This window comes from Scyliorhinus torazame, chromosome 21, assembly GCF_047496885.1.
Source record: "Scyliorhinus torazame isolate Kashiwa2021f chromosome 21, sScyTor2.1, whole genome shotgun sequence".
NCBI classification, from domain to species: domain Eukaryota; kingdom Metazoa; phylum Chordata; class Chondrichthyes; order Carcharhiniformes; family Scyliorhinidae; genus Scyliorhinus; species Scyliorhinus torazame.
In genome coordinates this window covers 82,830,402-82,902,490 of record NC_092727.1, presented here as the reverse complement: position 1 = coordinate 82,902,490, position 72,089 = coordinate 82,830,402, and the positions used below count along the sequence as shown (strand labels likewise).

At 47.6% G+C, this 72,089-nt stretch overlaps 1 protein-coding gene across 3 annotated transcripts; it reads right to left on the bottom strand.

Moving 5' to 3' along the window:
- Window positions 1-21,507: 21,507 nt before the first annotated feature.
- Window positions 21,508-55,177, bottom strand: LOC140398376 (ADP-ribosylation factor 2-like). 3 transcript variants are annotated; one of them, XM_072486995.1, is made up of 5 exons: window positions 55,082-55,177; window positions 48,575-48,736; window positions 45,635-45,745; window positions 41,696-41,820; window positions 21,508-23,386 (listed from the first exon to the last, which is right to left on the bottom strand). In XM_072486995.1, exons 2-5 carry the CDS (start codon window positions 48,708-48,710, stop codon window positions 23,225-23,227), a joined length of 534 nt encoding a protein of 177 aa, XP_072343096.1. In that variant the 5' UTR covers window positions 48,711-48,736; window positions 55,082-55,177; the 3' UTR covers window positions 21,508-23,224. The 3 variants fall into 3 exon arrangements, with proteins under 3 accessions (XP_072343096.1, XP_072343095.1, XP_072343094.1); XM_072486994.1 differs by having other exon boundaries at window positions 54,988-55,095; XM_072486993.1 differs by lacking the exon at window positions 55,082-55,177 and adding an exon at window positions 54,429-54,546.
- Between the last annotated feature and the right edge of the window lie 16,912 nt (window positions 55,178-72,089).

Here is a 72,089-nt window from a genome sequence, read left to right as displayed (position 1 = left end):
CTTAAACAAGGGCACAACATTCCCTACTCTCCAATCTTCAGGCACCTCACCTGTGGCTGCCGATGATTCAAATATCTCTGTTAGGGGACCCGCAATTTCCTCCCTAGCCTCCCACAACATCCTGGGATACATTTCATCAGGTCCCGGGGATTTATCTACCTTGATGCGCTTTAAGACTTCCAGCACCTCCTCCTCTGTAATATGCACACTTCTCAAGACATCACTATTTATTTCCCTTAGTTTCCTAACATCCATGCCTTTCTCCACCGTGAATACCGATGAGAAATATTCATTCAGGATCTCACCCAACTCTTGTGGCTCTGCACATAGATGTCCTTGTTGATCCTTAATAGGCCCTACTCTGTCCCTAGTTACTCTTTTTCCCTTTATGTATCTGTAGAAGCTCTTTGGATTCTCCTTTGCATTATTTGCCAAAGCAATTTCATGTCCCCTTTTTGCCCTCCTGATTTCCCTCTTAACTCTATTTCGACAATCTCTATACTCTTTAAGGGATCCACTTGATCCCAGTTGATTATGTACGTCATATGCCTCCTTCTTCTTTTTGACCAGAGTCTCAATATCTCGAGTCATCCAGGGTTCCCTACTTCTACCAGCCTTGCCCTTCACTCTAAAGGGAATGTGCTTACCCTGAACCCTGGTTAACACATTTTTAAAAGCCTCCCATTTACCAGCCGTCCCTTTGCCTGCCAACAGTCTCCCCCAATCTACCTCTGAAAGTTCCTGTCTGATACCATCAAAATTGGCCTTGCCCCAATTAAGAATTTTAACTCTTGGGCCAAATTGAACCCACACTGTTGGCCTCGCTCTGTACAAACCATCTGTCCAGCCAACTAAGCTAAACTCTGAAAGATTACCCTACTAGGCCCGCCCCCACCCCATCTCCATAACCCCATCTAACTAACCTGCCCATCTCTGTACGCTAAGGGACAATTTAGCATGGCCAATACACCTAATCTGCACATCTTTGGACTGTGGGAGGAAACCAGAGCACCTGGAGGAAATTATTATTATTATTATTAATCCACGCAGATATGGGGAGAATGTGCAAACTCCCAACAGACAGGCATCCAAGACTGGAATTGAAACTTGGTCCCTGGCAACATGAGGCAGCCATGCTAACCACTGTGCCACTGTCTTGTGACTATAATAAAATCAGAAAATACTGGAATAACTCAACAGCTCTGGCAGCATATGTGGAGGGAAAAGCGGAGTTACCCTTTTATGTCCACATGGCTCCAAAACCATTCAGGCGCGAGACGATAACTCTTTTTACAGACGCTGCCGGACATACTGAGGAGTTCCAGCATTTTCTGTTTTTATGCCAGATTTCCAGCATTCGCAGAATTTTGCTTTCAGTTTAACATGTGGCCAGGGGTGAAAAAAAAAGGCAATGGGTCTAATTGCTTACCTCTTGCACTGAGCCAGCGCAGGTATTGACAGCTTCCATCCGTGCTCCCCTGGCTGATTCTAACTGTACGACATCCTGTAACACATCAAAGGTAAGTCCATCCAAAGAGAGGCCTGGAAGCTTGACCTCCAGCCACAGGTCTGAGTATTGTATTGTAAATGCTGAGAAAGTGAATTAGGCTCATTCTATCATGTATTTCTGGAAGTCAATCACATTTTTATAGAGCTGCATTTCAAACTTGACCACAAACGTGCAATAATGTGGCTAAAATGTAATGTTGGGGAAATCAGTTGAGAATTTTAAGAACCCTAACACAAAGTTCCAGCTCTGCCTTCTGGGTGGGCATGAAATGGAAGATTCTGACAGGTAAATAGTGTTCTCTGGCCATAACTGTCAGCAGCACGTTTCAAAAATATTTTCAAATAAAACACAAACTTTGACAGTGCCCAGAGGAGCTGTCTGTATTGTAAATAAAATACCTAAGTCACAGAAAATAAGAACACATTAGTTCAACTACAGAAAGTCATGAACACTACCCAGTCCATCACATAAACCTGCCTCTCATCCTAATAATAATCTTTATTGTCACAAGTAGGCTTACATTAACACTGCAATGACGTTACTGTGAAAAGCCCCTAGTTGCCATCATTCCAGCGCCTGTTCAGATACACAGAGGGAGAATTCAGAATGTCCAAATGACCTAACAGCACGTCTTTCGGGACTTGCGAGAGGAAACCCACGCAGACATAGGGAGACCGTGCAGACTCCGCACAGACAGTGACTCAAGCCGGGAATCGAACCCGGGACCCTGGTGCAGTGAAGCGACAGTGCTAACCACTGTGCTGGTTATTTGTGTTGGAGGTCAATCATCTCGGTCCCGGAACATCACTGCAGGAGTTCATCAGGGTATTTTCAACCATTTCCAGATTCTTCATTAATGACTTTCCTTACATGATAAGGTTAGAATTGGGGATGTTTGTTGACGATCGCACAATGTTCAGTGACTCCTCAGATACTGAAGCAGTCCACATCGAAAAGCAGCAAGACCTGGACAATATCCAGGTTTGAGCTGACAAGAGGAAAGTAACATTTGTGTCACACATGTACTAGGCAATGGCCATCTCCAATGAAAGAGAACCTAACCATCTCCCCTTGACATTCAATGGCATTACCATCACTGAATCCCCCACTATCAATATCCTGAGGGTTATCGTTGAGCATAAAATGAATTGGTCAAGCCATATTTTCATAGTAACTTCATTACAGTGTAAATGTAAGCCTACGTGTGACACTAATAAAGATTATTATTACTGTGGCTACAAGAGGTCAGAAATTAGGAATCCGGCAGCAATTAACTCACCTCCTGACTTCCAAACCCTGTCCACAACATGCAAGGCACAAGTCAAGAGTTTAATGGAATACTCCGCACTCGCCTGGATGAGTGAGGCACAACACACAAGCTTGACATCATCCACGCCAAGCAGCCTGCTTGATTGGCACACCTTCCACAAATATTCACTCCCTCCATCAATGATCAACAGTGGCAGCAGTGTGTACCATCTTCAAGATGCAAAGTAGGAATTCACCAAGGCTCCTTAGGCAGCACCTTCCAAATCCACAACCACTACCATCTAGAAGGACGAGGACAGCAAATACATGGGAATACCACTACCTGGAAGTTCCCCTCCAAGCCACCCATCATCCTGACTTGGAAACATATCACCGTCTTTCACTGTCATTGGGTCAAAGTTCTGGCACTCCCTCCCTAACACCACATGGAGTTCAGTGGTTCATGAAAGCAGCTCACCACCACCTTCTCACTGGCAATTAGGGATGGGCAAAAGATGCTGGCCTAGCCAGCGACACCCACATCCCGTAAACAATTTTTAAAAAAACTTTCTTTGCTCAAGAACAATACCAGCTTGTCCAAGAATCTAGAACTGAGGGTCACTGTTTAAAAATAAAGGGGGCGCTCATTTAAGACAGAGGTGAGTTGAATTATTTTCTCTCAAGACAGTCATGAGTCTCTGGAACTCTTTTCCATAAAAGGCAGTGGAGGCAGAATCTGTGAACATTGTTAAGGCTGAGCGAGATAGATTCTTTATTAACAAAGGGGTGAAAGGGTATTGGGGACCGGCAGGAATGTGGGGTTGAGGTTACAATCAGATTAGTCGTGATCTTATTGAACGGTGGAGCAGGATCGAGTGGCCTCGCCGGTGAGTGGAAAAGTCAGCGCTGGAACTGTAAGGAAAGCGGAGGCTGGAGCACCAGGGGAGGTTGCATTGCTCACAGCAGAAGAAATGACCAAAGTGATGATTGTGGAACTTGAAAAACAGTTCACAAAGCACATGGAAGCAATGAAGAAGGAGATGGGGGCAGTATTGAAAGTGCTGGTGGAGGAGGCGATTGCCCCGGTGAGGGCGGTGGTATCAAGCGCAGCGGCAGAGGTGCGGGAGCAAGGTGTGACACTGAAGGAAGTGGAAGAGGTATTATCGCAGCACAGTGATCAACTCATCTTGATGGGGAAGGAGTTGCGGAAGGTGACAGAGACCAACAAGGGTCAGGGCAGCACGGTGGCACAGTGGATTAGCCCTGTTGCCTCACGGTGCTGAGGTCCCAGGTTCGATCCCGGCTCTAGGTCACTGTCCGGTGGAGTTTGCACATTCTCCCCGTGTTTGCCTGGGTTTCACCCCCACAACGCAAAGATGTGTAGGCTAGGTGGATTGGCCACGCTAAATTGCCCCTTAATTGGAAAAAATGAATTGGGTACTCTAAAAAAAATTTTAAAAACAAAAACCAAGGGTCTGCGAGCCAAAATGGAAGACCTGCAAAACAGATCCAGGCGGCAGAATCTGAGGATCATGGGTCTGCCCAAAGGGGTGGAAGGCCCGAGGCCAACGGAGTATTTTGCTGTCATAATATGCACCCATGCACATCGTGAGGTAAAAACAGGCAGTGACAGAACCCAGGTTAGCCAATCAACATACAGGACAGAACACAACCAATCACCAGACAGAACACCGGAGGGGGGTTTCCAACTATAAAACACACGAGGTAGCAGCACTCCGCCTCTTTCCACTGGTGACAACTGTAGTGACAGTCAGGGTGTATCTATCAGTCAGCACCTTCTACACGTGGATCAGAGCTAGCCTGGTCTAGTTAGTTAGAGTTAGTACACTTAGAGTAGTAGAGTGTCAACCCACAGCCAGCTGTGTGCATTGTTACAGAAGTTCAATAAATCGTATTGAACCAACATTTGGTGTATGCTTACATCTGCATCCTGTTGCAGTCCGTGTTACCCCAGGGTGAATAGAACATAGAACATAGAACAATACAGCGCAGTACAGGCCCTTCGGCCCACGATGTTGCACCGAAACAAAAGCCATCTAACCTACACTATGCCATTATCATCCATATGTTTATCCAATAAACTTTTAAATGCCCTCAATGTTGGCGAGTTCACTACTGTAGCAGGTAGGGCATTCCACGGCCTCACTACTCTTTGCGTGAATAACACGACATGATGCCAGGAGTGGCTACTTCATCTAAGTAATTTACCTTGAAGAATTCAGTGACGATCAGCAAGTGCCTTCCAGCGGCATGGAGAAGATCCAGGCCCCTCCACAGCTCCGGATCCCCAGAAATCACGGCGCCAATTCGCGGGTCTTCAAGCAGAAATTCAGTCTCTACATTGAGGCCTCGGGCCTCGAGAATGCATCCGATGCCAGAAAAATCGCGCTGCTCCTATCGACTGCGGGGGACCAGACCATCCAAATCTTCAATTCGCTCACTTTTGCCGACGGCGAGGACAAGACCAAGTTCCAGATTGTGGTAGTATGCATTAGGGGTCATGTGGGACTGTGAAGCCGTGATGTCATTGGCTGACAGATCCCGGGTCCTGGTTGGCTGTTGACCTCTAGCTCCGCCCTGAAGGCGGAGTATAAGAACCAGGAGTTCTCCCCCGCAGGCCAGTCTGTTACTGAACTGCGGGGAACAAGTCACGCTTAATAAAGCCTCATCGACTTCATCTCTATTCGTCTCTCGTGAGTCTTTGTGCGCTACAATTTATTAAGCATGCTTAAAGGACTATGGAGCTCAGGATCATCCCGGAATGCCTGAGGATCAGCCCCAATGCAGTGAACTCAGCAGCAGTTTTCAAACACTGGCAGACTTGTTTCGAGGCCTACCTCAGAACGGCCCCCGGCCGGGTCACAGAAGACCAGAAACTACAGGTCCTGCACTCGAGGGTAAGCCCGGAAATTTTCACTCTCATCGAAGACGCAGAGGATTTCCAGACGGCGTTCGCAGCACTAAAGAGCATCTATATTCGCCCAGTGAACCAGATCTACGCACGCTACCAACTCGCAATGAGACGGCAAAGTCCCGGAGAATCGCTGGACGAATTCCACGCCGCGCTGCTAATTTTGGGACGGGCCTGCAGCTGCCCGCCGGTAAACGCGATTGAACACATGGACATGTTGATGCGCGATGCTTTTGTCGCAGGTATGAACTCTCCCCAAATCCGCCAAAGACTTTTGGAAAAAGAGTCGCTGGGACTCTCAGAGGCACGGGCCCTTGCAGCCTCCCTGGATGTAGCCGCGCGAAACACCCGCGCGTACGGCCCCGACCGCGCGGCAGCCCCTTGGGCTCCGTGGACCCCCGTCGCGACAAACCCGCCCCCCCCCACCCCCACCCCACAGGCTTGCGCGGTTCAGACTCCAAGCCGCCCCGGGGGAGCCCGCTGCTATTTCTGTGGCCAGGCGAAACACCCCCGGCAGCGCTGCCCGGCACGCGCAGCGATTTGCAAGAGCTGCGGGAAAAAGGGCCATTTCGCAGCTGTGTGCCGGTCCCGGGAGGTTGCTGCTGTCCCAGGAGAAGAAGCAGTCCTGCGCGTTTCTAACGCTCCCCAACCCCCCCAGTGCCCTATGTACGACCCGCAAGCGCAGCAATTTTGGGTCCCAGCCACCGCTGTCCCCGGAGAACAAGGAGTCCTGTGCGTTTCAAACGCTCCCCAACCCCCCCAGCGCCCCATGTGCAACCCGCAGGTGCCGCCATTTTGGGTCCCGGCCACCACGAGGGGAGGAGGGGCGCCGCCATCTTGGGACCCCCCAGCCCTGTGCGACGCATGGGGGTGGCCATTTTGTCCACCCCCGCCGCCATCTTGTGACCCCCCAGCCATGTGCGATGCATGGGGGCACCCATTTTGTTCACCCCCGCCGCCATCTTGGACGGCAACAACGGACCCCAGTGTCGACGGCTCCACGGGGTTCGAGGAAGACGCTCAAGCACTACGATCACGTCTGGCCTCAATGACGCTGGACCAAGCACGGCCCCGGATGCTCCAGACGACGACAACAACGGTGCTGATAAACGGCCACGAGACACCATGCCTGCTCAACTCCGGGAGCACAGAAAGCTTCATCCACCCCGACACGGTAAGACGCTGTTTTTTGACCATCCGTCTCAGTGCGCAAAAGATTTCCCTAGCTGCAGGATCCCACTCCGTACAGATTAAAGGCTTCTGCATAGTAACCCTAACGGTGCAAGGGAGGGAGTTTAAAAACTACAGGCTCTACGTCCTTCCCCACCTCTGCGCGCCCACATTACTGGGATTAGACTTCCAGTGCAATCTGCAGAGCCTAACCTTCCAATGCGGCGGCCCAATACCCCCACTCACTATCTGCGGCCTCGCAACCCTCAAGGTTGAGCCCCCATCCTTGTTTGCAAACCTCACCCCGGATTGCAAACCCGTCGCCACTAGGAGCAGACGGTACAGCGCCCAGGACCGGACATTCATTCGGTCCGAAGTTCAGCGGCTACTGAAGGAAGGCATAATCCAGGCCAGCAATAGTCCCTGGAGAGCACAGGTGGTAGTAGTAAAGACAGGGGAGAAGCAAAGGATGGTCATAGACTATAGCCAGACCATCAACAGGTACACACAACTAGATGCGTACCCTCTCCCCCGCATATCCGACATGGTCAATCGGATTGCCCAATATAAGGTCTTCTCCACCGTGGACCTCAAGTCCGCCTACCATCAGCTCCCCATCCGCCCAAGTGACCGCAAGTACACAGCCTTCGAGGCAGACGGGCGATTATACCACTTCCTAAGGGTCCCATTTGGCGTCACAAACGGGGTCTCGGTCTTCCAACGAGAGATGGACCGAACGGTTGATCAACACGGGTTGCAGGCCACGTTCCCGTACCTCGACAACGTAACCATCTGCGGCCACGATCAGCAGGACCACGACGCCAACCTCCAAAAATTCCTCCAGACCGCTAAAGCCTTAAACCTCACATACAACGAGGACAAGTGCGTTTTCAGCATAAACCGGCTAGCCATCTTGGGATATGTAGTGCGCAATGGGATAATAGGCCCCGACCCCGAACGCATGCGCCCCCTCATGGAAGTTCCCCTCCCTCACTGCTCAAAAGCCCTAAAACGCTGCCTGGGGTTCTTCTCATATTACGCCCAGTGGGTCCCCCAGTACGCAGACAAGGCCCGCCCCCTAATACAGACCACGACCTTCCCTCTGTCGACAGAGGCTTGCCAGGCCTTCAGCCGCATCAAAGCGGATATCGCAAAGGCCACGATGCGCACCATCGACGAGTCCCTCCCCTTCCAGGTCGAGAGCGACGCCTCCGATGTAGCTCTAGCGGCCACCCTTAACCAAGCGGGCAGACCCGTGGCCTTTTTCTCCCGAACCCTCCACGCTTCAAAAATCCGCCACTCCTCAGTGGAAAAGGAAGCCCAAGCCATAGTGGAAGCTGTGCGACATTGGAGGCATTACTTGGCCGGCAGGAGATTCACTCTCCTCACGGACCAACGGTCGGTAGCCTTCATGTTCGATAATGCACAGCGGGGCAAAATTAAAAACGACAAGATCTTAAGGTGGAGGATCGAGCTCTCCACCTTCAACTATGAGATCCTGTATCGTCCCGGAAAGCTGAACGAGCCGTCCGATGCCCTATCCAGCGGCACATGTGCCAACGCACAAATTAACCGCCTCCAAGCCCTCCACGAGGACCTCTGCCACCCGGGGGTCACTCGGTTCTACCACTTTATAAAGTCCCGCAACCTCCCCTACTCTGTGGAGGAGGTCCGTACAGTCACAAGGAACTGCCACATCTGCGCAGAGTGCAAACCGCACTTTTTCAGGCCGGATGGTGCGCACCTGATCAAGGCTTCCTGTCCCTTTGAACGCCTTAGTCTGGATTTCAAAGGGCCCCTCCCCTCCACCGACCGCAACACATACTTCCTGAATGTGGTGGACGAGTACTCCCGTTTCCCCTTCGCCATCCCCTGCCCTGACATGACAGCGGCCACAGTCATTAAAGCCCTTAACACCATATTCACACTGTTCGGTTGCCCCGCATACGTCCACAGCGACAGGGGGTCCTCCTTCATGAGTGACGAGCTGCGCCAGTTCCTGCTCAGCAACGGTATAGCCTCGAGCAGGACGACCAGCTACAACCCCCGGGGGATCGGGCAAGTAGAGGGAGAACGGCACGGTCTGGAAGACCGTCCTACTGGCCCTACGGTCCAGGGACCTCCCAGTTTCACGGTGGCAGGAGGTCCTCCCAGACGCTCTCCACTCCATCCGGTCGCTACGGTGTACTAGCACTAACCAAACGCCTCATGAGCGCCTCCTTGTCTTCCCCAGGAAGTCCTCCTCTGGAACGTCGCTGCCGACCTGGCTGGCGGCCCCAGGACCCATATTGCTCCGAAAACATGTGCGGGCGCACAAGTCGGACCCGTTGGTCGAGAGGGTTCACCTCCTCCACGCGAACCCGCAGTACGCTTACGTGGAGTACCCCGTCGGCTGACAGGACACGGTCTCCCTGCGAGATCTGGCGCCCGCCGGCAACACGCACACCCCCCCCGACACCAATCATCCCCTCCCTGCCACCGGCACACCCTGCCACCGCCCCCTTCCCGGGAGGATCGGTCCTCCTCCCAGGTCCGACCAGAAGTGAAGCTGAAGCAGAAACCGTAAGGCTCCCGGAGACGACAACACGGGAACAAGCACCACCACTGGGGCCGAGGCGCTCGACAAGGACGACCAGACCGCCTGACCGACTCGTGGCACGGATGTAACACTACAATGTTGTGGACTTTAACGAGAACTTTTTCTTTTCCCCCTTACGACCACTGTAAATAGTGCAAAACAAAAAAAAAACCTGTACATACTGTGATGACATGCAAAAGTTTTCCTCCCAGGACCAGCCTTGTAAACCCTTACCAGCATGCGAAGCACCACCCCGCCGGGTTCATTTTTAACAAGGGGTGAATGTGGTAGTATGCATTAGGGGTCATGTGGGACTGTGAAGCCGTGATGTCATTGGCTGACAGATCCCGGGTCCTGGTTGGCTGTTGACCTCTAGCTCCGCCCTGAAGGCGGAGTATAAGAACCAGGAGTTCTCCCCCGCAGGCCAGTCTGTTACTGAACTGCGGAGAACAAGTCACGCTTAATAAAGCCTCATCGACTTCATCTCTATTCGTCTCTCGTGAGTCTTTGTGCGTTACACAGATCATGGGCGAAATTCTCCCCAAACGGCGCGATGTCCGCCGACTGGCGCCCAAAACGGCGCCAATCAGACGGGCATTGCGTCGGCCCAAAGGTGCGGAATGCTCCACATCTTTGGGGGCCGAGCCCCAAGATTGAGGGGCTAGGCCGACGCCGGAGGAATTTCTGCCCCGCCAGCTGGCGGAAACGGCCTTTGTTGCCCCGCCAGCTGGCGCGGAAATGACATATCGGGGCGGCGCATGCGCGGGAAACTGTCAGCGGACGCTGACAGTTTCCCATGCATGCGCAGTGGAGGGAGTCTCTTCCGCCTCCGCCATGGTGGAGACCGTGGCGGAGGTGGAAGGGAAATAGTGCCCCCACGGCACAGGCCCGCCCGCGGATCGGTGGGCCCCGATCGCGGGCCAGGCCACCGTGGGGGCCCCCCCCAGGACCCCGGAGCCCGCCCACGCCGCCTTGTCCCGCCGTTCAAAAGGTGGTTTAATCCACGCCGGCGGGACAGGCAATTTATCGGCGGGACTTCGGCCCATCCGGGCCGGAAAATCCAGCGGGGGGGCCCGCCAACCGGCGCGGCCCGATTCCCGCCCCCGCCGAATATCCGGTACCGGAGACTTCGGCAACCGGCGGGGGCGGGATTCACGGCAGCCCCCGGCGATTCTCCAACCCGGCGGGGGGTTGGAGAATGACGCCCCATGTTAGCCAAATTCAACAATCACTGTGAAGTCGAAAAGAACGAGAGCTTTGAACGCTATGTCTTCCAGCAACGCCTTCAGGGTAAGGATGAGCCTTTCCAATCCTTTCTCACTCATCTCCGCATATTAGCACAATCCTGCAACTACGGTGACACCGCTGATTCCCTCATCAGGGATCAGATCGTGGTTTGGGGTCCACTCCGACACCCTGCGGGAGCAGCTCCTAAAAATACAAAACATGAACCTGCCAGTAGCCATCGAGACGTGCAAAGTGCATGAACAGGCAAAAAGTCGCTATTCCCGCCTCAAATCGGCAGAACAGGACCAACTTGCCTCCCACGAGGCAGAGAGTGTACAGGCCATCACCCGAATGCAGCGCCTTAGCATCGATGAAGGCAGCCATTTTGCGCATTTTTCCCAGGGTCCCACGCATGCGCACCACGGACGGGAGAACGAAGCGGCCGAAGACCACACTGCGCACGGAGCGTTGCGACGTCAACGTCATGACGTGCCCGAACTGCGGCACCGCCCACATAAAGCGGCAATGCCCTGCAAGAGGCAGGCGACGTTTAAATTGTGGGAAGCCTGGCCATTATGCAGCCTTGTGCAGGTCTGCACCTCCGATCGTGGGCCAGCAATCCCAGTTCCAAAGCAAACGCATTCGAAGTGTGCAGCAAGGGCTGCTGGATTCGGAACCTGGTACCACCACGGATCCAGAGGACGACTGCCTGGAGTCCCCATATCGTGTGGGCATCATTACCACATATGACAAGGCCTCCTCAAATTCAGCAACATGCCTACCATCCTCAACGTGGATTCTGCGGACGAATGGCATGCTGTCGTACACGTTAACCAATGCAGCATCCGGTTCAAGCTGGACACTGGTGCTTCAGCCAATCTCATATCTCAAGCAGATCTTGCTCGCGTCCAAAGGCAGACAAAGATTCTTCCGCTGGCCTGCCAGCTGCTTGATTATAATGGCAATGCCATCACTGCGTTAGGGTCCTTCACCTCCATGTCTCCAATAAGGCCATCAAAGCCACCCTGCGATTTGATATCGTCAAGCCTGACAAGGCTTCCCTGCTTGGTGTCCATGCATGCAAGCTACTCAATCTCGTCCAGCGAGTCCATGCCCTGTCCTCTGCCAATATGAATCTTCAGGCTGACATTGACAAAATCGTGTCACAATACCCGGATGTGTTCAGTGTGATGGGCACGTTGCCATACCGCTACAAAATCTTACTCAGGCCTGATGCCATGCCTGTGATCCATGCACCACGCCGGGTGCCGGCTCCTCTGAAGGACCGTTTAAAGGCGCAGCTGCAGGAGCTCCAAGACCAGGGTATAATCTCTAAAGTGACGGAACGGACTGACTGGGTCAGCTCGATGGTCTGTGTGAAGAAGCCCTCTGTAGTACTGCGCATATGTATAGATCCCAAGGATCTTAACCGAAACATAAGCCGATCCCGAAGCGGGAGGAGCTAACAAGTGAGATGGCACATGCCAAATTCTTCACGAAGCTAGATGCATCGCGTGGCTTCTGGCAGATACAACTGGACGAGTCCAGCAGGAAGCTCTGCACGTTTAATACACCTTTCGGAAGGTACTGTTACAACCGCATGCCGTTTGGTATTGTTTCAGCCTCTGAAATCTTTCACAGGATCATGGAACAGATGCTGGAGGGCATTGAGGGTGTGGGGGTTTATGTCGATGACGTCGTTATATGGTCCACGACCCCAGAGGAACACATATCTCATCTCCAACAAGACTTTAGATGCAAACATGCCAACGGCCTCAAGTTGAACAAGGCCAAATGCTCCTTTGGCATGTCATCAATCAAGTTTTTGGGTGATCAAATATCCCAGCAGGACGTGCAACCGGACTCGGACAAAGTCAAGGCCATCAACACCATGAAGACCCCGGAAGACAAAAAGGCGGTACTCCGCTTCCTGGATATGGTTAACTTCTTGGGAAAGTTAATTCCCAACCTCGCATCACACACCACGGCTCTCGGGCATCTGGTGAAGAAGTCCACTGCATTTCAGTGGCTACCCACACATCAAGCAGAGTGGCTCGAGTTAAACGCTCACCACTGCTCCGGTACTAGCGTTCTATGACCCAGAGCGGAGACAAAAGTCTCCACAGACGCCAGCCAGGACGGCATTGGTGCGGTGCTCCTCCAGAAGGATGACTCCTCGTCCTGGGGTCCAGTGGCCTATGCGACAAGGGCCATGACTCCCAGTGAGCAAAGATATGCTCAGATAGAGAAAGAGTGCCTGGGCCTCCTCACCGGTATTGTAAAGTTCCATGATTACATCTACGGTCTACCAGCCTTCACAGTAGAGACTGACCACAGACCCCTAGTCCATATCATTCACAAGGACTTAAATGGCATGACGCCCAGGATTTAGCGCATTCTCCTTCAACTCCGCAGGTATGATTTCAAGTTGGTTTACATACCAGGCAAGGAGCTAATCATTGCGGATACCCTGTCTCGCGCCATCACCTCGCCCTGTGAACAGGTCGACTTCATCCGCCAAATTGAGGCACTGGTGCAACTGTGTGCCAGCAACCTCCCGGCCTCAGAGAAACGACTTGTTAACATTCGAGAAGAGACTGCCAAGGACCCTCTTCTGCAGCGGTTCATACATCACCTTACAAATGGTTGGCAGAAAGGGCAATGCCCCCAGTTCTTTAATGTCAAGGATGACCTAACAGTTATCGAGGGGATCCTCCTCAAGCTAGATCGCATAGTTATTCCTCGCAGCCTCCAGAGCTTAGTGCTCAAACAGATCCACGAGGGACACCTCGGTATCGAGAAATGCAGGCACAGGGCCCGGCAGGCTGTCTATTGGCCTGGCATCAATGAGGACATATCCAATATGGTCCTCAATTGTGCGACCTGCCAGCGTTTCCATCCTGCTCAGCCCAAAGAAACACTCCAGCAACACAAGATCATGACCTCTCCGTGGTCTAAGGTGGGAGTCGACCTTTTTCACGCCAATGGGCGTAACTACGTGCTTATAATTGACTACTTCTCGAGTTACCCCGAAGTGGTGAAACTGTCCGACCTCACATCAAGGATTGTCATCAAGGTCTGCAAGGAGATATATGCCAGGCATGGTATTCCGCTCATGGTCATGAGCGACACCGGTCCCTGCTTCTACAGCCAAGAGTGGTCCAACTTCGCGAAGCTATACCAGTTCAAGCACATTATCTCGAGTCCGCATTACCCGCAATCTAACGAGTATAGATATCGTGAAGCAACTGCTCTGCAAGGCTGCGGACTCAGCTTCTGACTTTAACCTTGCGCTCCTGGCGTACAGGGCAACCCCTCTGTCCACCGGTCTGTCTCCGGCACAACTCCTTATGAATCGTGACCTGCGGGCGACTGTTCCGGCCATTCATTTACCTGACCTGGATCACCTCCCTGTGCTGCAAAAGATGCAGCAACTCAGAAACCGGCAAAAGCTGACATACAATGCTCCTGCTGCTGATTTGTCTGTGCTCTCTCCGGAAGATGCTGTTCGCATCACACACACAACATACAGTGCAGAAGGAGGCCATTTGGCCCATCGAGTCTGCACCGACCCATTTAAGCCCTCACTTCCACCCCATCCCCCAAACCCCAATAACCCCTCCTAACATTTTTTTTTTGGACACTAAGGGGCAATTTAGCATGGCCAATCCACCTAACCTGCACGTCTTTGGACTGTGGGAGGAAACCGGAGCCCCCGGAGGAAACCCACGCAGACATGGGGAGAACGTGCAGACTCCACACAGTGACCCAGCAGGGAATCGAACCTGGGACCCTGGCGCTGTGAAGCCACAGTGCTAACCACTATGCTACCGTGCTGCCCACGGTGCCTGGTGGAGGCTGGTCAGCTCCAGCTGTTGTTGTTCGACAGGCTGCTCCCAGGTCGTTCGTGGTTCACATGGCTGATGGATCCATTGTCAGGCGCAACAGAAGGGCACTACGCAAACTTGTCTGCCCACCACCGGATCTCACGTCCCCAGCTGTCGTTATGCCTTTTCCGGATACCTCGCTCCACGAGCCCACCAATCTGGCTGCAATCCCGCCTGTCAAGGTGCCGTCGCCCCCACCTCTACCTCTCAGGCGATCGACAAGGATCCAACGCCAGCCCCAGAGATTGCACTTATAAATATTTCCTTTGTACATATTGTTCTGTATGTGCACGCTTGGCACCTTACATGTACATATGCATTCACTCACCCTTAGCTGTAGACAGTTATCTCTGTAAATATGTTGTATATGCTCTAAGCAACCGACAATTTTCTTTTAAAAAGGGGGGATGTCATAATATGCACCCATGCACATCATGAGGTAAAAACAGGCAGTGACAGACACCCAGGTTAGCCAATCAACATACAGGACAGAACCACAACCAATCACCAGACAGAACACCAGAGGGTGCTTCCAACTATAAAACATATGAGGCATCAGCACTCCGCCTCTTTCCACTGGTGACAACTGTAGTAACAGTCAGGGTGTATCCATTAGTCAGCACCTTCTACACGTGGATCAGAGCTAGCCTGGTCTAGTTAGTTAAAGGTAGTACACTTAGAGTAGTAGAGTGTCAACCCATAGCCAGCTGTGTGCATTGTTACAGAAGTTCAATAAATCGTATTGAACCAATGCCTACGTTTGTTGTATGCTTTACAGTTCATCTGCATCCTGTTGCAGTCAGTGTTACCCCAGGGTGAATATCACGACATGATGCCAGGAGTGGCTACTTCATCTAAGTAATTTACCTTGAAGAATTCAGTGACGATCAGCAAGTGCTTTCCAGCGGCATGGAGAAGATCCAGGCCCCCTCCACAGCTCCAGATCTCCAGAAATCTCGGCGCCAATTGACAGGTCTTCAAGCAGAAATTCAGTCTATACATTGAGGCCTCGGGCCTCGAGAATGCGCCCGATGCCAGAAAAATCGCGCTGCTCCTATCGACTGCGGGGGACCAGGCCATCCAAATCTTCAATTCGCTCACTTTTGCCGACGGCGAGGACAAGACCAAGTTCCAGGTCATGTTAGCCAAATTCAACAATCGCTGTGAAGTCGAAAAGAGCGAGAGCTTTGAACGCTATGTCTTCCAGCAACGCCTTCAGGTTAAGGATGAGCCTTTCCAATCCTTTCTCACTCATCTCCGCATATTAGTGCAATCCTGCAACTACGGTGACACCGCTGATTCCCTCATCAGGGATCAGATCGTGGTTTGGGGTCCACTCCGACGCCCTGCGGGAGCAGCTCCTAAAAATACAAAACATGAACCTGCCAGTAGCCATCGAGACGTGTAAAGTGCATGAACAGGCGAAAAGTCACTACTCCCGCCTCAAATCGGCTCGAGAATGCGTCCGATGCCAGAAGAATCGTATTGAACCAACGCCTACGTTTGTTGTATGCTTTACAGTTCATCTGCATCCTGTTGCAGTCCGTGTTACCCCAGGGTGAATAACATGACATTTGCCACGATGTTGGCGGAGCTATTGGGGGAGGGGGACGATCCCTCTCGATACGAAGTGGATCGGGCTCATCGGTCGTGGAGGCTTTTACCAAAGGCGAGTGAGCCGCCAAGAGTAGTAACTGTGTGTTTCCATAGGTACAGCGTACATTTGGACAAGGGAAGAGTTGGGACTTTCATTTGCAATGATGGTTCTTTGGAGCTTGGGTGTGTATGCTGGGGTTGTGTGATAAAGGCGATTTCTTTGTTTCCCTGGGACCGGGCGGGGGGGGGGGGGGGAAAGGAGACCCAGGCAGGGGCCTCCACGCCGGCTGATTTAAGCCGGCCAGTGAACAGGAGTGAGGTGGGGGGAGGGGCTGCAGCCATCAGAGCCTGGTAGAACAGGTTTCGGTGAATCTAGCCAGTGTGAAAAGTTGGGGGAAGGAACCGAGGTTGGGGGGGGAGGAGTTTACAAGAGGAAGTGGAGGGAAGGAGTCTGGGAGGGGGGTGTCTACTATTCATGGGTGCCATTCACGGTACTCTTTCGGGGATTGGGTGGCATTGAATACTGGGGGGGGGGGGGTTTGGGGGTGGACTATATGTGTCAATGGTGACGTGGGGCGATTCCTGATTCCTTTTTCTTTTTTCCTCCTTGGGAGGTTTAGTTTTATTTGATGCTTATATTGGCAGGTGGGCCATTATTTGGGGGGTGGTGGGAGGATGGGATCATTGGTGTTAATAAGGGGATTGACATTGTATTCTGCAGCCATCTGTGATGGCCACTTACAAAGGGTCCTGGGAAATATGGTCAACCCAGGACTCAAGACGTTCAGAGTTTATGTATATTGGCAATGCAGATAACTAGACGCTATTTAAACCCCCAGCTACTTTGCATTCTAATGGCCCATTTCCCCCGAACAAAAGGCCTGTACTCAGGTAACAGATGCAGAAACAGACTCATCGGTGCCACTCCCTTTGCTCAGGGAGCCCAAAAAGCCAAGGTCAATGACCGCTCAGGACACGCCCCGCCATCAAGGCACCCGCCCCTTTATTGGCCAAAATCGAAGTCTGCCGAATTATTGGGTCCAAAGCTAAGGACCGCCCAAAAGAGTGCAAAACCCCAGAAGAGAGACACTGCCATGTGTTCAGTCTCTCTTGGCCCCAATGCTCGGTCTCTTTTGGCCCCGACCTACGCCTAAAACCAAGTGTAGCATCGCGACCAGAAGACAAGTTCAAGACCAACGATCACTACCAGACGGATGACCCCAGCAGAAACAAAGTCACTTCTCCAGACCCAGCCACGCAAGATCCGAACAAAGGCCTTGTTCCTCTGCATAAAGCCGGGTGCCTAAAGTTAAGTACAGGTTGTTGTCATGTTAGGTGTAATTTAGCTTGTAGTGTTTTATGTTGAATGTTGACGTAATTCTTGTGTGTAAATAAACTATCATTGAATTTGAACTAACTAACTGGTTGTTTGGTCTTTGATCGATATCCGGTAAAACCTTGTGGTGGTACCATTTGATACCTGCCGACTCTGAAAAGCAATATCATTAATAACTGATCAGTATCCAGTTAAAAATAGCAACATTATTGGCGACTCCGGTGCCGATTGGCAACAATTCATTACCGTTTACTGTTTTTTGGTGGCATGTTAGTTCTGAAGAAAAAAAAAGGATCGAGTGGCCTAATCCTGATGCTAGTTTGTATGTTCAATATAATTCATGATTTTAATCAGCATATTTATAGAAAATAAATGCAAAGCATTAGCTTGTCATCCATATCTTTATTTTCATGCCTAACTAGCACCATCGTCAAGACATCGGATATTAAAAATCTGAAAAAGAAATCTCGCCATCCCCACTATAATTTTTCACTCCTTTTTTTTTTAAAATACGGTTTTTCCTTGAACTCTCGACATTGGAATGCAAGTGAGTGGAACAGGTTGGGCAAGAAATTCATTGATTTTTAAAAAAACAAAAACCAAAGACTGAATTAACTTCTTGATACCATCCCTTGCAGTGTGATCTTGTGTTTTCATTGGGAGTACTGTTGGAAGATTTGACGACAACCCATCAGCTTCAGGAATAGATACGACCTAATGGTTTAGATCATTGATCATGTAAAACTGCACCACCATTAAAACAATGAAAATGTATATATTACTATAGCTGTGGATTTCAATATATTACTTTAGTGATTCGAATGAACTTCTCATTTTGCAACATCTAGCTATACCCCACCCATCATAGCACCAATTTAAATAAATGAACAAACTGGCTGGGATCACCATACTCTCTACACACACACACGACTGTGTGGCAACATTTTGCTCCAGCTCCATCTACAAGTTTGCTGATGACATAACCATAATGGATCGGATCTCAAACAACGAGTCAGAGTACAAGAGGGAGAAAGAGTGGTGTGGTGTAACAACAGCAATCTCTCCCTCACCGTCAGCAAAACTATTTTTGTTATTGACATCATAAAGCAAAGTATCGTACACACCCGTCTGCATCAATGGCGCCGAGGTGGAGATGGTTGACAGCTTCAAATTCCTAGGTGTGCACATCACCAACAATCTGTCCTGGTCCATCCACGTCGACGTTACACCAAATGAGCATAACAGCGCCTAAACCTCCTCAGGAAACTAAGAAAATTCGGCATGTCCACATTGACTCTTACCAATTTTTACAGATGCACCATAGAAAGCATCCTATCTGGCTGCATCACAGCCTGGTATGGCAACTGCTTGGCTCAAGACCATAAGAAACTAGAGAGTCATGAACACAGCCCAGTCCACTCCATCTCTTCGAGCCCACTTCCCAGCATTGACTCGGTCTACATCTCCCGCTGCCTTGGGAAAGCAAGCAGCATAATCAAAGACCCATCCCACTCAGGTTATTCTCTCCTCCAACCTCTTCCATCGGACAGGAGATACAAAAGTCTGAGAACACGCACAAACAGATTCAAAAACAGCTTCTTCTCCGCTGTTACTAGACTCCTGAATGACCCTCTTATAGACTGAACTGATCTCTCCACTCATCTTCTCTACTTAGTATGCTTCACCCAATGTCTATGTATTTACATTGTGTATCTATCGTATGTCCTGTTTTTCATGTATGGAACAATCTGTCGGAACAGGACCCAGAACTATACCGTACCTCGCCACGTGACAATAAACCCAAATCCAAATGCACAGGGAGGTTAGTGGGGAATGGAATTTTGCGTTAGAAATTTGGGAAATTAACAAGGATAACAGTGAACATGAGACAAAAAGAAAATAACATGCAAGGAACAGGACTAGCAGGGGTCTAGAGGAATAATGAAATGTGATTTGCCCAGTAACAAGATTAGCAGGCGTCGAGAGACATTGAGGTGCGAATGGCCATGTCAGACACATTTACCAAAGATCAGTGGGGCTTTATAAATGAGGCAAAGAAATGGAGATGGAGACAGCTGAATCCACAGGGTGGGATGACAAAGAGACTGAACAGTATAACTGCTAGCACCTCATTGGGGAAGGAGGCTGTTCTCCTCCAACAGTCAGACAGGCTCGTTCCATCTGTGATTCAAGCCACAAAGGCCTGATCGAAGATTGCAGATATTCCCCTCTAAAAGACAGTTTCATGCCTTCATTGAACCAGGAAGAGACTACTCCCAGTCTTGGTCACCTAAGCGGCATTGTGTGGTAACTATTAGCAAGATTTGATCTATATTGAATTACTAAAATTTAATTTCTAAAATTGGGTGTTATGTGGGAAAAGGGGCATCGCGGTGATTTCAGGGAACGGGAGCATACTTTGGAAAGAAGAAATAACTTCAGATAAAATGGTGAATATACTTCAAGTGTCCGAGTGCATATTAGTCTTGTTATTTTTGTTTCTTTTACTTTACACAACTGGACTGGTTCCTCATTCGGTTGCACAAGCCGCTTCAGCTTGTTTGAAATAATGTTCCTCATTATTTCAAACAAATATCGTAAGAGGCCTTTCTGTTTATTTCTTTTGCTCCCATTTCTTTTATTTTATTATTTTTGACCCACACACCCATATTCAGAATGTGCCTTTAAGCAGAGGACTCAAGCTGAAGCAGCCATCTTGTCAGGACATTGTTCCTACGTTTTGTATTTTTGAGAGGAAGAATAGACTTGTCGGCACCGAATAGACCTTTGAAACCAGCTTTGGCAGAACTCAGTTTGATTAGCTAGCTGGCGACCTATGGGTTGGTCAGGGACAGTGCTCTGCCTTATAACATTTATATGATTGGTTCCTGTGTGATGCTTTCTGAGAGAATTGGGTAGAGGCGTTTAGAATTCGGAAGGAGAAGAAACAGTCTCTCTCTCCTGCTGAAAGAACGGCTTTATTGTTCTAAAACCAGTAGTGCCTGGCATACCCTTGCTGTAAATTTGAAATGATCCTGAATCTGCAGAAAAAGTAGATAACCTGGCCAAAAGTCTCTAGACCCTTAAAGGATGAAGAGCTGTGTTTTCTCCCTTTGCTAGCGATTGCCTGCTCTCTTTGTGAGTCTTCAGTGAAGATCATTACAAGTTAAAGGAAAAGCAAGTATGCAACTGAAGGCCCAACCTTGAGAAAGAAACTTGTGGAAAACATCTATCTGCATCAAAGATACTTTACCCTTTGGGGGGGGGTGGGGGGTTAGCACTGCTGCCTCACGGCACCAAGGACCAGAGTTCGACCCCGGGTCACTGTGTGGAGTTTGCATTCTCCCAGTGTTTGCGGAGTCTCACCCCACAACCCAAAGATGTACAGGATAGGTGGATTGGCCACGCGAAATTGATCCTTAATTGGAAATGTTTACATTTTACAAAAAAGATCCTTTCTCCTTTTGCTTTATTAATAATTTCTTTTTTTAAGAAAATATTTGAGGCATTTATAATTGTAACATTTTAAACAGAGATCCAACACACACAAAAACCCCACTATTAATCATTTCTTTACCCCTCAACCACCCTTTCCTCTGTGTTGTTTGTGTGTGTGATGGGAGGGTGTTGGGAAAGGGATATTAGCCAAGTTACATTTTTCTGCCAGTTTAATTATAATACTGTACAAAAAAAGATTACTTATTTTAAAGTTACACAGTTCATTGGGCTCAGCCAACGTCCTCTGGTATTTTAAAATATATAATTTCACTTGTATTGACTCTGGGTCAAGTGGAGCTGGAATTGACCAAACACCAACCCAGGGTGTCGTAACAATATACACCAAGAACCAGTGTTTCAAGTTATCCTTCAGGATTTTGAAACACTTGCGCAGGTATTAAGCAGGTTTCTGAACAACTGTTAGCAGAAATATTTGCAAACATGTTCTCGTCACCCACCGCCCTCAAACCCAGCAGGAACTCAGTCTTACATAGGCAAATAACATGCTGGCATGAAACAAGACTGTTTATTCCAAGAGATATCTTTAATACAAGTGCATCAAGACAGGTTTTCAAATATAGTTTAAAAACACCTGACTTTTTTCAGACTAGACATATTTGCTCCTCTTTTGAGGGTGTCTGCCTCATTATTTCAGAAAAATAATGAAAAATTCAGAGAAGGCCTCGTGCTATTGCTTTCAAGTGCAACATCGGTCCGCTTAAAATATATTCTTACGTTACATTGTTCTCACACAATCTGGTAATCTCTCAAATCTGGTAACTAAAGAGTAAATAGAATCAGAAAACATTGGAAAAGCAGTTTTGGACCTTTTATTGGATTATCAACCCAAAACGGAAACTTGTTTTTTTTCCGCCATAGATGCTGCCAGACCTATTGAGCATTTCCAGCATTTTCTGATTTTATTTCCGGTTTCCATCATCCACAGCATTTCACTTTTGTAAACTGATTCAGTCAATAACCAGCTCACTTCTCCCCTTGCATATTGCTACAGTCAACAAGATTACAGTTTTCATCTTAAGGTCAACCTCGATAGAATCCATAGAATTCCAAGAGTCTTTTAGCTATATTCAGTTTGTGCAGAAGGCATCTGTATTCAATTGGTCATTAATATACAAAGAAGTCCATTTGAAATGTATACTACTGGTCTATATATAGATGAGCATTCTGACTAAACCTAAATAATCTTCAAACAGCCTGAAGTGTTTACAAATGTCTTCTTTTGCTAGGTATGTCAGACTTTTGGGGAGGTTTCCGAGAACATGTGCGCAATTTTAAATTCCCATCATCTTAAAATTTAACTCCAAATATCATTACTAAAGATGACGAGTGCTTTTAAAATCACCTGGTGTCTGTATTGTTATTGCAGGGATAGAGACACTTCTTACATTATGTGGAGTTGTCTCTTGGTATTTACAAGTAAAAAGGATTAAATATTTGTTATTTATGCATTTGACCCTTCACCCTTCCCCAGTAGTAAATACATGCAAGTGTTGCTCAAAATTTATACAAAATAGCGGAATGGGAGCAGCAGCCTCAGTGACCTCCACACATTATTTATGTTGCAGGACTTTAAGTTTCTACAAACCTGTAGAATTACACCATTCAGTACAAATTGCCCATATGCAGACATAATTCCACTCCTTTTTCCTTTTGCAGAATTATCAAAAGCAAACACCAACTCAAAACAAGTGAACAATTTCCCCAGAGGACATATTGATTTTCACTATTCCCCACAGCCACCGAATCTTCAGTATGTGAGCACAATTTAAAACCAGCCTGTACCACTCAGGTTTAGGGCAACAAAAAGTTTACATGAGATTGCAAAGCAAGATCTGCTGCCGTGCTCTTAAATTCCACAACAATATTTGCTGGAGATCAGGCACATTTTCCCTGCTCCCCACCACAAGTTAGAAAAAGAGACCATAAAATAGCACTTCATGGTCCTAATGTTTGGGCAGCTTGTAATTACAGGCTGCAAACTGATTTCATGCTTTCAAGTATTACAGGCCACTATTCCAAAACTAGAACCATTCATTTTTATTAGTAAAATACTTTTGCAATTCTCCATAATACCAGTTCAAATAAGTAGTGTCCCTAACCCTTCTGTATTATAAAAGGCACATGGTGAGGAAACTGCTCCCACTCAATTCACACACACACACACACACACACACACAGCAGCATGGTTGGTCATGTGGAGGCATTCAGAAAGTGGAATGGATCATTTATGTTTTCCAAGTTGACTAGCCAGCCAATTCAGGCCTTCATAGAGACCATCGCCACTGGTAGCGCAGGTTGCCTGGACGTTCCAAGTTCTTTGGTAGATTTGGTGCAGGTTCAGTTTATCCGTGATTTCTGCAACATTCATCGCATTGGGCAAATCCTGCAAGAAGGAAGAATTTTGAATGAAACATCAGGATTGCTTTCTTGTACAATCGAAAGATGGTCATTTGCATTGGATTCAAATCATCTCAAGGTGATCCACTATCATACTGCTCGAGTGTCTAATTTTCTGAACATATCCAGCAGCTTCCCCTCCACCCCTCCATAATATTCCATCTATCCCTGCACAAGAGTTCCTGAAGTATAAGCGCCTTTTGTGCCGCTCAAGTGCCCATTCACTAGCATCAAGTGTCACTAGCATCGGTTTAAAATTGCCCTCTTTGACCAAACATTTGGACATCTGACCTAATATTTCCTTATGTGACTCTGTGACATATTTTGTTCTATCATGTGTCTGTGAAGTGCCTTGGAGTGCTTCATTCAGTACAGCAAAGCAAGCAGGAACCAGAACTGGGACCCGATGATATTGTGTTTTCCTACTAATTCATGGAAATTTGGCTGGTAACTTTTCTAACTCAAAATTTTCTATTTTCTGCTGAATCAAGTCAATTTAGTATATTCAATTTGACTTGGAATCAGCATAAAGTTTTTCTGTAGTCCATAATTTAAATAACCACTGTACAAAAAATACTTTGTACACTTAAGGTGCAAGGGAAATTTGTGGGGGACGTTGTGCAGGAGGTGTCAAAGCCAAGTTAATTTCCAATTCTCAGCAGAAAATAAACTAGTTCTCATCCCGAGGGTGGAGGGGACGGAGTATTCGGCTATAGCCGTTTTGGACCATGCCCCGCACTGGGTGGAACTGGAGCTGGGAGAGGAGAGGGACCAACGCCCGTTGTGGCGGCTGGATGTGGGACTGCTGGCGGACGAGGTGGTGTGTGGGAAGGTGAGGGGGTGTATTGAAAGGTACTTGGAGGCCAACGACAACGGGGAGGTGCGGGTGGGGGTGGTATGGGAGGCGTTGAAGGCGGTGATCAGGGGAGAGCTCATTTCCATTAGGGCTCATAGGGAGAAGACAGAGGATATGGAAAGGGAGAGGTTAGTGGGGGAGATTTTGAGTGGACAGGAGATACGCAGAGGCCCCCGAGGAAAGATTACTTGGGGAAAGACGACGGCTCCAGACGGTGTTTGACCTGTTGACCACAGGGAAGGCGGAGGCACAGTGGAGGAAAGCCAGGGGGCGACCTACGAGTGTGGGGAAAAGGCTAGTCGGATGCTGGCACACCAGCTCCGTAAGAGGATGGCAGCGAGGGAAATAGGGGGAGTCAAAGATGGAAGGGGAGCCACGGTTCGGAGTGCGACGAAAATAAACGAGGTATTCAAGGCCTTTTATGAAGAGCTGTACAGATCCCAGCCCCCAGCGGGGGAAGAGGCGATGAGACGATTCCTAGATCAGCTGAGATTCCCGAGGGTGGAGGAGCAAGAGGTGGCTGGTTTGGGGGCACCAATTGGGTTGGAGGAGCTGAGCAAGGGTTTGGGGAGCATGCAGGTGGGGAAGGCCCCGGGACCGGACGGATTCCCGGTGGAGTTCTACAGGAAGTACGCAGACCTGTTGGCCCCGCTACTGGTGAGGACCTTTAATGAGGCAAGAGAGGAGGTGACCCTGCCCCCGACAATTTCTTTGATCCTAAAGCAGGACAAGGATCCACTGCAATGTGGATCAATCAGGCCGATCTCGCTCCTCAATGTGGATGCAAAGTTGCTGGCAAAAGTGCTGGCTACTACTGGGCAGCAAATGTGACGATGATCCGCAAGTGGGTTATGGAGGGAGAGGGGGCGGCATGGAAGAGGATGGAGATGGCGTCCTGTAAAGGAGCGAGCCTGGGGGAGTTGGTGACGGCACCGCTGCCGCTCTCGCCGACAAAGTATACCACGAGCCCGGTGGTGGCGGCAACGCTAAGGATCTGGGGCCAGTGGAGACAGCACCGGGGTGCAATGGGAGCATCGGTGTGGTCCCCGATCAGGGGTAACCACCGGTTTGTCCCGGGGAAGATGAACGGGGGGTTCCAGAGCTGGCATCGGGCGGGGATTGGAAGAATGGGGGACCTGTTCATCGACGGAACGTTTGCGAGCCTAGGGGCACTGGAGGAGAAGTTCGAGTTACCCCCGGGAAATGCCTTTAGATATATGCAGGTGAGGGCTTTTGTGAGGCGACAGGTGAGGGAATTCCCATTGCTCCCGGCACAAGAAGTTCAAGATAGGGTGATCTCGGGTGTATGGGTCGGGGAGGGCAAGGTATCGGAAATACACCAGGAGTTGAAAGAAGAGGGGGAAGCGCTGGTAGAAGAGTTGAAGGGTAAATGGGAGGAGGAGCTGGGGGAGGAGATCGAGGTAGGTCTGTGGGCTGATGCCCTAGGTAGGGTTAATTCCTCCTCCTCGTGTGCCAGGCTCAGCCTGATACAATTTAAGGTGGTCCACAGAGCGCACTTGACGGGGGAGAGGTTGAGTAGGTTCTTTCGGGTAGAGGACAGATGTGGAAGGTGCTCAGGGAGCCCGGCGAACCATGACCATGTTTTGGTCATGCCCGGCACTGGAGGGGTTCTGGAGAGGAGTGGCGGGAGCAATATCTCAGGTGGTGAAAGTCCGGGTCAAGCCAAGCTGGGGGCTAGCAATATTTGGAGTAGTGGACGAGCCGGGAGTGCAGGAGGCGAAAGAGGCCGGCATTCTGGCCTTTGCGTCCCTAGTAGCCCGGCAAAGGATCTTGCTAATGTGGAAGGAGGCGAAGCCCCCCAGCCTGGAGGCCTGGATAAATGATGTGGCTGGGTGCATTTCATTAAGTTGGAGAGGATTAAGTTTGCCTTGAGAGGGTCTGCGCAGGGGTTCTACAGGCGGTGGCAACCGTTCCTAGACTATCTCGCGGAGCGTTAGAGGAAGGTCGGTCAGCAGCAGCAGCAACCTTGGGGGGGGGGGGGGGGGGGACACACGTCCTGGAAGGGGGGGGAGACTGCCTGGGAGGATGGATGAGCAAGAGATAACATGAAGGGTTGGGGAAACTGGCACGTACGGGTGAGGGCCAGTGTACAAAGCTGTGTAAATATATCATTTTGCTATGTATATATCTTGCTCTGCGCGATTTCTCGTTTGTTTTTTTTGTTACGGGGGGGGGGGGGTTATTGTTTGTAAGGGAGAAAAATTGTGTAAAAAAACTTTAATAAATATATATATTTTTTTTAAAAAATAAACTAGTTGAGAAATGCAAGTCTTCACCATTGTAGCAATATTTACACAGCTTTCACATGTACAAGGATTGCCCAATGATCCACATGAAGGTGAAACATGGAAAATAGGAGGCGGCTATTTGGCCCTTCGAGCCTGCTCTGCCATTCATTATGATCATGGCTGATCACCCAACTCAATAGCTTTTGATCTTCTTCGCTCCAAGTGCTCTATCTAACTCCTTTTTGAAAACCGCTTTTTTACCTCAACTGTTTTCTGTGGCAGCGAATTCACAGGCCAGTGAATTCTGCACAGACCCCCCTCATTCTTTTGAACTCCAGCAATTACAATCTTAACCGACTCAACCTCTCCTCATACATCAGTCCTGTCATCCCAGGAATCAGTCTGCTAAACCTTCTCTACACTCCCTCCAGAGCAAGAACATCCTTCCTCAAATAAGGAGACAAAAACTGCACACAATATTTCAGGTGCAGCTTTACCAAGGCCCTTTATAATTGTAGCAAGACATCCCTATTTCTGTACTTGAGTCATCTCGCTATGACTCAAGTACCACCTGCTGCACCTGCATGCTTACCTTCAGCAACAGGTGTACGAGGACACCCAGGTTTTGTTGCACATTCCACTCTCTATTTGCTTTCCTATTATTGCTACCAAAGTCGATAACTTTGATAGCAATGTTTTCAGCTTGGATTTTTCCATTTCATTATAAAACATCTTAATTGATAATCAGCAAACTCCATCAATACAATGGGTCAAACAATACAATGGTATCTATTGCATTTCACTGTAGTTCCACAATGCATTTGCTATTGCAGGTATGCAGATCCTCCACAGTCCCCTACTCCATCACTGAAGACTTGCACTTTCCATAAAAAGGTTTTTAATGGCATAAAAATCTAAAAGCTGTTGAGAACATAGGTACAGGAGGCCCTCCCGCCATTTAATGAGATCATGGCTGATCTGTGGCCTAATTCTCTCTCTACCTTTGCCATATCCCTTACTTAACATATCTATCTCGGATTTAAATTTAACACCTGCTGGAGCTTCAACTGCTGTTTGTGGGGGAGAGTTCCAAACCTCAACCACCCTTTGAGTGAAGAGGTTCTTCCTAATATCTCTCCTGAATGAATCTAGCCTTAATTTTTAGACTATGCCCCCTAGTTTTAGAATCTCCAAACCAATGGAAGTAGTTTATCTTCATCAACCCTGTTTTTCCCTGGTAATATCTTACTTTGATCCGATCACCCCATAACCTTCTAAATTCTAGCGAAAACACAAACGTTATTTGCAGCTTTTGAGTTTTATTACTCCTCTACTAGGTCACCACATATACTCTTCGGAGAAGATAGTTTAAAAAAAAACTCCAGACTTCCAGTGGCAGCCATGGAGTGAGTGGTCACACAAGGTAGCTCCTGTCCGAGGACTGAGTTTTTTTGGCCCTTTGTGCCCATTTTGCGGGGATGATGCAGGCGGAAAAGCGGTAAAGTAGAAGAACGAAAATTTTGCCTCTGAGTGATGTCAAAGAGTTACCAGACGAGGAGTGTGTCGAACAAGGGCATTCTTTAGACCTGGAGAACACGCATGGTGCAGGATAAGAAAAGATGGCTACGGGACCTGTGGCATCATTGCCTGCTCAGTGGTCAACAGACAAGCTGGTGGAGATCCTATGGACTGAATTTAAAAAAGCAAAGGCAGGCCATCACTGAAGACTTGGAGAAAGTGGGAGAACTAATTTAGCCAGCCTTGGAACAGTGGCTGGATTCGCAGAATGCATTGATCCAGAAGGTGGAGGAGATGGTTGCTGACTATGAAGATCGGATTACCTCTTTGGAGGCAGCGATGTTGATTCTGAAGGGGCACAATAAACTGAACGCAAAGATTGATGACCTGGAGAACTGCTCCAGGCAGCAGAACTTGAGGATTATCGGGCTGCCCGAAAGTATTAGAGGGTGCGAGAATCACGGAATACATTGCAAAGATGTTCGAGCGGTTGGTGGTGGAGGGGGGTCTTTGATCAGACTCCTGAAGTGGACTGGGCGCATCGGTCCTTGAGGAAGAATCTGAGAGCTGGGGAGCTGCCATAGGCAATCAGTTTGGCTCCATAGGTACCTGGACAAGAAAAAGGTGAGACCCAGGCACACTGGGAGAATGTGCAAACTCCACACGGACAGTGACCCACAGCCGGGATCGAACCCTGGTCCTTGGTGCCGTAATGCAGCAGTGCTAACCACTGCGCCACCATGCCGCCCCATATTAAAGCAATTGTTGGGAATGATGGGAAGCACGGGGAGGAGCAGCGGAGTAGGTGTGAGGATGAAGTGGCTTGGGGTACATGATTAAGGAAAGGTGGGTTAGGTGGAGGGGGAGGGGATAGTGTACGGGCATATTTGTAAATAAAATGTGCGTTGCCTCAGATGGGGGGTCACGCTGCCAGCAGAAATGCTGGTTATTGGAAGCAAAGTGGGAGGGAAAGCCATGGGTGGCTATTGGGGGGGGGGGGGGGGGGGGGCTGTTTTCTTTGTTTTTTCCATGGGTTGGGACAGCAGCTCACTGGGGTTTTCTTTGTTTGGGATGGGGTGGAGGGGTGGCTGCTGATGATGAAGGTTTCTTTATGGGGTCATTGGATGGAAGGGTGGCGGCAGCCATCTTAGGTGGGTATGGGAGGTGGACGAGGTAGGGACCTGAAGGAGCCCATTACGATTAAGGTAGGGCCCTCAAGGCTAGCGTTCACACAAACACAAATGTTTGGGTTATTTCCGTTTGCACAGGGGTACAAGGCAGGGATGTCCACTCTCCCAGTTACTTTTTGCAATCGCAATTGAGCCATCGGCAATTGGGCTAAGGTCATCAATGGAGTGGACCACTTCCGGTTGCGGCGATGACCAGCTAAGCCGCACGTTTCGGCGGCTCCAGCTCCAACGGACCTTCGGGCTCTTTTAAGAGCCCCAACAGGAAATTTTCTCACGACGTAACCCGGTGTGGGGTGAGTTAATAGGGAGGCCCCCCCCCAACGAAAGAGGAAAATATCGGCGGCGGCGGCTACATCGCGAGGAATCCTCGACGATAGGGACAGAAGGGGAAAAGAAGCAAGATGGCGGCGGAGAAAGCCCAGGCGACATGGGGGCCCGATCAAGACAAATTTTTAAGACGGTGTGTGGAGCTACTAAAGAAGGAGGTGCTGACCCCGATGCAACAGGCAATTGAGGGGCTTAAGGAGGCACAAAGGACCCAGGAGACAGAGCTCCGCGTGGTGGAGCAGAAGGTGGCGGATAATGAGGACGAGATCCTGGGCCTGGCGGCCTGACAGACGCACGAGGCGCTCCACAAAAAGTGCATTGAAAGGATTGAGGCCCTAGAAAACAGAGCACGAAGGAAGAACCTTCGGATCCTGGGTCTCCCTGAGGGCGTGGAAGGAGCGGACTGCGGGGCTTACGTGAGCACGATGCTAAGCTCGCTGATGGGAGCTGAGGCCCCTTCGGGCCCCTTAGAAGTGGAGGGGGCTCATCGGGTCCCGGTGAGGAGACCAAAGGCGGGAGAACCACCTAGGGCGACAATCGTGCGATTTCACCGCTTTAAATGATAGAGAAGTGGTTCTGAGATGGGCCAAAAAGGTACGGAGTAGTAGATGTGAGAATGCAGTGGTACGGGTGTACCAGGATTGGAGTGCGGAGGTGGCGAGAAGGAGGGCGAGTTTTAATCGAGCCAAGGAGGTGTTACACAAGGTGAAGTTCGGGATGCTGCAGCCGGCGCGACTATGGGTCACGTACCAGGAGAGACATCACTACTTCGAAACGGCGGAAGAAGCATGGACCTTTATTAAAGATGAGAAACTGGATCGGAACTGAGGGACTGATATTAGAGGGAAATGTCACTGTCGATGTATATAGAGATGTAAATTGGGAAGGGGGGAGACACTAAGAAATGTGGGCGCCGGTGGGGGGGGGGGGGGGAAAGAGACATAGGCGGAGGATGAGAAATGGGAGTGGGGTGGGAGAGGGAGCTGCGCCACAAGAGGCGGGTCAGCTACAGAGATGTTCCCGCGCCAGAAAGATAATGGCAGGAAGATAGGCGCAAGGTAGATGGGAGTTCCCCACACGGGGGGGGTCAAGGAGTGAGCAGGAGAAGCCGGGGTTAGTTGAAGTCAGCTGGCCTGCGGAAGTAATATGGGGGCGAGCAATCACGCTAGAGGGGGATCTAGCGGGGGGGGGGGGGGGGGGGGGGGGGGGGGGGGGGGGGAGAGAGAAGGATAATTGGGTTGCTGCTGCAGAAATCAAAGAGGAACTGGCTAAAGAAAAGGTGGTCGGGGCTGGAATGCGACACCTGGGGAACGAGTGGGAGCGCGGAATCGGGACGTGGGACTGGCCTAGAGAGGGTGATGGCTAGTCGACACGGGAAGGGGGCAGGTAGCCCCCTAGTGAGGCTGATCACGTGGAACGTGAGTGGCCTAAATGGACCGATAAAAAGGGCCCGGGTGCTCGCGCACTTGAAAGGACTGAGGGCAGACGTGGCTATGCTCCAGGAGACGCACCTGAAGGTGGCGGACCAAGTTAGGTTAAGGAAAGGATGGGTGGGCCAGGTGTTCCATTCAGGGCTAGATGCAAAGAATAGAGGGGTGGCCATACTGGTGGGGAAACGGGTATCATTCGAAGCAAGGAGCATTGTAGCAGATAGTGGAGGCAGATATGTAATGGTGAATGGCAGGCTGGAGGGAATGGAGGTTGTGTTGGTTAACGTATATGCCCCGAATTGGGACGATGCGGGATTTATGAGGCGGATGCTGGGACGTATCCCGGACCTGGAGGTAGGAAAGTTGATAATGGGGGGAGACTTCAACACCGTGCTGGACCCAGGGTTAGATAGATCCAGATCTAAGACCGGAAGAAGGCCGGCAGTGGCCAAGGTGCTTAAGGGGTTTATGGAACAAATGGGGGGGGGGGGGGGGGGGGGGGGGGGGGGGGGGGAGTGGATCCATGGCGATTTCTTAGACCGAGGGCCAGGGAGTTCTCCTTCTCCCATGTTCATAAGGTGTACTCCCGGATAGATTTTTTTGTTTTGGGAAGGTCGTTGATCTCGAGGGTGGAAGAAGCTGAGTATTCAGCCATAGCTATCTCGGATCATGCCCCACATTGGGTGGACCTGGAACTAGGAGAGGAGAGGGAGCAGCGTGCACTCTGACGATTAGATGTGGGATTGTTGGCGGATGAGGGAGTCTGTGGAAGAGTGCGGGGATGTATCGAGAGGTACCTGGAGGCCAATGACGACGGGGAGGTCCGAGTGGGAGTGGTATGGAAAGGCAGTGGTCAGAGGAGAGCTGATTTCCATCAGGGCCCACAAAGGGAAAACAGAGGCCAAGGAAAGGGAAAGACTACTGGGGGAGATCTTAAGGGTGGACAGAGAATTTGCGGAGACCCCGGAGGAGGGACTATACAGGGAGAGACGACGACTCCAGACGGAGTTCGACCTTCTGACCACCAGGAGGGCGGAGGTGCTGTGGAGGAAGGCACAGGGGGTGAGGTATGAATATGGGGAAAAGGCTAGTCGCCTGTTGGCCCATCAGCTGCGAAAGAGGACAGCGGAGAGGGAGATAGGGGGAATTAGAGACAAAAAGGGAGCTACAGTGCGGAGAGCAGGGAAGATAAACGGGGTGTTTAAGACCTTTTACGAAAGACTTTATAGGTCCCAACCCCCGGAAGGAAAAGAGGAGATGCGGCAGTTCCTGGACCAATTAAGGTTCCCGAGGGTGGAGGAGCAGGAGGCGGAAGGCCTGGGGGCACCAATTGGGGTGGACAAGGTTACCAAGGGGCTGGTGAATATGCAGGCAGGGAAGGCTCCGGGACCAGATGGGTCCCCGGTGGAATTTTATAGAAAATATGTGGACCTGCTGGCCCCACTGTTGGTGAGGACTTTTAACGAGGCCAGGGAAGGAGGGACTCTACTCCCGACAATGTCGGAGGCGACGATATCGCTAATCTTGAAGCGGGATAAAGATCCGCTGCAGTGCGGGTCCTATAGGCCTATTTCACTATTAAATGTGGACGCCAAATTGCTAGCAAAAGTGCTGGCATCGAGGATAGAGGACTGTGTCCCGGGGGTGGTGCACGAAGACCAGACAGGATTCGTAAAGGGGAGACAACTAAATGTCAACGTGCGACGGCTATTAGGGGTGATAATGATGCCCCCAGTAGAGGGGGAGGCAGAGATAGTGGCGGCAATGGATGCAGAGAAAGCATTTGACAGGGTGGAGTGGGAGTACCTATGGGAGGTGCTGAGGAGGTTCGGGTACGGGAACGGGTTTATTAGCTGGGTCAAACTCCTTTATGGGGCCCCAACGGCAAGTGTGGTCACAGGTCGGCAAAGATCGGAGTATGTCCGACTATACAGGGGAACAAGACAGGGATGCCCGCTATCTCCATTACTGTTCGCGTTGGCAATTGAACCACTGGCCATGGCGCTGAGAGACTCCAGGAAATGGAGAGGGGTGATTAGAGGGGGAAAAGAACACTGAGTGTCACTCTACGCGGATGACCTACTGTTGTATGTGACGGACCCAGTGGGGGGGATGACAGAGGTCATACAGATATTGAGGGAGTTCGGAGATTTCTCGGGATATAGGCTTAACATGGGGAAGAGTGAACTTTTCGTGATACACCATGGGGACCAGAGTAGAGGGATAGATGGCCTGCCTCGAAGGAAAGTGGAAAGAAACTTCCGATACCTGGGGATTCAGATAGCCAGGAGCTGGGGAACCTTGCACAGACTTAATCTGACACGACTGGTAGAACAAATGGAAGAGGACTTCAAGAGGTGGGACATGCAGCCACTGTCACTGGCGGGCAGAGTGCAGGCAATTAAGATGATGGTCCTCCCGAGGTTCCTATTTGTATTCCAATGTTTCCCTATACTGATCACTAAGGCCTTCTTTAAAAAAATAGACAGGAGCATCACGAGCTACGTGTGGGCAGGGAATGTCCCGAGGGTAAGGAGGGGGTTCTTACAATGTAGCAGAGACAGAGGGGGACTGGCGCTGCCGAATTTGGGCGACTACTATTGGGCCGCCAATGTGGCGATGATTCGTAAGTGGATGATGGAGGGAGAGGGAGCGGCGTGGAAAAGACTGGAGAGAAAGTCCTGTAAAGGGACGAGCTTAGAGGCGCTGGTGACGGCGCCACTACCGTTCTCACCAAAAAAATTTACCACGAACCCAGTGGTGGCGGCAACATTAAATATCTGGAGACAATGGAGGCGACAGAGAGGTGTGCTGGGAGCCCTGCTGGGGTCCCCAATCAGGAACAACCATAGGTTTGCCCCAGGGAGGATGGATGGAGGATTCCAGAGCTGGCACCAGTTGGGAATTAGGAGGGTGGGAGATTTATTTATAGACGGGACGTTTGTGAGCTTGGGAGCGTTGGAGGAAAAGTATAAGCTGCCCCGGGGAAATTTCTTTAGGTATATGCAGGTGAGGGCGTTCACAAGACAACAGGTGAGGGAATTTCCATTGCTCCCGCACAGGGGATCCAGGATAGAATGCTCTCGGGGGTGTGGGTTGGGGAGGGCAAGGTGTCAGAGATATACCGAGAGATGAGAGAAGAGGGGGAGGAGCTAGTGGGCGAACTAAAAGGAAAGTGGGAAGAAGAGCTCGGGGAGGAGATAGAGGAGGGTCTGTGGGCTGATGCCCTAGGCAGGGTAAATTCCTCTTCCTCGTGCGCCAGGCTTAGCCTGATTCAATTTAAGGTGCTACATAGAGCACACATAACGGGAGAAAGGTTGAGCAGGTTCTTCGGAGGACAAGTGTGGGAGGTGCGGCGGAAGCCCGGCAAACCACACACATATGTTTTGGTTGTGCCCGGCACTGGAGGGGTATTGGAGGGGAGTGACGGGAGTGATTTCGAAGGTGGTGAAGGTCCGGGTCAAACCAGGCTGGGGGTTAGCTTTATTTGGAGTTGCGGATGAGTTGCAGGAGGCGAAAGAGGCCGATGTCGTGGCCTTTGCGTCCCTAGTAGCCCGGCGTAGGATTTTACTCATGTGGAAGGAAGCGAAACCCCCCGGACTGGAAGCCTGGATAAACGATATGGCGGGGTTCATAAAACTGGAGCAGATTAAGTTTGCACTGAGAGGATCGGCTCAAGGGTTCACCAGAAGGTGGCAACCATTCCTCGACTACCTAGCGTAACGTTAGAGGGAAGATAGATGACCAGCAGCAGCAAGCCGGGGGGGGGGGGGGGGGGGGGGGAAGTTTCATTTTATGTTAATTGATTAGTTTACCATGTTGGTTAGTTACTCTTTATTAGACTGTGGTTATCATGTTACATGTACTGTTACATTTTTTTTTATGTTTGATGTGTAAGGGGGAAAAGAATTGTGATCGAAAAATTTCAATAAAATATATATTTTTTTTAATTAATGGAGTGGACGGTGTATAGGGAGGGAGTGTAATGAGCAGTGTGTCCCTATACGCGTATGACTTGCAGTTATCTGTGATGGATTCAATCTCTAGTGCAATAATGGAGATGCTGAGTAAGCTTGGCTCTTTCTCAGTGTACAGAGTAAATGTGGGGAAGAGTGAGGTGTTTACAGTGAGCTCTCCGGGACAAGGAAGGGGCCCAAAGTCGCTGTTTCGGCTGATCAGGTCAAATTGCTGGTATCTAGGAATACAAATGATTCATAGCTGGGTCCTGCTGCACTGTTGAATGTGGCCAACCTGGTAGAAGGGATGAATAAAGATTTGAATAGGAGGGATGTTCTCCCACTATCTCGTGAAAATGACGATCCTTCCGAAATTCTTATTTATTTTCCAGAATCTCCCAATTTTCCTACCTAAATCGTTTTTTGGGAGGATTAATCGAATGATTATGATGTCGTGGATCCGGAGAGCCTTTTTGCAGAGGGACAGGTGGTCAGGGAGGTTGGTGTTGCCGTATTTTATAAACTAATATTTTGCAGTAAATGTCTAGAAGGTTCGGAAATAGGTCGTGGAGGGAAAATCGGTTTGTAGGGTGGACGAAGGCGGCTTCGTGTATAGGGTTGGGTCTGAGGGCACTGTTGATGGCTCTGCTTCCGTTCTTGCTAGCCAAGTACTCCTCAAGTCGGGTATTTGTAGCCAGCCTCGTTAAGAGCTTGGAACCAGTTTTTGGCAACATTTTTAGCTGGAGGGAATATCGTTGTGGGCATCAATAAGTGGAAATCAGATTTATTTCAGCAGGGGTGGAGTAGATATACAGGGTTTGGGTGCAGGAGGGGATAGAGAGGTTCAGAGATTTGTTTGCGAAGGGTAGATTTACAGAGCTTGAGGAACTGATAGAAAAGTTTCTGCTTCGGAGGGGAAACAGGTTTCAGTGCTTACACGTTAGGAATTTTGTGAGGAAGGAGCTGGCCACGTTTCCACGCCCGTTGTTGCTAGAAACTGGAAAAGATAGTTTCTAAGGATGAGATAGGATAGGGTAAAATCTCCAATATGTATGAGCAGTTGATGAAGAGGGAAAGGATCTTGTTGGAAGAGATAAAGAGGATGGGAGGAGGAGGAGCTTGGTGGTGCATTTGAGGGGGGGGGGGGGGGGGGGGGGGGGGGGGTGGAGTGAGGCCTTACATAGGATAAACTCGACCTCGTGTGATATTGAGCCCGATTCAATTTAAAGTAGTGCACAGAATGCATTAGATAAAAAAAGCACATGAATGGGTTCTTTCAACAACAAAGAACAAAGAAATGTACAGCACAGGAACAGGCCCTTCAGCCCTCCAAGCCAGTGCCGACCATGCTGCCCGACTAAACTACAATCTTCTACACTTCCTGGGTCCGTATCCTTCTATTCCCATCCTATTCATATATTTGTCAAGATGCCCCTTAAATGTCACTATCGTCCCTGCTTCCACTACCTCCTCCGGTAGCGAGTTCCAGGCACCCACTACTCTCTGCGTAAAAAACTTGCCTCGTACATCTACTCTAAACCTTGCCCCTCTCACCTTAAACCTATGCCCCCTAGTAATTGACCCCTCTACCCTGGGGAAAAGCCTCTGACTATCCACTCTGTCTATGCCCCTCATAATTTTGTAGACCTCTATCAGGTCTCCCCTCAACCTCCTTCGTTCCAGTGAGAACAAACCGAGTTTATTCAACCGCTCCTCATAGCTACTGCCTTCCATACCAGGCAACATTCTGGTAAATCTCTTCTGCACCCTCTCTAAAGCTTCCACATCCTTCTGGTAGTGTGGCGACCAGAATTGAACACTATACTCCAAGTGTGGCCTAACTAAGGTTCTATACAGCTGCAACATGACTTGCCAATTCTTATACTCAATGCCCCGGCCAATGAAGGCAAGCATGCCGTATGCCTTCTTGACTACCTTCTCCACCTGTGTTGCCCCTTTCAATGACCTGTGGACCTGTACTCCTAGATCTCTTTGACTTTCAATACTCTTGAGGGTTCTACCATTCACTGTATATTCCCTACCTGCATTAGCCCTTCCAAAATGCATTACCTCACATTTGTCCGGATTAAACTCCATCTGCCATCTCTCCGCCCAAGTCTCCAGACAATCTAAATCCTGCTGTATCCTCCGACAGTCCTCATCGCTATCCGCAATTCCACCAACCTTTGTGTCGTCTGCAAACTTACTAATCAGACCAGTTACATTTTCCTCCAAATCATTTATATATACTACAAAGAGCAAAGGTCCCAGCACTGATCCCTGTGGAACACCACTGGTCACAGCCCTCCAATTAGAAAAGCATCCCTCCATTGCTACTCTCTGCCTTCTATGGCCGAGCCAGTTCTGTATCCACCTTGCCAGCTCACCCCTGATCCCGTGTAACTTCACCTTTTGTACTAGTCTACCATGAGGGACCTTGTCAAAGGCCTTACTGAAGTCCATATAGACAACATCTACTGCCCTACCTGCATCAATCATCTTAGTGACCTCCTCGAAAAACTCTATCAAGTTAGTGAGACATGACCTCCCCTTCACAAAACCGTGCTGCCTCTCACTAATACGTCCATTTGCTTCCAAATGGGAGTAGATCCTGTCTCGAAGAATTCTCTCCAGTAATTTCCCTACCACTGACGTAAGGCTCACCGGCCTGTAGTTCCCGGGATTATCCTTGCTACCCTTCTTAAACAGAGGAACAACATTGGCTATTCTCCAGTCCTCCGGGACATCCCCTGAAGACAGCGAGGAGCCAAAGATTTCTGTCAAGGCCTCAGCAATTTCCTCTCCAGCCTCCTTCAGTATTCTGGGGTAGACCCCATCAGCCCTGGGGACTTATCTACCTTAATATTTTTTAAGACACCCAACACCTCGTCTTTTTGGATCACAATGTGACCCAGGCTATCTACACCCCCTTCTCCAGACTCAACATCTACCAATTCCTTCTCTTTGGTGAATACTGATGCAAAGTATTCATTTAGTACCTCACCCATTTCCTCTGGCTCCACACATAGATTCCCTTGCCTATCCTTCAGTGGGCCAACCCTTTCCCTGGCTACCCTCTTGCTTTTTATGTAAGTGTAAAAAGCCTTGGGATTTTCCTTAACCCTATTTGCCAATGACTTTTCGTGACCCCTTCTAGCCCTCCTGACTCCTTGCTTAAGTTCCTTCCTACTTTCCTTATATTCCACGCAGGCTTCGTCTGTTCCCAGCCTTTTAACCCTGACAAATGCCTCCTTTTTCTTTTTGACGAGGCCTACAATATCACTCGTCATCCAAGGTTCCCGAAAATTGCCGTATTTATCTTTCTTCCTCACAGGAACATGCTGGTCCTGTATTCCTTTCAACTGCCACTTGAAAGCCTCCCACATGTCAGATGTTGATTTGCCCTCAAACATCCGCCCCCAATCTATGTTCTTCAGTTCCCGCCTAATATTGTTATAATTAGCCTTCCCCCAATTTAGCAGATTCATCCTCGGACCACTCTTATCCTTGTCCACCAGTACTTTAAAACTTACTGAATTGTGGTCACTGTTACCGAAATGCTCCCCTACTGAAACATCTACCACCTGGCCGGGCTCATTCCCCAATACCAGGTCCAGTACCGCCCCTTCCCTAGTTGGACTGTCTACATATTGTTTTAAGAAGCCCTCCTGGATGCTCCTTACAAACTCCGCCCCGTCTAAGCCCCTGGCACTAAGTGAGTCCCAGTCAATATTGGGGAAGTTGAAGTCTCCCATCACCACAACCCTGTTGTTTTTACTATTTTCCAAAATCTGTCTACCTATCTGCTCCTCTATCTCCCGCTGGCTGTTGGGAGGCCTGTAGTATACCCCCAACATTGTGACTGCACCCTTCTTATTCCTGATCTCTACCCATATAGCCTCACTGCCCTCTGAGGTGTCCTCTCGCAGTACAGCTGTGATATTCTCCCGAACAAGTAGCGCAACTCCGCCTCCCCTTTTACATCCCCCTCTATCCCGCCTGAAACATCTAAATCCTGGAACGTTTAGCTGCCAATCCTGCCCTTCCCTCAACCAGGTCTCTGTAATGGCAACAACATCATCGAGCTTGGATTAGTACTTGGAACTAAGTTCATCTGCCTTACCCGTAAATCTCCTTGCATTAAAACATATGCACTTCAGGCCACCAGACCCGCTGTGTTCAGCAACTTCTCCCGGTCTGCTCTGCCTCAGAGCCACACTGTCCCTATTCCCTAGTTCTCCCTCAATGCTCTCACCTTCTGACCTATTGCTCCCGTGCCCACCCCCCTGCCATACTAGTTTAAACCCTCCCATGTGACACTAGCAAACCTCGCGGCCAGGATATTTATGCCTCTTCGGTTTAGATGCAACCCGTCCTTCTTATACAGGTCACACCTGCCAGAGCTCCCAGTGGTCCAGATAACAGAAACCCTCCCTCCTACACCAGCTGTTTAGCCACGTGTTTAGCTGCTCTATCTTCCTATTTCTAGCCTCACTGGCACGTGGCACAGGGAGTAATCCCGAGATTACAACCCTAGAGGTCCTGTCTTTTAACTTTCTGCCTAGCTCCCTGAACTCCTGCTGCAGGACCTCGTGCCCCTTCCTGCCTATGTCGTTAGTACCAATATGTACAACGACCTCTGCCTGTTTGCCCTCCCCCTTCAGGGTGCCCTCTACCCGTTCGGAGACATCCTGGACCCTGGCACCAGGGAGGCAACATACCATCCTGGAGTCTCTTTCACGTCCACAGAAGCGCCTATCTGTGCCCCTGACTATAGAGGCCCCTATTACTATTACTCTTCTGCGCTTTGACCCTCCCTTCTGAACATCAGAGCCAGCCGTGGTGCCACTGCTCTGGCTGCTGCTGTTTTCCCCTGATAGGCTATCCCCCCCGACAGTATCCAAAGGGGTATATCTGTTCGAGAGGGGGACAACCACAGGGGATTCCTGCACTGACTGCCTGCCCTTTCTGGTGGTCACCCATTTCTCTGCCTGCACCTTGGGTGTGACCACATTTACATAACTGTGATCTATGACGCTTTCCGCCACCTGCATGCTCCTAAGTGCATCCAATTGCTGCTCCAACCGAACCATGCGGTCTGTGAGGAGCTCCAGTTGGGTGCACTTTCTGCAGATGAAGCCATCCAGGACGCTGGATGCCTCCCGGACCTGCCACATCTCAGTCAGAGCACAGCACCCCTCTAACTGACATTGCGTCAATTAATTAAAATTAAAATTTGTCTTTTTTTTTTTTAAATTATAATTTTTTTTTAAATTTCAAAGTTACTGTCGACTATCTGTTTCCTAGCACTAGATTTCTAATAGAAACGCAATAGCTAACTATAGTAACTTTCCAGAGGAAGAAGACAAATGCGAGTGATGCTTAAGGGGGTCGGCAAACCACACACACACGTTCTGGTTTTGTCTGAAGTTAGTGGAATTTTGGGGATCCTTTTCAGGGACAATGTCAGAATTTTGGGGGTGAAGGTGGTCCCAAGCCCACGGGCACTGATATTTCAGATATCTGATGAGCCGGGAGTGCAGGAGGGGAGAGAGGCTGATAATTTGGCCTTTGCCTCCCTGATAGCCTGGAGGAGGATTTTGGCTAGGGTGGTGGGCCCCGGAACTGCCAAACCAAAGGCAACGATGTGGGTGGGTGACCAGTCGGAATTTCTGCATTTGGAGAAGATCAAATTTGCCATCAGGGGTTCTACGCGAGGTGGACTCTCAAGAGTCATCAGGTTGGGGGAGGAGAGGGGGGGTGCTGTTTTGCTGTATGGGTTATTTATAATGAGAATTGAATAGTGTTTAATGAGTGTAGTGTTAGGTTTATAAAATGAAAAATGTCCTGAATAAAAATATTTTTCAAAGAAGACTCCAGATAAAGCAGTTTCAAGAAAGATACACTTTGAATGATGAACAGGCACTAGAGAAATAAAAACACCCATTTCTAACCTTTTTTCTCAGCCTAGCTTTCCTCATTTTCTTCCAAAGTCATGGGCAGACAAAATATGCCAACAGCACTAAATATTCCTAAATTTCTATTCTTTAAATGCAAACCTCAACAAAATACAGAAACCATTCTACTGAGCAGCCCTGACTTAAATGGCAGAATTATAACTGGAGTCAGAAGGTTGTGGGTTCAAGTATCACTAGAAACTTCAGCACATAATCTAGAAGGACACTTCAGTGCAGAAGGAAGCAGTCTTTTGAATGATAACCCAAGGATCCCAAGGCCCGCCCTGTCCTCCGAGGTGGATTTCAAAGTTCCATTGTATTATTTGAAGAACAGCAGAGAAGCTCCTCACATAATCCTGACCAAACTTTATCCCCAGCAAACACAACTAATACATGATCTTGGACCTTGCACTGTGCAAATTAGCTGCTGTTTCCTACATTACATCAACCACACGTCAAAAATACTCTACCGCTTGTAAAGTGTTTTCAGTTGTCCTGAAGTAACGCAAGATACAATATTTAAAAGGTATGTTTTTCCTGTCTTTAAGAGGGATAGTCAAGTCTAATCCTGTTTAGCTAATATTAAGGATCGACTCTTAGAAATGGAAAGCACTGATTTCTTTCCTATTTGTAGACCAAGCACAATGCAACCAAATATCAAGTCTTAACTCTGCTGAGTTTCATGGTCTGAGAACCTGGCATTTAACCATATCCATTCATAGAAGTGTAATGGTATGGGCTGCTGCTAAAACAGTCAAAAGTGAGTTCTGGTTTAAAAAAGTAACTGTGAAACCTCATGTGCCTTGACTTACCTGCTTATTTGCATAGACTAATAACACTGCATCTTTCAGCTCGTCTTCAGAGAGCATTCGATTCAACTCATCCCTTGCCTCATTGACACGCTCTCGATCATTGCTGTCGACAACGAATATTAGGCCTTTAAGAAGAAAGCATGTTGAAACACAAGATGTATCTATCGACTTTGCACATGATGACAGAACAGTAAACCTTGACTTCAGGGTCAGTTATAAATTACAGTCAGGACATATGTATGTTAGCACACGTTAGATAAATATGAGAAATAAGACGGCTGAAATAGTTGATGCACAGAACACCCTGGTTGGTTTTCATTCCCATGGAAATCACTGTAAAAGAGCATGGTGGAACTGAAAACAGGCTGCTGATTTGCTATTGTCCACTTTGCTATTACTGAAGACCAACTTCAGCCAAACATTTTGAAGATGACATAGGAAAGAAGGGAGTCGATGTGCAGTTCTTTCCTAAGACAATATAAGTGACAGAGCCAAATGTCATCTTCTCTGCGCTATTCAATTCTTGTCTAAAATGTTTGCATTGGCAGTACGGTGGTTAGCTTAGGAAAGAACTGCACATCGACTCTGCGTCACTGTCCGTGTGGAGTTTGCACATTATCCGCGTGCTTGCGTGGGTTTCACCCCCACAACTCAAATGTGCAGGGTTGGTGGGTTGGCCATGCTAAAATTGTCTTTAATTGGAAAAAAATGAATTGGGTACTCAAAATTTATTTTAAATAAAGTAAAGGTTTTGCATTAAAACATCAAACAGTCACAAGGTGTACACAAATGTGACAATGCCTCTGCAGTCTCAATTTTAACTCGGGTTATCTGGAACGAGTGGGCAGGTTCAAGCCAGGTAGTAACAATAATAATCTTTATTATTGTCACAAGTAGGCTCACATCAACACCAAAATGAAGTTATTGTGAAAATCCCTTAGTCGCCACATTCTGGCACCTGTTCGCGTACAGAGGTAGAATTCAGAATGTACAATTTACCTAACAAGCACTTCTTTCAGGAATTATGGGGGGAAACTGGAGCCCCCGGAAGAAGACCATGCAGACACGGGAAGAACATGCAGACTCCATGGACAGTGACTCAAGCGGGAATCGAACCTGGGACCCAGGCACTGTGAAGCAGCAGTGCTAACCACTGTGCTACCACACCGTCCAGTTTTTAGACCCTGTTTGATTTTACTCAATTGGCTTCAGCAAAAAGTAAAATCAGACCAAGTGCAAAACTGACTACAATCCAAATCTACACCATTCCTGCTCGCTAGTTTAAAATCAATATTGATATATTCAATGCTCTCCCATCACGGGGTTCTAATCAAGTGGCGACTAGGGGCTTTCTGACAAGGTGCCGCATAGGAGACTGTTAAATAAGTTAAAAGCCCATGGTGTTAAGGATAAGATCCTGGCATGGATAGAGGATTGGCTGACTGGCAGAAGGCAAAGAGTGGGGATAAAGGGGTCTTTTCAGGATGGCAGCCGGTGACTAGTGGTGTGCCTCAGGGGTCTGTGCTGGGACCACAACTTTTTACAATATACATTAATGATCTGGAAGAAAGTACTGAAGGCACTGTTGCTAAGTTTGCAGATGATACAAAGATCTGTAGAGGGACAGGTAGTATTGAGGAAGTAAGGGGGTTGCAGAAGGACTTGGACAAGCTAGGAGAGTGGGCAATGAAGTGGCAAATGAAATACAATGTGGAAAAGTGAGAGGTTATGAAGGAGGAATCTAGGCATAGATCATTTTCTAAATGGGGAAATGCTTCGGAAAGCAGAAGCACATAGGGACTTGGGAGTCCTTGTTCACGATTCTCTTAAGGTTAATGTGCAGGTTCAGTCAGCAGTTAAGAAGGCAAATGCAATGTTAGCATTCATGTCAAGAGGGCTAGAATACAAGACCAGGGATGGACTTCTGAGGCTGTATAAGGCTCTGGTCAGACCCCATTTGGGGTATTGGGAGCAGTTTTGGGCCCCATATCTAAGGAAGGATGTGCTGGCCTTGGAAAGGGTCCAGAGGAGGTTCACAAGAATGATCCCTGGAATTAAGAGCTTGTCGTATGAGGAACATTTGAGGACTCTGGGTCTGTACTCGTTGGAGTTTAGAAGGATGAGAGGGGATCTTATTGAAACGTACAAGATACTGCGAGGCCTGGATAGAGTAGACGTGGAGAGGATGTTTCCACTTGTAGGAAAAACTAGAACCAAAGGACACCATCTCAGATTAAAGGGATGATCCTTTAAAACAGAGATGAGGAGGTATTTCTTCAGCCAGAGGCTGGTGAATCTGTGGAACTCTTTGCCACAGAAGGCTGTGGAGGCCAATTCACAGAGTGTATTTAAGGCAGAGATAGATAGGTTCTTGATTAAGGGGATCAGGGGTTATGGGGAGAAGGCAGGAGAATGGGAATGAGAAAAATATCAGCCATGATTGAATGGCGGAGCAGACTCAATGGGCCAAGTGGCCTAATTCTGCTCCTATGTCTTATGGTTTTTCATAGTAACTTAATTGCAGTGTTAATGTAAGCCTACTTGTGACAATAAAGGTTGTTATTAAGTGGTCTTATGGCTTTTCATAGTAACTTAATTGCAGTGTTAATGTAAGCCTACTTGTGACAATAAAGATCATTATTAAGTACTTAAATAAAAAACGGAAAATATTGGAAAAACTAATCAGAATCTGTGGAGAGACGGTGGTGGTGGGTGGGTGTGTGTGTAAGAGGAGGAAGAGCTACGGCAACGAGAGAGAGATAATGTTTCAGGTCGATGACCCTTCATCAGAACTGGGAAAAGGGTTGGCCACGTAACAGGTTTTGATTGTTTTCACTGTTGCAGGGAAGCTTAACACAAGCTCAAGGAACAATGCCTCATCTTTCAATTATGCACTTTACAGCCTTCTGAAGTCAGAATCTGCATTATTCACCTTTTTGAACAAGTTCAACAATTTTGGACCGCAAATGTTTTCTCCTCTCCCAAACCTCCTAATTTTCTTTCCCTTTCCTGCATATTTGTTTTTCTCTTTTGTTTTCGGACAGGAACTCTTTTCAAATAGTAATATTGAACTTGAAACTTTAACCTGTTTATTTCTCCACAGATGATGCCAGACCTGTGGAGTGCATTTCCAGTTTTTATTTCAGATTGTCAGCATCTGCAGTATTTGGCTTTTAATCTGTCGTTTCTTTTCTTTCTCCGTCACCATTCCCTTTGGCCACGGAAGAATCTCTCCTGTCTTCCAAAGTATCACAAATCATTATTTTTATCCTTATCTTAGCCACCCTGTACGCAGAACCCCTATTAAATTTCTAACTTTTCTCAGCTCTGAGGTTCTTCAAACTGAAATGTCAACTCTGTTTCTCTCTCCACAGATGCTGTCAGATCGGCTGAGTATTTCCAGCATCTTCTGTTTTCATTTCAGAACTATATTCTGTTTTTCAAGTAAGGACATGCTAAATATTTGCAGGCAGGACATCTGGAGCGGCCCAAAGGTTATCTAATCCAAAAACAGCAGTGTTGAGATTAATATGTAAACGGATTCATGCAATTGAACCAACTCAAATTAATTGAGAATAGCTTCCACTACCCTCTTCTTGCGAAGACATCATCCTAGGCTCAGCACTCCCACTAAGTTAGATGGTTAGGGTTCAGATCGGTTCAAGATTTCAGGATTGAGGTCAGACTACAATGCAGTGTGGAGGCATGCCATTGTTGAGATTAAGTTGGACACAGAAGATCCTACCTCATCTTATTTTCTTTAGACATGGGATGTTGAATCCAAGCGTCTAGATTAGATTATTTGAAGTAAATGGCAACCCCAAATGCAACTTTGGGGTTGGAAAATATATTCCATAAATACGGAACAGAAACTTCAGTAGCAAAGAATTGAAATTTATTCCGACTTGATACATACCTGTCGAAAATTATAGTTCATACCTTGTGTGTTCTGGAAATAGTGCCGCCAGAGGGATCTAATTTTATCTTGACCGCCCACATCCCACACTGTGAAACTTATATTCTTGTATTCTACTGTTTCCACATTAAAACCTGCAACATTAAAGAAAACAACAATGCCACAATTTACATACTAAATTTTAAACATAAGGGTAGCAACACCCATTCACCATGCAACACATCCCTTCTCAACGATAAATGCTTCAGAATCTAAACATTTAACTATATTTAGCTTTGAAACTGTAGACCTGCATTTCAGCTGTGCTGTTGGGAAGAACCAAATAGACGTAATGACAAATTAAGAGTCACCACAGATCATACTGTGCATCCTCTGCTCTCCTGGCCAAAAATGCACAAATTCATTGTGTTTTTTTATATAAAGGCACAGTATTTGAAGTTCAAGGGAACAATCATGCTCACTGATATTGCAAAGCATTTGTTGTACTTTAGTAGCTGGCCAAGAACTGAACCAATTTTTGCTATACAAGCATAGCCAAACATTAAGACAGAAAAGCATTTGATTAAGATATCAGTCGTTGTGTCCAAGCTGTACAAAGATTGTATTAAGCTCCTGAAGCAGAAATTCTACAGCGGTTCAAGAAGGCAGCTCACCACCACCTTCTCAAGGGCAAAAGGGATGGCAATAAATGCTGGCCTAGCCCGTGATACCCACATCCTATAAATTAATTATTCAAAATCTACATTTTCTGGACTCGGCAAGTTTAAAGTCATTTTGTCAAAAAGGTCAACAGTTTTAAAGTGACAACTTCAACTGTATTGGGATTCTAAAAATTTACTTTGGGTTGAATCATTTTTACGTCGTAAGCTCCAATAAGTAGAGAAAACATTTTTTTTTTTTCCCCAAGGGGCAATTTTGCATAACCAATCCATATCTGTGGGGTTGAGACCCACGCACACACAGGGAGAATGTGCAAACTCTAAACAGACAGTGACCCGGGGCCAGTATCAAACCCGGGTCCTCGTGACATGAGGCAGCAGTGCTAACCACTGCACCACTACAATGTCCCTGAGAAAACAAGATTCACATCTATATTGCACCTTTCACGAAAATTGGGGACTGGATTCTCCGCCCCGCCGCGTCACATTTGTTTCAGCTTGCCGGCAGGACGCTCCATTACGCCGGCTGGTCAATGGGGTTTCCCATTGTGGGGCAGCCCCTCGATGATGTTGGGAAATCCCCGGGCTACTGGCAAAACGGAGCATCCCGCCGGCAGAGAATCCAGCCCTGGATGTTTCAAACATTTACAGCCAATTACGTATTTCAGAAGTTTAGCCACCGTTGTAATTTAGGAAATAGCCAATTTGTGCACTGAAAATTGCCACAAACAGGGATGAGATGTGGTCATATCATCTGCTTTTGCAAAGAGATTGAGAAATAAACATTAGCTAGCAGATGAATAATAACTCCTCTGGCTTTTCTTTGAAACAGTGCCATGGGTTATTTCAAATCCACCTGAGGGGGCAGGGTAGCCTTGGTTCAATTTCTCATCTGAAAGATAGTGCAGAGTGTGCAGCACCATCTCAGTACTGCTGTGGAATGTCGGCCTTCTTTTCCTGAAGTGGGACTTGAACCCACAACCCTCAGACTCAAGTGAGTATGCTATCAAATGAGCCACAGCTGATATGCGAGCAGCAAGATACAGGTAGGCTCAATACAAGTTGGCAGTAATTGTCAATTTTGGCAGGATGAATTTAAAACTATGTCATCTAAATGGCAAAGACTGCAGAGCTTCAGGATGCAAAGGGATCTGTTCTAGTGTCTGAAGGACAAACGGTTAATATGCAAATACAGGAAGTCTTTAGGAAAACAAATAATACTTTATTGTTTATTGTGAGGGAAATAGAATCCAAGAGTTGGGAGGTTATGCTTCAATTATACAGGGCTTTGGTTAGATCACACCTGGCTGTGTAGCATTGGTCTCCTTATTTAAGGAAAGGTGTATTGGAAGCTGCTCAGAGAACGTTCACTAGATTAATACCTGGAATGGACAGGTTGTTTTATGAGGAAAGGTTGGATAAGCTAGGCTTGTATCCGCTGGAGTTCAGAAGAGCAAGAGATTACTTGATTGAAGCACATAAGATCCTGAGGGGACATGACAGGATGGATGTGAAACAGATGTTTTCTCTTTTGGGGGGAATCTAGAATGAGAGGTCACCTATTTAAACACAGATAAGGAGAAATTCTCTCTCAAGAGGGCCGTGTCTCTTTGGATCTCTTCCTCAAAAGGAAGTGCAGGCAGAGGGCTTTGAATATTTTTAAGGTAGAGCTAGATAGAAACTTGATAGCATGGGGGTGAAAGGTTATCTGGGGTTGGCAAGAATATGGAGTTGAGGTTAAAATCGTATCAGCCACGATCTTTTGAATGGTAGAGCAGGCTCGTAGGGTTGAATGGCCTATTCCTGCTTCTAAATGTATGTATATAACCTGGAGTAGTGCTCTGGAGCTGGGTCATTTTGAAAGGAAGTAAAACACACTTTCTCCACCAGCTGTTTAGCAAATTCCAACAGTCCCCAGCATTTTAAAATGCTTCCAACATTGTTTCAAACAGTCAACATGCACACTATGAGGCCGAAATGCCACTGGTACAAACCAGAAGCAGGATCTCCTGTCCAGAAAATGGTATACATTCTGCCTGCTTTACATTCAGAACATCTGAAAAACGTACACAATTTCCAGTTTATGTGGTCCAAATAACATTTGCAGAATGTGGCAAATACCAAGTGCAAACACGTTGGATCATGCCCACCACGTACATTGAGTTTGACTGTCCCACAAGTTAGTTTCTCTGTTCCTAAAGTTTACTTCCATAGCATCAGACAAGACTTACGCTATTCTCCACAGAACATGTCTTACCTCATGAATTACCACTAATTTCATTCAAGTAAAGTACCATCCCTTACCAATAGTGGGGATAGTTGTTACAACTTCCCCAAGTTTGAGTTTATATAGAATTGTAGTTTTGCCTGCTGCATCCAGTCCCACCATAAGAATCCGCATCTCCTTCTTCCCAAACAAACGGGACCAGAAATTCCCCATGCCGTCTTTGTTTTTTCTGATCAGTCCTAAAAAAGAAAAAGCAGCTTTAACATTCTGCTGAACTGGGAGTATTGCTTCTCTTCACGTGTGATCTGCTTCACCCAAGATAAACCTAACCATACCCCACCAGTATAGATATTTGACTTCTTGGTCAGAACACAAAGCTGTTAATGTTATAGCAATAGATAAAATAAACAGACCCATTTGTTCCTTTTCTTCCTAAATAAAGAGTGAGCATTTTGCAATTACTATTTAAGGTAAAATTGCATAAAAAATTTACATTTCCAAAATCTTTATTGGTTGTCGTTCCCATTAGAATATTTGAGTTTGCAGCTTCTTGGTTTACATGTGATTACAGTAAAGGGGGCGGCATGATGGCCGTGGTTAACACTGCTGCCTCACAGCACCGAGGACCCGGGTTCGATCCTGGCCCCAGGTCACCGTCCGTGTGGAGTTTGCACAGTCTTCCCGTGTATGCATGGGTCTCATCCCCACAATCCAAAGATGTGCAGGGTATGTGGTTTGGCCAGATTAAATTGCCCCTCAATTGGAAAAAATAGATTTAAATTAAAAAAATTACAGTAAAGGATTTTGTGGACACGAATCATTAAACACAAGTCAAATTTTAATACAGAAAGAGTGGATGCTTAATCTCCCATTGCTGTCACAAATACTGCCATTTCAAGAAATGTGCTGTCAACTGCAATAAAAATTATGATTGAATAAATCTGAAACTGGTCAAAATCACAAAACTTATTAACATTAAGCAAACAAAACTATTAAATTCAATAAAATGCTTGTATATCAATACCTAGCAACAAAGCACTTTGATTTCTACTGCACATAATTTTATTGATAAAAATGCTCATCTTGTTCTTAATCTCAGTTGAAATGCTCACAGCAATCAAAAGATATTCTTTGTGCATTGACGAGTGTTAGATTACAATCAGCATTGTGATACGTAAAATGCTCTAGTCTGGGTTTACTGGGCATAATTTCAAAATCTGCATGTGGCAAAAATAAAGAGGGGGAAATTGGTGTACATGGGGAAGAAAAGGTCTGAATGAGCCGGAGGAACAAAAGAATACAGGTATACAAATTCATGAAATCATTTAAAAACAGAAACGCAGTTTGACAGTCGACAGTCACAGAAAGGGGCTGGTTTAGCACACTGGGCTAAATCGCTGGCTTTTAAAGCAGACCAAGCAGGCCAGCAGCACGGTTCAATACCCGTACCAGCCTCCCCGAACAGGTGCCGGAATGTAGCAACTAGGTGCTTTTCATTGAACCCTATTTGTGACAATAAGCGATTTTCATTTCAAAGTGCAAGGCACTGGGGTTCATTTACAGAGTTACAGAATTCAAAACCAGAGGAATTATGTTTAAACATATGCAGAACTTTGGTTAAGATATGCTTAAAGAGTACCATGCAAAGATGTTTCTCTCGGTTACAAGGATTGTATACAACACTTTGACTTATGTGATCACTGGAACTGGAGCCTTTGTGGACCTTCATCAAAAGGAAATGCATATTCTTTACTCAGTGAAAAAAAAAAGAGTGCAAAAGAGATAGATGAGGTTGATACCAAAACTGAGCAGATACAACTTCCAGGAAGAACCAACAAGAATAGAAAAGGGTCATAAATACAAATAAATCACTATTAAACCCAAAGGAATTTTTAAGAAACTTTGACACTTCCAAGTGTCATTGTCTGTGATGAATCTGCACGTTCTCCCAGTGTCTGCGTGGGTTTCCTCCGGGCACTCCGGTTTCCTCCCACAAGACGTGCTGGTAGGTGAATTGGACATTCCGAATCCTCCCTCAGTGTACCTGAACAGGCACAAAGAATATCTTTTGATTGCTGTGAGCATTTCAACTGAGATTTAAGAACAGGATGAGCATTTTTACCAATACCTAGTGTGGCAACTAGGTAATTTTCAGTAACTTTGTTGCATTGTTAATGTAAGCCTACTTGTGACAATAATAAAGATCATTATGGTGGAATGTGGCACTCACTACCACAGGGAGTTGTTGAGGCACTTAGTAAAGATGCATTTAAGGTGAAGTTAAAACACATTTATGAGGGAGAAATGAATAGACGAATGTGTTATTTAGATAAAAAGAACCAAGGTGGAAGGAGGCTCATATGGACACAGATTGATCGAGCCTGCTTCTGCGCTATGTAAAATGCTCAGATACATAAATAAAGATATTCTCCGAATCACAGGACTGTTACTATGCAAGATGCCATACAGTCCAGAATCTACCTCATACCACTCCCCTGGCGTAGCCCCATAACCTTCCAGTCTCTCTTTTCAGATAGCAATCCAATTCCCTTATGAATACCACAATCAAATCTGCTTCCACCATCCTCTCAAGAGTTCCTTCTAGCTTCCAACCACCCTTTGGTTTTACTCCTTTTGCCCATTAATTTAAATCTGTCACCTCTAGTTCTTGACATACACTCGAGAAGGAATATTTACTGTCCATACCCTTTAGGATCTTGAATACCTCTTATCAAATTTCCTCTCAGTCTTTTCTCCAAATAAAAGAGACTCAACCTAGTCAATCTATCCTCACAGGCAAAGTTTATTTATCCCTGGAATCATTCTTGTGAATCTAGTCTGTGCTCCCGACAATGCTTTCACATCCTTGCTCAAGTATAGCTCACTGGGTTTAGCTCACTGGGCTAAATCGCTGGCTTTTAAAGCAGACCAAGGCAGGCCAGCAGCACGGTTCAATTCCCGTACCAGCCTCCCCGAACAGGCACCGGAATGTGGCGACTAGGGGCTTTTCACAGTAACTTCATTGAAGTCTACTCGTGACAATAAGCAATTTCCATTTTTTTTTGTATGGCACCCAGAACTGGTCGTAGCACTCCAGGTGAGGCCCAACCAATGACTTAGGCAAGTTTACTAGGGCTTCCTTTTCTTGCATTCAATGTCCCATTAGTAAAACCTAGAATATATGCATTATTAACTGCACAACATGCACAGCCACCTTAAATGGCTTATGTGCATATGCACTGCCACCTTAAATAGCTTACGGACATCTGCACCAAGGTCCCTTTGTTCCTGCAGCTAATTTAGAATTTCTCCCTTTAATTTATACCATCCCGCCCTATCCTTTCTGTCAAAATCAACACTTCATTTTTCCACTGAGACAATAAATGTATGGTATATTTTTTTTAAAGATTTAAGATGGAAGAGAAAGATCATCTAAAATTGTTGAACTCAATGTGAAGTTCTGGGGGCTTCAACATGCCTAATCGGATGATGATATGCTGCTTCCCCAGCTTCCACTGGGCTTCACTGGAGCATTTCAGCAGGCCGAGGATGGACATGTGAACATGGGAGCAAGGTGCTGGGTTCAAATGGCAAGAAACAGAAGGTTGCGATCATACTGGTGAACTGAGCAAAGGTGTTCTGCAAAGTGGTCGCCAAGTCTGCACTTAGTCTCCCCAGCCTTGATTAATCTCATTGTTGTTTGAGAAATATTGATTAATGCAAAGTGGTGGGTGTGTAAAATTCTGATTGAATGTAAAAGGGACAAGATACGAGGAAGGCCCAGAAAGGTGGTGGTTAATGGTGGGTCTAAAGTGAAAACATTTTCCATGTTGCGAACACCAGCAAATATTAATGTATGTTTAAAGTAAAATAGAGAATTAAAAACATCCATTTTCAAACCTCCAGGCTGAGGACTTTTTTTAATTCATTTGTGAGATGTGGACATTGCTGACTAGGCCAGCATTTATTGCCCATCCCTAATTGCCCGATCGGTGGTGGTGAGCCGGCTTCTTGAACCGCTGCAATCTATGTTGTGCAAGTCCACCCACAGTGCTGTGAGGAAGTTACAGGATTTTGACAGTGACCATTTCCAAATCAGGATAGTGTGTGGTTTGGAGGTGGTAGTGACCCCATGGGTCTGCTGCTCTTGTCCTTCTAGGGGGTGGTAGTCATGGGTCTGGAAAGTGCTGTTCAAGGTGCCTTGGCGAGTTCCTGCCATGCATCTTCTAGATGATACACACTGCTGCCACTGTGTGCCGATGGAGAAGGGAGTGGATGTTTGTAGTTGGGGTGCCAATCAAATAAACCAGCAAAAACTGGACTAAATGACACGGATTTTAAGGGCAGGCTTGCCAGAACTTGAGGCTGTATGAATTACTTTAAGTTTCCAATTATATTAAGGGAAACTGGTAAGTTCGATAGGGAGCAACTACTTCCACCGATTGGAATGTCTAAGAAGACCATAAGGTGTAGGAGCAGAAATCGGCCAATCAGCCAATTGAGTCTGCTCCACCATTCAATGAGATGATGACTGATTCAGCATGATAATCCTCAACTCCAATTTCCTGCATTCCCTTTACTGATTAAAATTCAGTAGGAATAGAGAGGACAGCTCAAAATGTTACATGCAGGGCTTTCAAGAAATAAAGTAAGAGAACTTCTATTCACACCAAAGCTGGTTAGCAGTTTGGAAACCTTTTCAGCAAATGGCATTTGATGTTAGATAATTGTTCATTTTAAATGTGAAATTGATAAGATTTTTATTAATCAAAAAGGAAAGTGGAGTCAAGTTACAACTCAACCATAATCTCATTGAATGGCAGAACACACTAGAGGGGTTAAATGATCTACTCTAAAGTCCCTATATTATTGAAAAGATTTTCATAAAGTTTCCATTGATGAAAAACATGTCCAACCAGCAGATGAAAAATTTCACTTTTAACACAAGTTATCTATTTTGGTCTAAACTAGATTTTTAAAATGCAGTAGCAGGGAAATAGATACAAAATTATTAGTCTTTCAAATGCCATTCCTAATTGCCATCGAGGTGATGATGAGCTGGCTTCTTGAACCGCTGTCTGCTGTGGTGTAGGTACACCACAATGCTGAGGATAAAAAGGTTCTATCAAATGTTACTGAATTCTATTTAGAATAGAACATACTTGTTTCTGGCACAAAATGCTTTAAGCTATCTGCAGCCACTTGTACCAGGCTATTTCCAAATTAATTCACTGCTTTACACACTACTGTGTCAATACATTCCAAACTCCTTTAAGGCTTTAAGAGATCAAACTATTTTTGCTAATTGATTTAACTTTGATCAGAATGTAGCAGTGCAGCATTGCCAATTTGTCAAGTTATTTTTAATTATAAATTTAGAGTAGCCAATTTTTTTCCTAATTAAGGGGCAATTTAGCTTGGTCATTCCACCTATCCTGCACATTTCTTTGGCTTGTTGGGGGTCAAACCTGTACAGCCAAGGGGAGAATGACATGGACAGTGACTCAGGGCCAGGATCGAACCCAGGTCCTCCGTGCTGTGAGCCAATTTGTCAGGTTAAAGGTGTTCATATCCAAAGTTTTTTGGGGCTGTGACACAAATATTCTACCTCCTTCCTCCTCCAACCCTCATTTTCAAAGGTTGAAGATTCAAAGATTTCAAAGGCCCAGAATCTGGGCACACCCTTTCCAAAGTGGATGTATGGGCCTCAGTTGTTGACTCAAATCAAAGGGACAACTGGCGATGTTTTGTTGATTTATAAACGATCTCCCAACCACTCATCTAAATCCATTTAAAGCCAGGAGAGGATGTCCATCTGCCCTCAGAACACACATCCGGCTACTGGAGTATCCGCGGCCCCCGGTTCACAGCAAGTGTTGGCCAAGGCTGGTGATGAGAGACCACCCCACCCCTGTGGACTGTTGACATTACTTGTTGTCTGAATAGCGCGAGATCCACTTCCTTTGGAGGCAAGAATCCCGCTCGGGTCTAGGCCGGAGATCCAGGGCGGCCACCACTGGGCCCAGTTTTCCATTTCCGCTTTCATTCAATTCGGAGTTTTTGGTTCTGGCAAATAACCCCTCGGCGCTGCTCTGCTTTCTCTCCCCACCCCAAAACCAATTCGCACCCAGGAGCCGCCCCGACTGTTGCCTGTTAAATCCGCCCGCCCCCTCCTAAATTCCACAGTCCTGCCGCTAAAATGGCCTCCTCCCTGCCGGGTCCACATTCCCCCTCCCTCTCCATTCCCGGTCCGCATTCCCCCCTCCCTCTCCCTTCCCAGTCCGCATTCCCCCTCCCTCTCCCTTCCCGGTCCGCATTCCCCCTCCCTCTCCCTTCCCGGTCCGCATTCCCCCTCCCTCTCCCTTCCCGGTCCGCATTCCCCCTCCCTCGCCCTTCCCGGTCCGCATTCACCCTCCCGGTCCGCATTCACCCTCCCTCTCCCTTCCCGGTCGGCATTTCTTCAACCACCTAGATACAAAAAAAAACCTACCTCACTGGTCTGCTCTATCTCTATATCCATAACTATCCATCCAGGCCCCGTATACCCTCGACCCCCTCTCCCTCCCGGATCCAGATTCACTCACCCCAAACTCTCTTTCTCCTGGGTCCGCTTCCAGCCAACGGCTTCCCCTGGCGTGCGTGATGACGTCCACTTGCCCCCAACCACCAGCTGCGGCTGATGGACAGCCCGGGCAGCCAATCCGCGAGCGGAGCGTGGCGCCCACTGGGCGGGGCGGGGAGGAGGGGGGCGGTCGTGGTTTGGAATGGTTCCCATGCCAATCCTGTTACTCATGCATTGCAACACAGGGGAGTTGCTTCTTTCACGTTGCCAGAATAAGGAAGTTCCTGGTTTAAATGGTTGGATTTGTTTTTTGCCCATTGTCAATTTTTTGAATATTGACTTCACTTTGAGAATTGTTATAATGCTACGATTCAATCCTGAGCCCGATGTAAACAAAGATAATAATCTCCAGTCTGGTAATTCCACTTTCTGTAGTATCAGGATGTTTCGGGCTGAAAGGATTATTAATGTGTGGGACTGGAGAAACAGGGCCTGCAGGATGATGTAAGAGAGAATCACATGATCGAGAGTTTGGTGGGACGATCATCATAGTTGAGACTGAGTAATACCTACTCTTGCATAGCTGCACATAGTTATGTTCCTCCAATGAACCAGTTACTGTTGAGACAATTCTTTGTCTCTGCAATTGTTTCATAGTCAGTAACTACATTCCAAAAGTCGACTTTAAAAAAGTTTGCAAGTCTGATTTGGGGAATAAAGGTGCTAAAACTGAAGACTTCAGTAACACAATTGAAAATCAGCAAAAGAGCTCCGTTGAAGACATGGAGGCTGAGAGACAGGGGCAAGGTCAACTGTTCAGTCTTGCTATGGACTACACCAGAGCATCTAGTGGCCCATGAAAAAGCCCGAACCAGCAGCAGAGTCAAAGAACCTAGCGGTGATCGAGGAAAGCTGAGCAAACATTGAAATAGGCTCAAAATCTTCAAATTAATGGTACAGTAGGCAGGAAGGATTGGGAAAATTCAAATTTTAGTGAATGCAAGTTTCGATGTACCCACAACCCGGGTCCAAAGTCAGCACCGTTACACATGATGGTCGTATGGCTCCATTGGGGGGAAAAAATCAGCTGCTTAAAAACGATTCTCCAGCAGGAGTAAAGCAGCGCACAGAGTTTAGTAGTCACTTTGCAATTGTTTAAGAAGTATGCAAAGTTTAGAAATGATTACCAAAAAGGGTCAACGACTGCAGTGGGTATCAAAGAAAGGCTGATCAGTTTTGGAAAACCCCATTACTACAGCAAAGTCTAAAAAATCAAGACACACCATCTCAGAGTAATGGGCTGGAGCAGGGGGAAATGTTTAGATACATGCAGATTCAAGACTTTGCCAAGAAGGAGATACAGAACTTCCCGGTGGAGCCGGCCTCCACATTGCTGGAGGAGGTGCTGATGACAGGGGGACTGGAGAAAGGGGTAGTGTCGGCAGTTTACAGGGTTATTTTGGAACAGGAGAAGGCACCGCTGGAAGGGATCAAAGCAAAGTGGGAGGAAGAGTTGGGAGAAGATATGGAGGAGGGATTCTGGTGTGAGGTGCTCCGGAGAGTGAATGCCACCACCTCATATGCGAGGTTGGAGCTGATGCAGCTGAAGATGGTATACAGAGCACACCTCACAAAGGCGAGGATGAGCCGGCTCTTTGAGGGGATAGAAGAACAGTTCATATGTTTTGGTCATGTCCAAAGATGAAATGAAAAATGAAATGAAAATCGCTTATTGTCACAAGTCGGCTTCAAATGAAGTTACTGTGAAAAGCCCCTAGTCGCCATTTTCCGGCGCCTGTTCAGGGAGGCTGGTATTGGAATTGAACCCGTGCTGCTGGCCATAGTCTGCTTTACAAGCCAGCTATTTAGCCCACTGTGCTAAGATGGAGGATTACTGGAGGAGGTTTTTAGGGTAATCTCTAAGGTGATGCACGTGAAACTTGACCCGGGCCCTCTGGAGTCCATATTCGGGGTGTCGGACCAGCCGGAGTTGGAAGCGGGTGCAGAGGCAGATGTTGTAGCCTTTGCCTCATTGATCGCCCAAAGGCAGATCCTGTTGCGGTGTAGGTCAACCTCTCCACCCTGTGCCCTGGTGGGGGGGGGGGGGGCCTGCATGAATTCTTAACTCTTGAGCAGGTGAAGTTTGAACTGAGGGGAAGGATGGAGGGGTTCTACAATTCATGGGCATTACTCATTAAGCACTTTCAAGAGTTGGATGACATCGAACATTAGGGGGGCGTTGGGGGGGGGGGGGACTGTTTATGTTGATGGTGATGGGTGATTCCTGATTTCTTTTTAATTTGATGTTTGTGTTGATGTGGGTTGTTGTTTGTGGGTTGGTGGGAGGATGGGATTGTTGTTGTTGATAAGAGGATTGACGTTGTAACCGTTGATTGTTGGTAGGTGTAAACTTTGAAGAAAATGTGAAAAACAAGGAGAATAAAAAATATTTTTTTAAAAAACATAATCTGAGAGCTGAAAACAGCTACAGGTTCCAAAGTCACCTTGCCGGATCAATTTGGGCACAAGGAAGGACCAGCTCAGATACAGAATTGAGCATCCTGGAGGAAGAGGTTCTTAAGATTCAGAATTGAATGATTAGTCAGAGGCTAAACAAGTGAATATATTATTCTACTCTATTGGAGCAATTGCTGATGATAGCAAAACAAGGCATCAATGAAACATCAGTCAAATTCAAAGAAGTCAAAGTCTTTGATAATTATTTTAATTTACTGAGAAACAAGATATTAGAAAGCCAAGTTCAGCAAAAAGGTCCAGAAACCTAATGAACCTTTATCAAAGACTCATCAATTGGCTGAAGGTTACGGACATGGTGATCCAGCACTGGTGTCTATGTAATCCTGCTGATTGGCAAGTACAACATAGAACATACAGTGCAGAAGGAAGCCATTCGGCCCATCGAGTCTGCACCAACCCATTTAAGCCCTCACTTCCACCCTATCCCCATAACCCAATAACCCCTCCTAACCTTTTTCGGTCACTAAGGGCAATTTATCATGGCCAATCAACCTAATCTGCACGTCTTTGGACTGTGGGAGGAAACTGGAGCAACCGGAGAAAACCCACGCAGACACGGGGAGAACGTGGAACGTGCAGACTCCGCACAGACAGTGACCCAGCGGGGAATCGAACCTGGGACCCTGGCGCTGTGAAGCCACAGTGCTAGCCACTTGTGCTACCGTGCTGCCCAGGGGTGATCTTAAATCTGAACTGATACGAGACTGCACCATAGTCAGGGTTACAGATAATACCCTGACTGACCTTCTGCACTGCAAAGAAGCCTTAATTTTGGAAGAGGCTGTCTAGTTAGTTTAAACAACCAGACGCTCGTCAACAAAATAGGGCCATATTAAGAGGAAAAGTCAAACCATGGTTCAGAAAGCCCCCAATGATGGTACAGCTTATTCAACAAAAAAATGTAAAAGACACTCCAGGAAAAAAGACACCTTACAGAATAAAATCTCAAGATGCCATTAAATCAGGCATTGTCAAACTCGGGGGCGCGACCCGCGGGTGGGTAGGGGGCGTGGGTATTGGTGCCGTCCGTCGCAGTGCTCCCGATCGCGCAAATCTGCATGCAACAGCCGCAGCAGCCAGCTGTTAATAATGCCGGCTGCAAGAGGCCTTCAAAATGGCCGCGATCATGCAAAACAAATATGGCCGCACTGCGCATGCGTGCCCGATCATCGATGCGCATGCGCAGTGCGGCCGCTTTTTTTTAAACGGTCGCAGCTTTTTGTTTTACAAGTTCGGGGGGGTTTTATTCATTTTATTCAATTAATTTTTATTTTTTTCATTTATTTTATTCACTTCATTTTTCTTTTTCTTTACAAGTTCGGGGGGGATTTAGTTGGTAAAATTTTACAGGAAAAACATGCAGAACTTTGGATAGACGGAGACTCCATACTTTCCAACACCGGAAGGCTTCACCTTCATCCACCAGGTTCCATTGGAGGAGCGTGTACGAGGGCCAAAGGGACCCAAAACCATTTCCTCCATTTTTGTCAGCAGCAAACAAGGCAAGAGAAAATGGTGGGTTGCGCAGGTCGGCCGGGTTGGGTCCCGAATGTTGGCCAGTTGGTAAAAATGGGTCCCCGGAAAAAAAGTTTGAAGAACACTGCATTAAATGATGCTAGTGCTATGGAGTCAAAAAGCCCACAAGCGCAAACAGTGTCCTGCAAGCACTGAAGAATGCTCTCATTGTAAAAGGTTTGGACACTGTGGAAAGATGTGCAGAACTAAAATCTCTAGATGCACAGAGGGTAACGAGAGAATCTTCACACATAAGGCCATTAATGAAATAGAGGAATCTCTGCAAAAAGAGGACCAACAATGTTTCCTCGGTGAGGTCAAAGATACACATTCTGGACTTGGGACATTTGTGTCAATGGATACATCACTAATTTCAAATTGGATACAGGAGGAAGTGTAACAGTCCTGTCTGATAAAGAACTACGGCTAGCTAAATAATGATTGAGGGCACCTGAAACCCAGTTATATGTTCCAGGAGAGATCAAGGTGCAAGTAAATAAAAGCAAAGTACTGCGGATGCTGGAATCTAAAACAAAAACAGTAAATACTGGACAATCTGAGCAGGTCTGCCAGCATCTGTGGAGAGAAAAGGGAGCTAATGTTTCAAGTCTGGATGACTTTTTGTCAAAGGTACAAGGTGTCAAGGTGAAGACATAGGCATGTTACAAGCAATGCTCTAACACTAGAGAAAACACATAATGGAAACATTACATGTTATTTAGTCAGAAATTCTCTCTTCTGATCGAAACACCTGTAATGACCTCAGCCTCATCAAGACATCGAAGGACGTCACTGAACAGTCATCAATGAGACCAAATCGGAGCCTCTCAAACCATCCATTGTTATGACCCATGGTCAGAGCCCCAAGTTATTGGTGAGGTTGATTAGGGATCAAACACCTTGACCAGCTTGTATCTCTATTTTGTACTGGGGGTTGTCACCTTTTCTGGGGTAACTGCAAACCAATTCATTGGTATTAGTCTATATGATAATACTGACCTTTGCAAGAGTTTCTCAACCTAAAGCAGAAGAACACAGGGAATGGGATTCTCTCAGCCCACGCCGGGTCGGGCGCGAATCGCGCGACTCGGCGGACCGCCGATTCTCCGGTGAGCGTCCCCCCCCGCCGATTCTCCGCCCGGGATGGGCCGAGTGGCTGCAAATAAAATCCGAATCCCGCTGGCGCCGTCCACGTGTGGTCTTACCCGGCCAGACCTCGGTGTGCATCCTTTCGGGAGCGGCCTGGTGGGGGGGGGGTTCCGACCCTGGGGGGGAGGGGGGGGCTGGCCCGCGATCGGGGCCTACCGATCAGTGGGCCGGCCTCTCGGGCTGGGGGCCGCTTTGCTCCGCGCCGGCCCCTGTAGCCCTACGCCATGTTGTGTCGGGGCCGGCACGTTGAAGGGAGCTGCCGCCATGCGCGCATTCGCGCCGGTCGCAGCATGCATGCGCATACCCGCGGTGCACATTTGACGCCGGTATCGGCAGCTGGAGCGGCGTGGGACACTCCAGTGCCATGCTGACCTCCTGTAGGGTTCGGAATAGCTGCTCCTGGGGGCCTGTTGGCGCCGTCGTAAAACGCGACGGCATTTACGACGGCGCCAACACTTAGCCTCAGGATCAGAGAATCCCGCCCAGGGTTTTTTGTACTCTTCCTCTGATAATGGAAACATGCCTTCAATTGGTCCTTTAGGTTTGTGACAGAAACTATGTATGTCTGAATGGCAACCAGCTTCCAGATTTTCTCTCACTCATTTCCTCCTCAACAGACTTTCTCCGTTCATTGATTTGATCGGCAACTGATGAATAAGCTTACACTGAGGGAGTTTTCTTCTCTTTACTCAAGTCATTTTCTAGTTTATCCACGAGATAAGCGACAGTCTTCTGCGCATGTTCGTATACTTCTCACTGACGCTTGAAAAACGGAACCTTTATTCTGGTGAGTTTAGATCTTTTTGTTTTCGAGTTATTTGCGGAACATTTATACAAGCATAACAACTTATTTTCTCAATTGAGTTCCACCAACTCATTAGTCTTGGGCTGGGATTCTCCACTCCTGATTGCATCAGGCAGGTCCGACGACAGGAGCCGAAAGACTTGCGAAAATAGACAAATAACGTTTTAAGTCGACGTAAAGACATGACATGATTGTCCCCTCCCCCATCAGTGACAGGCCGCATTTCCCGACGTCAAAGTGTCGGGAACGTCAATTGAATGAATTAGCATATCGTAATCAGGCCTCGATGACTGAATCATTCCACCCTCTCCCAGTCAGAAAAGCTAGTCACGCGCAGCACGGAGGCGCAGTGGTTAGCATTGCTGCCTCACGGCGCCGAGGTCCCAGGTTCGAACCCGGCTCTGGGTCACTGTCCTTGTGGAGTTTGCACATTCTCCCCGTGTTTGCGTGGGTTTTTCCCCCACAACCCGAAGATGTACAGGGTAGGTGGATTGGCCATGCTAAATTGCCCCTTAATTGGAAAAAATAAATTGGGTACCCTAAATTTAAAAAAAAAGAAAAGCTAGTCACGTCAGCATGAGGGCAGAATGGCGTAAAGCCCGGCTGGTCTCCCAAGGCATGCACCTAGTGAGCAGACCACCCAGGGGAGCTCAGGTGAGTGCATCGCTCGGGGGGGGGGGGGGGGGTCAGGCCCGGGCACCGACAAAGGGAGAGGGGGGGATTTCCAGGGAGAACTAATTTCCACTGAGGTGGTCTTTAAAAATTTTTAAATGCCACCCTGATCCTCAAGGCACTAAGTTGCTGGTGGGGCAGGTGAATCAGAGGCCATCCCACCAGCAATACATCAAAAGGCCTGCCCCTTGACGTGTTGGACTATACGGTGGATAAAGCCACCATTGCTGTCAGTGGCTTAATCACCACTTTTCCCGCTTGCTATTGGCCTTTGAAGATTTCCAGGAAAATCTCACCCTTGGTTTTTTATTCAACATTCAACCAACTGTTCTGATTGATCAACAAATCCTTTTCCTTTTCAAGGCGTTTTTCATGATACTTAATAGGGGCTTCTGACACTTGAAGTTCATCAAGATCTATTTTTGTTGAAGTTCTTTCTACAAGTTTATCATTTAGACATTACAAGTCCTCATTCAACCATTCTACTTCCTGTGACCAACACTCCAGGGTTCTCATCAGTTCTCATTTTCATTAGCAAAGTCACCTTTCATGCGTGAAAGTTGGTTCTCTGCATGAAACAGTTTTTCCTTCAATTGTTTATTATTGACAATAAACTCCTCATGTTTGACCACAGTAATTTTTGGGAGTTTGGCAAGATCAGCATGATCAAGTGCCTGCTGCAGCACAGTCATAGAATTTACAGTGTAGAAGGAGGCCATTCGGCCCATCGAGTCAGCACTGGTCCTTGGAAAGAGCACCCCACTTAAGCCCACACCTCCACCCGATACCCGTAACCCAGTAGCCCCACCTAAATTTATTTTGGGCACTAAGGACAATTTAACATGGCCAATCCACCTAACCTGCACATCTTTGGACTGTGGGAGGAAACCGGAGCACCCGGAGGAAACCCACGCAGATACAGAAAGAGTGTGCAGACTCTGCACAGATAGTGACCCAAGCCGGGAATCAAACCCAGGTCCACGGCGCTGTGAAGCAACAGTACTAACCACTGTGCTACCATACCGCTACACTTTTATTCTTTACGCTTAGCATTTTCCTTGACTGGAACAGCTTCTGCCTTCTCCTAGATTCTTGCCTCTTCCTCCAGCTTCCTAGTGGGTTTACAATGGAGATCTATTGCCCCTAATTGTCTGTATGATATATCAAACCCATCTGCTAGAACCACTTCTTCATATACCTTAGACATTCCATGTATGATCTAACAGCTATCCGGATGCCATTGCAAAATTCATCCAGTATCATTAGCTCCCTCACATTCTCGAAATTCAGGGATCGAAACCACTGGTCCCACAGCATTTTATTTTCTCCCCAGCAAATTCTACAAAGGTTTCATTTGGTCTTTCCTTTAAAGAACAAAATTTCATCTGAGATGCTTCAGGATTAGCCTACAGCCTATCTCTAGCCCTGTTGTATCTGCTGAGTTTATGATTGTCTTACTGGTTCCACTGGATTTTCAGCTTCAGCTCCAGCTCGGTTCCTGTCTGATAAGTCATACCCTGGTCCAAAGTCTATTTTTTTGCCATCTCTGGAACTTATATTAACCTCCAACTTTGCTACCATTTTTCTGCCCATCGACAGCCCAGATATTCAACTGAGGAAAACACTTGTGGACTGGTAGCCTTGACGCAACGACAGCAGTAATTTTCTAACAAGGTGCAAAACCACTTCAAGAAAAACACCCTGGTGATCCAGTGTGGATGATTTGTTCAGGTTATATTTCAGAGTTTATTTGTGTGTTCTGTTTTATTGAGTCATAAAATAATATATCCCTTGTCTTCTTTAATGGAAGAGATATGGGCTGGAATTCTCCAGTCATTGCGATTCGCTTTCCTACTGGGAGCCCCCGCCCGTGGGTTTCCTGGCAGCGAGGGGTGGTTTCAATGGGAAATCCCACCCATGATTCAGGACACATATTAGTTGTATGTGTATGATGTTGAGGTCACAGAATTCATCAGATGATGAGTCAGGTGATTTATTTGCTTTTTGTCTCTCTCTTCTATGTGTGAACAAAGAACATTACAGCACAGGAACAGGCCCTTCTGCCCACCAAGCCTGCGCCGATCCAGATTCCTTATTTAAACCTGCTACATATTGCTCAAATGATCTGTATCCTCCATTCCCTGCCCGTTCATGTGTCTATTAAGAGACATCTTAAACATTGCTACTGTACCTGCCTCCGTCACCTCCACTGGCAACGCATTCCAGGCACCCACTACCCTCTGCATGAAAAATTTCCCCCGCACATCTCCCCTAAAGTTTCCCCCTCTCACCTTGAACCTGTGCCCCCTTGTAATTGAGTCTTCCACACTGGGAAGAAACTTCTGACTATTCAAACTGTCTATACCTCTCATAATTTTGTAGACCTCAATCAGGACTCCCCTCAGCCTCTGTCTTTCCAATGAAAACAATCTGATGTTTATTCAACCTCTCCTTATAGCTAACACCCTTCAGACCAGGCAACATCCTGGTAAACCTTCTTTGCACTCTCTCCAAAGCATCCACATCCTTTTGGTAGTGTGGCGACAAGACATGCACGCAATATTCCAAATGTGGCCTAACTAAAATTTTATACAACTGTAACATGACATGCCAACTCTTGTACTCAATGCCCTGGCCGATGTAGACAAGCATGCTGTATGCCCTCTTGACCACCTTATCCACCTGCATTGCCACTTTCATGGGACTATGAACCTGAACACCAGATCCTAAGGGTTCTGCAATTTACTGTATAATTCACACCTGAATTTGGTTTTCCAAAATGCATCACCTCGCATTTGTCCGGATTAAATTCCATCTGCCATTTCTCTGCCCAACTGTCCAATCTATCTATATTCTACTGTATTCTCTGACAGTCCCCTTCACTATCTGCAACTCCACCTATCTTTGTGACATCTGCAAACTTGCTAATCAGACCATTTTCATTTTCCTCCAGATCATTTATATATATTATAAACAACAGTGGTCCCAACACTGATCCTTTGTAGAACACCACTTGTTACAGATCTCCATTCTGAAAATATCCCTTCCACTGTTACTCTCTGTCTCCTGTTGCCAAACCAGTCCTTTATCCATTTAGATAGCACACTCCGAATCCCATGCAACTTTACCTTTTTTTAAATTAAAATTTAGAGTACCCGATAAATTTTTTCCAATTAAGGGGCAATTTAGTGTGGCCAATCCTCCTAGCCTGCACATCTTTGGGTTGTGGGGGCGAAACTCACGCAAACACGGGGAGAATGTGCAAACTCCACACGGACAGTGACCCAGAGCCAGGATCGAACTTGGGACCTCGGCGCCGTGAGACAGCAGTTCTAACCACTGCATCACCATGCTGCCCTAACTTTACCTTTTGTACCAGTCTGCCATGAGCGACCTTGTCAAATGCCTTATTAAAGTCCATGTAAACAATATCCACAGCCTTTCCCTCATCAATTAATTTTGTCACCACCTCAAAAAACTCTATCAACTTAGTAAAAACTCTATCAAGCGATTGAGTAAGCAGTGAACATTTGTAATTCCTAAAAATTATTTTAAGTTTATGTGTATTTTTACAACTGATGGCTACACCTACAATTGTAAGAGGTATTCCTACTCTTGTTCTAATCATATCTTTTGATTATTTACCTCAGTCTCAACAGGCAGTCACAGCCTTTGATAGTCACATAGGCTGAACTCACTCAGAACCACGTCATGTATCTTTCTAGATTATGTACTCAAATCTTTGAATCAGTCTTGAATCTACAACATTATGGGCTGGATTTTCCCTTCCCGCTGCTGGGCCAACCCATGTTGGGTGGACTTTAAAAATGGCATACAGGCCCCAATCTGTGATTCTTGCCAACATTTCCGTCGCTGGCAACTTTGAATAGAGTGGGATAAGGGTCCAGGTCGTGAGCCTACATCCACTTGACGTTGCTAACTCCTTTGCGGAAGCGAACATTTCAGATCTCGTGCAATTTTGATGGTGTTGAGTTTGCATCTCAAGGTGATGTGGTTCAAACCAGCTCAGAGGTATCGTGAACCATGGGGGATCCTTGAATTGCAGGCAGGAACCATTTGACAGGTACATTCAAGAGGTATTGCCAATTTTACATGAAATAACAAAATGCTGTAGGCAAGCTATATAGGTTTCTAATACTCATGACAGATTGAAAATTTAAATAACCATTAAATTAACCAGCATTGTGAAAATTAAAAGCTTCAAGTACATTAGAGTTATCAACTGGATAAATTGCTCTTCTACATTGAATAATATTCAGATTGTATTGTGTCAATTTTCATTTTACTTTAAAAATGGCATTAAATTTCAACTGAGATATATGCTCCCCTTTTACAAAACTTGAACAAATGGCTCAGCTCTTTGAATGACGTCAAAGTCTTTAATTTATTCAGCTCTGGATGTTGTGTGACATATCTGTACAATGGAATCTCATTTTGAATGCCTGACTGACCTTCAAGTCCACTAATGGATTCAGCACAGCAGGGATTGTGGACACATCTGCCAAGGGGCCTGTAAATTTGTTTATTTTGACAGTTTTATGGTGTATTCATATGATAAAGTTTTGAAGTAGTTTTTGAATGAGTTTGTTTATATTGACAGTTTGATGACTTCTTAATATAATACTGCTTCTTTAAGTGGTTTTGAGTAACTGTTTATTTTGACAGTTTTCTGAGCATCTCAAGGATTTCCCAATGTTATTGGAGAACTCATGAATTCTATGAATAATGGATGCTGGGTGAGTGAAAATAGCAGGGTAGAGGGGAAATATGAGGTGAATGGAGAGGGTCTGGAGTGGGTGTGCGATGAGGGGGTGAAGGAGGATATGGTGCATATGGGGTTATAAGGGCCATGGAGGGGCATGGCCATGAGAGGTTGAGGTGGGTGAGATAGTTAGGAGTGAGGCTGGGGGCCTCACACTCATTCATAGAACGAGGCCAATATCCCAATGAATGGAGGCATGCCTTTCTGCTCACTTTAGCTTCTGATCACCTCTATTTCCACCTCAGGCCTGTTACCAGCCTGTCCCTGCCACCCCAACATGAAAATAGTGTGAGCATCGCAATATTATGAGAGAGCACTATCCAATTCCCAACCACGAAGAGCTCACATGTGAGATGGCTCGCGCCAAGCTCTTTACCAAACTCAACGCCTCAAAAGGATTCTGGCAAATCCAGCTCGATAAATCCAGCAGGAAACTCTGTACATTTAACACCCCCTTTGGAAGATATTGTTACAACAGGATGCCGTTTGGGATCATCTGTAATGTTCTATGTTCTATGTTCTATGTTCTATCTCTGCATCAGAAGTGTTCCATAGGATTATGGAACAAATGATGGAAGGTATTGAACGTGTTCGCTTCTATGTTGATGACATAATCATTTGGTCCACCACCCCGCAGGAGCATGTGAGTCACCTCCAGCGCGTAGTCAGACGTATACATGAGCATGGCCTCTGCTTCAGCAGGGCCAAATGCTCTTTTGGTCAGACAGAACTTAAGTTCCTCGGGGACCACATCTCCCAATTGGGTGTGCAGCTGGATGCGGACATCACAGCTATGAAAACACCAGAGGACAAGAAGGCGGTCCTCCAATTTCTGGGCATGGTCAATTTTTTAGGGAAATTCATCCCTAACTTCGCCTCTCATACCACGGCTCTCAGGAACCTGGTCAGGAAGACGACAGACTTCCAATGGCTCCCTGCCCACGAGCGCGAATGGAGAGAACTCAAGGCAAAACTGACCACGGCCCTGGTCTTAGCTTTCTTTGATCCAGCAAAGGAGACCAAAACTTCGACCAATGCCAGTCAATCCGGCATTGGGGCGATGCTCCTTCAATGTGATGAGGTCTCATCATGGGCCCCCGTTGCATATGCATCACGTGCGATGACCCCCACGGAGCAGCGCTACGCGCAGATAGAAAAGGAGTGCCTGGGCCTTCTGACCAATATTATTAAGTTTCACGATTATGTGTACGGACTTCCTCAATTCGCCGTCGAGACTGACCATCGCTCACTAGTCAATATAATACAGAAAGACTTGAACGACATGACGCCTCGCCTCCAGCGTATTCTTCTCAAGCTCCGGCGATACGACTTCCAGCTGGTATACACCCCAGGCAAGGACCTCATCATTGCTGACGCCCTCTCCAGGGCAGTCAACACTCCATGTGACCCAGCGGGATTTGTCTGACAGGTTGATGCCCATGTGGCATTCACGGCCTCCAATCTACCTGCCTCGGATGAACGCCTCATCCAAATTCGCCGCGAGACGGCAGCTGACCCCTTGCTACAGCGTGTCATGCGCAACCTAACGGACGGGTGGCTCAAGGGCCGATGCCCTCAATTCTATAATGTCAGAGATGATCTGGCGGTAGTAGACGGGGTTCTTCTAAAACTGGACCGCATTGTCATCCCGCATTGCATACGCCAGCTTGTCCTGGAACAACTACACGAGGGCCACCTTGGCGTGGAAAAGTGCCTCCGACGGCCCAAGAGGCAGTGTACTGGCCCGGCATTAATGAGGACATAGCCAACACAGTGCTCAACTGCCCCACTTGTCAGCGCTTCCAGCCGGTCCAACCACGTAAGACCTTGCAGCCCCATGAGTTGGTCACGTCACCATGGACCAAGGTGGGCATCGACCTGTTCCACGCGCTGGGTAGAGACTATGTCCTGAGTGTGGACTACTTTTCGAATTACCCAGAGGTGATACGGTTGCATGACCTCATCTCGTCTGCAGTCATTTGTGCATGTAAAGAAACCTTTGGTCGACACGGCATCCCGCTCATGGTTATGTCGGACAATGGCCCCTGCTTCGCCAGCCAAGAATGATCCAGCTTTGCCAGGTGGTACAATTTTGCCCATGTGACGTCCAGTCCCCTGTACCACCAATCCAACGGCAAAGCAGAGAAGGGAGTACATATCATCAAACGGCTCCTATGCAAGGCAGCCGATGCTGGGGCTGATTTCTACCTTGCCTTGCTGGTCTATCGCTCCGCCCCACTGTCCACTGGCCTTTCTACAGCCCAGTTACTTATGAGTCGCACCCTGAGGACGACGGTGCCATCCATCCATGTCCCAGACCTTGACCACGTACCGGTCCTTCGCCGGATGTAGCTGTCTCGTGCACAGCACAAGGCGGCTCATGACTCCCGTGCAGCTGATCTCCCTGCTCTGGCTCCAGATGACAACGTCCGCGTCTATCTTCCGGATGGTGGCTGGTCTGCAACCGCTGTTGTCCTTCGGCAGGTGGCCCCCGCTCGTTCCTGGTTCGTCTACCGGATGGCTCTATTCTGCGCCGCAATCGACGGGCCCTTCGTCTCGTTCCACGCTCGCCATGTGATCCTCCAGTGTCGCCTCGCCCTCCTGCTCACCCTGCCACGGGCTTTGCAGAGCTCCCTGTCACTTTGCCTCCCCCTGACTTTGACGCAGTCCAGCCCGCTCCTGAACCGGCGGCTCTCGATTCACCCTTGAGGCGGTCAACCAGAATTCATCACCCACCTCAGAGACTAGATTTATGAACTTTTTGAATTTACGGACTCTCTGAATTGTTTCATTGCTTTGTTTGATCGTTTCCCTGGTTTGTATATAGTGTTGATCTTGTTACTCTTGTTGCATACTGCTTCTCTGCACCAGGCACCTTCCCATGTAAATAGCTTAGTTCGCATGTACGTAGTCCTGTAAATATGTCTTTGCACCCCACACGTAGTTAGGAACATTATCACCACACATTATTTATTGCCACACACATACATTTTTTTATAAAAGGGGGTATGTCACAATATACACCAGTATATCATGGTGCAGACGCACACACTGATGGACACACAGCAAGACCAATCAACACACACAACACCGCAGCCAATCACCAGTTAGAGCACACTCACTATATAGACAGAGGGCACCAGAGTTCCCGCTCATTCGGGATGCAGCCTCTCAGAAGGACAGAGCTTACAGCTTACTGCACAGATCTTCACCATGTGCTGAGTGCATAGACTGGTTAGGACAGGCATAGGTCTTTAGTTTAATCCAACATCGTGTTAACCCACAGTGAAAGTATGTTCAACAGTTTCTAACTTAATAAAATAGTGTTGTACTATTTTAAGTATTGGTGTCCTGCATGTGTTCCACGGATCCAGAGCACCCAACACATCATGGGACACGTGTGCTCGCACCATTTGGGGACCTTGCGTGGCGGCTGCGGACTGAGTCCAGCGCCACCACAGTCGCTGGAGGAGCCGTTCCGCTGGCAGGTGGCAGGGGAGCCGTTCCGCTGGCTTCATGAAAATGCTCTCACCCCTGAGTCACCTTGGAGTTTTCCTTGGGGGTTGGGGCGACTGGTGGGGGATTGTCCGGGGGTGTCGAGGTTGGTTCCAGGGGGGGCAGTTTTTGGAAGGTCGGGTCCGTGTGCGGCCAGCGCCATGTTGCACAGCGCGGCCGCCACAGGCTGCTGCCGTGCATGTGCACGGCCATGGACCCGGCTATTCTTCGGCCGGATCCATGGGTAAAGCCGGGGCTTTACGCTGTGCCCCCCACCGGACAGAGGAAAGGTCCAGAGGCGGCGCCAACCTTCTGGTCGTAAGACCAGACAGATCCTGTGGCCATAGTCACAGGATTGGAGAATGCAGCCCTTGAGGTGCCAAACCCACCACATTCCCACCCACACCCAAGTTGTCACCAAGTCAATTGAGTTTAATACCAATACCCCACACCACAATGCGGTCGGCGTGAAAAGGCGGATGGGAGGGGCAGGCTGTTTCTGAGGTCCAATTAAAGAAAGGTTAGAAGGAGGTGGGGAGGTGGAATCATTGGGGGGGGGGGGGGGGGGGTGCCTCTGTGCGCTGAGGGCAGGGTCCCCCAAGATGTCATACCCCCATTTGCGCCTTGTCGCCTGCCCCCCAATACTCGGTTACCCCTCCCTTCCCGACCCTAGACTCTCAGATCCCACCTTACCCTGAAAGCCCTGGACTGTCTGCGGCAGCCATCGCTCCTCTTCCTGCTCCTCCTTGCAGCACCAGAGGTAGGCTTTGGGAAGACTCTTAATGGAGGAGAGGGAGTTGAAAAAGCGGAGAGATCTCCAGCAGGTGAAGGTACAGCAGTGGTGAAAAAGTGAGGAATGAACATGAGACCAAAGTTAGGGAGTGTAGACTTTTTAAAGTGAAGGGGAGATTACAGAGATAGGGAGGACCCAATATTGAAAAACAGGTTGGACCAGTATTCCTATTGCTCAAGCTTTACTGGTGTTCCATTTTAAAGTATACAAGACCAGTTCGGATCAGTACACTTATTTGTTCAGGACTTGTGGGAGGAAACTGGAGCACCCGGAGGAAACACATGGAGACACAGGCAGAACGTGCAGACTCCGCACAGACCGTGATCCAAGCCAGGAATCGAACCTGGGACCCTGGTGCTGTGAAGCAACAGTGCTAACCACTGGGCTACCGTGCTGCCCACATGCCAACGGAATGATTAAAGGATTAAAAAGCTCAATTCAGGGTCAAGCAGGATACTGAAGTTACAAGTCCTCTGGTTCAACTTATTTTAAAGAAAATTTAGAGCACCCAATTCATTTTTTCCAATTAAAGGGCAATTTAGCGTGGCCAATCCACCTACCCTGCGCATCTTTTTGGGTTGTGGGGACGAAACCCACGCAAACACAGGGAGAATGTGCAAACTCCACACGGACAGTGACCCAAAACCGGGATCAAACCTCGAACCTCGGCGCCGTGAGATAGCTGTGCTAACCACTGCACCACCGTGCTGCCCGAGTCTGGTTCAACTTGAGACAGTTGAAGGGGAATGGAATCCGTGATTTGGAAATGCAGTTTGTAGTAAAGGCCAAAGACAATTGCTTAGATTTTCCCAATTTTTAATTGAAGGAAATGATATGGCTAATCCAGGATTGGATGTTGGACAAATAGTCTGACAATACAGATGCAGTGAAGAGTTGAGGAGAGGTGGTGGTCAGGTGGCTTGGGTGTCACCAGCATACATTGGTACCTCCTGTTGTGTTTTTGGATAACTTTGCCGAGAGAGCATGTAGATGGGAAATAGAAGTATTAAATGGGATAGATTAAGGGAACCCAGAATATTAATTCAAATTAAGTCAGGCTCGGAATGATGAAGGACATAATTTTAAACTTTTGAAAAGTAAATTTAAAACAGGTGTAATCTACTGGGCAAATTGCGAATCAGTGGAATGGTTGAAGTACAGTTAAATACTTGGTTTATATCAGAGTTTTAGAGTATTGATGGGATGAATAGCTCTCCTTACTCGTGATTTCTTTTGTTCTTTTGTACAGGGCAACTAGGGATGGACAATAAATGCTGGCG

Coding starts and splice junctions, on each gene's coding strand:
- LOC140398376 (XM_072486993.1), bottom strand. CDS start 54,543: ATGAAAGCGGAAATGGAAAACTGGGCCCAGTGGTGGCCGCCCTGGATC. Junction 48,737..54,428: donor TCGCGCTATTCAGACAACAA/GTAATGTCAACA, acceptor TTTCTTTTTTAG/GACTGATCAGAAAAAACAAA. Junction 45,746..48,574: donor AACAACTATCCCCACTATTG/GTAAGGGATGGT, acceptor TTAATGTTGCAG/GTTTTAATGTGGAAACAGTA.